Below are 72,089 nucleotides of genomic sequence, written 5' to 3' on the forward strand. Positions count from 1 at the left end.
AAATCAAATATTCCTAGATCATGTTTTCAACAAGTATAAAGTGACTTCAAGTTTTCCCTTAAAGTGAAGATATTTATAAATATCTTCCAAAATGACTAATTTTCAATTCCATGGTTATTACAGTAAAAAGAAAGTGGGCATTATGAAAAAGTAAAGTAACAAGTGTGTATATATATATATATGCATTAATAAGTTAAAAGGGTATGATTATACAGTAGTTTTCAAACAGGGTTCCTGAGAACGCTGCTCTTACCAGAGGTGTCTCAGGGTGGAGAGACTTGATGGAGGCTGGGGGACAGCGTTCTAGCCCCTCGGCCCCATCACTTCAACAGAACTACTCTGCTTTCCTTGTCTTCATATGTGAGATAATTTAAATAGGCTCATCTGCTATATAGCTGTATGCTGCAGATTTATATACTTGTTCATAATGAGAGTATGTGTGGTCATTTCTTCGAAAGGCTCTGCATTAGCTGTAACCTTGAGCAGTAAGACTGGGATTTCTTAGTGTCTGATAAACTGATTGAGGTAGGAAGGGTCTGACTGAGATGCCAGCTCCAAAAGAGATGAATGTAGGCAGTGAGAGAGAAAGGGAGTTCTCAGCTGCCAGAAATGAGGCATATAACTCCCAGTGACGGGATGCAAGATGAAGATCTTTTCTTGCTCCATAGAATGACCAGTTCTAGCTGGCATTTGAGGTATTTAGTTTCCTGATACTTCATCCTACTATTTTCCCCCAAGCTTCTATTTCTAAAAAAATCTTAACTTATTTACAATTAAACATATTTAATACAACATCCATGTTTTTATAGATACAAAAATCCACACACTAGGGAGAGTAAAAGACTTGTCTAGGGTCACAAATCTGGAGAGGAGATGATGATTCCCTAATTTCTTATCTAGAGTTCTTTCTTTTGCTACAGATATTCGAAACATCTTTAGAGGCCAAAGAATTCATATTTCTTGTGTACCTTTGCATAGAAACCATGTACATAAAATAGCAGAGCTGTTTTAGATGAAGCCATGTTGGGGAGGGGGCTTTTAACCCTACCCACTTTTCTCTCTCCTGCCTCCAGCAGTTGTTCTGAGGTTTTTTGTTGATCACAGTTGGAAAATGACAGTTCTGGGCATGGTATTAACAGTTGGAGGCGGGTGCGGTGGCTCACGCCTGTAATCCCAGCACTTTGGAAGGCCAAGGCGGGCAGATCATGAGGTCAGGAGTTCGAGACCAGCCGGACCGACATGGTGAAACCCCGTCTGTACTAAAAATACAAAAATTAGCCGGGTGTGGTCGCGTGCACCTGTAATCCCAGCTACTCAGGAGGCTGAGGCAGGAGAATCACTTGAACCCAGGAGGCGGAGGTTGCAGTGAGCTGAGATTGCATCAGTGCACTCCAGCCTGAGTGACAGAGTGAGATTCCGTATCAAAAAAAAAAAAAAAAAAAAAAAAAACTGAAAAACAATTGGAGTCCAAAGGCCTCTGTATCTTCCTTTTTTTTCTCCCTTCTTATGTAAATAATATTGGAAAGACTAAATACACTACACTTTCCACACTAAGACCCTGCAAGGGAAAATATTAAAAATATATTTAGGCTTTTAATTTGTCTTATTGAGTGCAATTAAAATAGTTTGACATTTACTAGTAGCTTAATGGCCTGTTAGATAAGTGTTTTATTGCTTAAGTAATTTGAAATTAATTATATGCTACGTACTTTAAATCCACATGGTCTCCTCTTTTATGATGTTGGTAAGCTTGTCTAAACATTCCTCTATAGAATAAAAAACAAAAAATCTAATTAAATGTTATGTGAATTAAAAACATGACTAATTGTCTACTGTATAATAACTGAAAGGTCTTATACAATATTACTTTGATTTTTATGGAAATACTTAAACCACAATTACTCCATCATGTTAACTTAAGAGATATACATTCTTCCAATATTTTCCTTTTGCCAAATTAATACCCTTCCATTGCATAGCACACTCAAATTTTTGATGCACTTTTATATAATTATCTAATTTAATATAATGTCAATTGCAGCAAAACTATTATTACGCCTTTTTAATAAAAAAGAAAAACTGAAGTTTACGAAAGTTAAAAGACTTGGAAATAACACAAAAAATAATAAAAAGTCAAAAACTAGAATGATGGTTTAAATTTCCAGTCTTTTAATTCTCCCTAGTCTATCATAGGTGCAAGACATATTAGGTATTGCAAGAACACACCTCCTTAATAGGGTGGAAGGAAACTGTAGGAACTGCCTTCTAAAGGACTGCCCTGCACCTGCTCATTTCCTGTGTCACTGGGGAGAATGCCTTAAGTCTGTGTCTTTAAGACACAAGCTTTCAAAATAATTTGAACCCTTGAAAATATATGTACCCTGGCATAATTCTGAGTCTTCAAAAAGGATGGAAAATCTCTATTTCAGCAGGCACTCAGAACTGTTTGTCCTCTTAAGTGTAGATCAATCAACCCAGTGAAAGCTCACTTTTTAGCAAGTGTTATTGAGAAACTGCAGTGTTCTCAGACCAGTGTTTCAAAAAAGAACCGAAAAAATGTAAAAGCAAATATTTTTGTGACTGTAGAATCCATATAGACTATCAACACTTTATTTTAGAGCACCAATAAAATAATGAATGTTATCATGAGACCTAGAATAATCAGGCTGCACTCCTTTCCCCCCACTCCCATTTATACCTAGATGCAAGCAAAACAGAGGTTTTGAGGTGTTGGAAAGTGGATTCAATGGGAAAGGAATTTAATAATTGGTTAGAACATGAATTTCAACACTTACTTAAAAACACACTTTTGGTATAAGATATAATTCTTTCTCTCAAAGTAAATAAAATTCTGTTAGAGAAATTGATCGCGAACATACACAGAAACCTTGAAATACAGACCACAATCAGCATAGTCGGTGTTTCAGCAGACTGGCAACCACTGCGAATTTAGTGATGTGGAAGGAATTTAGTAATGTGGGAAGCAGTGAGGGTTAGGAACTATCTGGGGGATCTTCAGAGAAGGCTTACTGTGTTTTGAATGCATTCTTGATTTCAAGCCCAGGATCTTTGTCAGTCCTCTGATCCAGGCTCTTACTGAGATACTATTTTTGAAGATTCTCTAGCATTGGGCTTTAAGGTAAACCAGACTCATTGTTTTTTCTCACCTCAGGCTTATTACCATTTAAAGCAAAATCATTTGCCTGTTTGTGATGTGAATTATTCATTGATGTAACTACACCACATGCTGATACTGGGGGAATAGGATCGAAATAATCCAAGATAAATGAGGAATGGTGAGAGACTGTGGGGAACAGGAAGATTTACTTGCACTGCGTTAAGGACATTTTCAGAAAAGTTTAACAATTCATTAGTTCACTTATTCCGCAGGGGAAAAAAAGTCCACGCATTGATTATTCTTTCTCCTTACACTCCAACTTATAAAGGCCATAATGAAAAGAAATAAGAAAAATCAAGTTACCATAGGCTTATCAACCTAAGGCAGTTTGGGTTCTACAGAGTTAAAACATTGCTCTTGTTTATACAGGAAATATTTATTCTAACAGTCGTTGGGAAAATGGGTGATTCCAGAGTCTCATTAGAATTAACAAAGCTTGTTTTGTTGTTTTATTTGGCTTTAGTTCTTCAAAGTAGGCTGTCCTGATTTAATTCACCTGATGATTAAAGTGTCCTCTCTAGGTATTTTTCTCTTCTGTTTACTCCATTGTACAGCACTGTCTTGGGAAAATAAGTGTTGGTTTTGGTGGTTTAAGATAACTCAAGAACAATTATTGTGTACTTGAAAGAAAGAAAATTCTCTCCAGTCTACCTACTTCCTAACTGGAAATTGCTAAGCATTCATGGCATTCTCTCAACTGGTTTAGAAAACATACTGGAAATTCTCAAAATCAGAATGTGAGGTTGTAGCTGTGAAGGGAAGAGGATATTGTGCAATATCTGGGAAGCAGCAGTGGACCCAGTGATTCATGGATCAAATCCTTGCCTGTGCAGGTACATCCAATCTTGCTGTGGGCCCCATCCTGGGCCTTGTGCAAGGGCCTGTTGAGTCTACTAAGGGTATGCTTATATGCCAGACCTGTCGTTGCTGTGATGAAGTCTTCAATAGTCTCATTCCATGGTTTAGGACCATGAGTAGAGAAATGGAAAGTTTGAATTTGGAATCAATAGAGCAAATCACAGAAAGGATAGAATTAAAGTAACCAACTTGGGGTCCGAGCATGGAAAAGTAGCTGGCAACAGGCAAGTGGTTTGAGGAGGGTGGTAAAGATTCCAGAACTTTTGAGCAAATAATTATTGACTGCCTATAGTTGTCAAGAAATAGATGATCAATTTTGATGTGGTCTCAAAGCTGAATAAGCGGAGGTAACAGCAAGAACAGATATTAAGACACTGCAAAGGAAGGAAAGACACCGTTGGAACTCAGGTTGCAGAATGTTGAAGGCCTGATGGAGATTCTGTTAGTAGATGAGATACCAAAGTGATAGGAATTTTCAAATACGTGATTTTTTAATCTGGCAAAGTGCTTCTCCTTATAACTCTTTACTCAGCCTTTGGGCACAACTCAGACAGTTCTCAGCCAGTGAGATTCACCCTCTCTCAAAGGCACAGCAAATTACACTTTCACAATGTCTTATGGGTTTCATTTTACCATTGTTATCTTATCCATTCCTCCCATGTACAGTTTGCTTATGATGAAATTACTAATTTCACATGAAATATTTTTAAAAATGGCTATGAAATATCTGCAGTGGTGTTTTACTACAGAGAATCCTCTATTATGCTGAAACTCAGGACTGTGTGGATGTTGTTAATATGAAGAAGTTGAAATGTTTGTAGTAAACATTTTCCTGGATCGTGTAATCTGAAAACTCTAGTAGCCCACCACATCCAGCAGAGCCAGGCTATATTTTTATGATTCCACTGGAGTCATGCAATACAGCTGTTCATGGAGAATCTAAGCAAGCACCCTTCACTCCCCCAATCTTTCAACTTAGACCGTTTATTCTTAATTCCTCAACTTGAGACATTAGAGTTTGATATGTTTCCTCACTATAATTTTATCATGCAGTAAATACCACCACCCCCATCTACCAGGAGGCAGCATCCACTAAAAGGTGAGGCTTGGAACCACATTGTTTTTTTGGAAAATCATAGGAAATATATTATTGGTACATGCAGCTCAGTTGCAGATTCGATCACATCTGAAGTTCTAAAACATGAAGCTGTCTGTTCTTTACAGAACTGCAGGAGAAGGAATGGAGGCATGCCAAAGGGCAGTGTCTTAATTTTTAAGTGTGTTTGGTTGAAAAGCTTTTCCTTTGCCTGGGGCTTTGCTAGGGAACAGCTAAGACTCTCTGAGGATATGAACGCAAGCTCTGCCAAACACAGCGAGCGAAAATAAGGACAGGGAGGGACCCCAAGGCTGGACTTATTCAAGCGTTAGGATAACTCACAGGATCAAGAGGCCTAAAATAGGAGGCAGAGAACAGAACAAAAACAAAAGTTCTGGGTAAATTATAGAACTTCTTTAGTTGTGTATGTTATGGAATTTTGGCTGATTTAAACCTCTGTATAATCACTGTTACTGGTACATTTGATAATCAGTCTCATCTTTAGCTTACTGATAAGTATAATTAATGTAGTCTATGTCTACCTAAGAATGAAGCTCAGCATTCTCTTTAAATATTGAAATACTGGAGGTTTTGGTAAAAAGGGGAAATTTTGTTTTGTTTCATAACAAAGCTATCAACCCAAAGTCAGTGAGTATAAAATTATCAATTAGATAATTAAAGTGCATTGGTGTAAGTGGGTGATTTAGCAGTTAAATTTAGCTTGGGATTTGGATTCATAACGCCTAGGTTCAAACTCTGGATTTTTAACTTCCTAGCTATGTGACTTTGGGCAAGTTACTTATAGCTCTCATAGTTTGTTTTCCCCATATTTAAAATGAAAATAATAGTACCTGAGTTACAATGTTGCTTTTAAAAGAAAATGATATAAGGTAATAAAAGCCCTTAGCACATTATCTGACACATTGTTAATGCTTTGTAAATGTTACCTATTATTAGTAACTGGTTAATTTATTTCTCAGTCAATTGATTTAATAATGAATTCTAGAAAGCACTCTAAATATCTAAGCGTTAAAGTAGGCAACTGCCAAAGCTATGTGTCTGTGAAAGCAGTCTACACGACAACTATTAATCAACTGCAGAAGTATGTAACACTCGTAAGCAATGAGACTGTTGATTCTTATTTCCAGCTACATAGCTCGGTGTTTTCAAAACAGTGCTCTTTGCAATTAATTAAACTCTAAATATCTAGAAGAAAAGGACAGTATCTTGCATCTCCAATGCTCAGATTCAGTGTGTGACTTAAATAGTGCTTGAAAATCCATCATGTAGAGGGTAGAGAAGGTGATGAAACTACCCATCTGTAGTGTTCTGCTCAGCCTACATCACTGGACCAGCACACAGCAAATCTATTAACCCATCTATGCCTAGTGTTCCATTATTGGAACGCTAAGCTTGTGGGACTTATGTATATCCTACTGTTCAAGGTCATCGCCAAGGTCTGATTTTTCACATACAAAAATTTTCAATCTCTGGAATAAATGGGTTAATACTTCCTTAACTACATCTACAACTAGATGGTGCCTCTGGAATAAATGGGTTAATACTTCCTTAACTACATCTACAACTAGACGGTGGAAGACAAGTAAATGGCTTGCATCTGCCCTTTTTTTAACTTAGAAAAATGGGGGAAATCTTTCTGTACATCACGGTGACTCCAAGTACCTTTCAATAAATATGTGAACAAACAGAGAGGATCACATGAGTTTTCTAATTCCAAGTGTGAGCCTTGAAACTAATGTAACCAAATCAACTCAGGCCATATCAGGAACTTGTCAGCTCTTTCCCACTTTTTCTTCTGGTGGCCTTTCCAGCCTTCCACAGCTTTATCTACTGCTGGATATAACATATACAGAAAGATTTCTTCCATGTTCTGAGTTACCAATAGGTCACGGTATATGCTGTTTACTTGTCTTCCACCATTTATTTAAAGACGATGTAATTAAAGAATATTGATGAACTTGCTATTTGGTTTTCCAGAGATGTAGGCTGGGAAGGACACTATAGATTTGGAGTTGCATTGGTTTCTCTACCTCTGACATCATGGCCCATTTCACACTACTCATCTTTCTTGGATTCCCTGTCTAGCTCATAGTCTTCTTCATAGATTAGAAATTCAAACATAAATCCCATTTGACTAGAACCATGGATAGAACCTGGGCATTGCTTCCAAGGGTTCAGGTTCTCTCTAACTTGTTCCCTCTACATCCTCTGAAACATTGCTGTGAATAGATCATTTTACAAAGTTATATTGCTGATATCTCCTGAACTATAAGGAATCTTGTGGGCCAAATCTTCTTGCCATTGCCTTTACCTGTTTGCCAGTTTTGGAGTTCAAATATCAACCATGATATAAATTAGCATCTCCCAAACATTAGTCCACAAAACATAAATCCTGGGACATGCTAAAAGATGTCCTTTCATCATTACTTTTGGGAAATACTTTTTTTCTTATTCTTGGAGAAATACATTGTGTATTAGCATATTAAAGGCTCTGAGATGCTTTCCTTAGAGGAAAAAAATGTACTTGCTTAATTTCGTTTAACTTGGAATTTTGAGATTTATTTGACTCTCAAACATTTGCAAAATTATAACTCTTATGTCATATGAAATAGTGTTTCATTGAATATCAGTTTGGAAAATACTTTTCTGGTATTGGGTCATTGGGAATTCAGGTACCTGTAAGGGGTGACTCTTTTATCCTCAGGTTAAATATCTGTGGTTTCTGTCTCCTCTATTATTTCCTATTAATAGATTTCTGTAATTCTCACCACCACCTGCTAGACTGATGAGATGGGTCATGATCCAATGGTTTTGACTTACTAGGACTTCATATTTTCTAGTTCCACTTGCTCCTCTCCCAGGAGTTCCTTTGGTTAGAAGAATACTTTTTTCTTCTTCTTCAAGGAACTATTTCAGTTACTCATTTTTTCAGGGGAACTTTATATCTGGAGCAAGACACTTGTTCATCTTCTGGCTTAGAAAAATATATTCAAAGTGGCAATTAAAAACACACCCTGTAGATTAAAGCATAACTATCATCTCTTTATGTTATATCAAAAGTACAAAGCAGGCCCTTGAGTTATAACTCTGATGTTATATGACATTTAGCAAGACAACTTGTTTGTGTACTACGAATAGTGAATTCTTTTATCACACAACTCTGAATAAATTATTGAACTCATTTTTATTTCAGCCAAAGTTTTCATCTTGGGCACCTCCCCAAACCAGTGGCATTTAGCCCTGCACTCATGATAAGTAAATATCTTCATAAAATATTGGTTTCACTAGGTTGTATTATATTCCCTCTGCAACAAGTGGCATTTTAGAGCAGCACAGTCACCCACAGATGCCTAGCTCACATGTGCCTTGAAGACTGTCCTAGTTTATTGTGAGGTCCTTTCTCATTACTGATGTCATTACTTCCACCCTCTCTGTAAGTAATCCTCTTATTTCATCAAGTTTTCTTCTGAATGCCTTAACAAGCCCCTGTGACATGTGCTCCCATACCCCACATATTTGAAATATTGGGCCTCATATTACACTTCTTCCATCCCAGCAGTGTATCTGATGTGTGGCCAATGGTCAATATATGTTAGTTGACTGAGTGAATGGATGATTGCTGTACCTTGTTGACTAAAAAGTCCAGGATCTCAAACTTTGGAACTCTTTACTTCTATCTGTGCAACATCTGTTATATTCCCTTCCATTGTCTTAGTCAAACAGGCATCATGTCTCCATCTAAGAGGGGCAAGAAAGGAATAGTTTATAGCAGATGCTAAATATAGAGAGTTGATCCCCTCAAATGAAGAAAAGGAAGAGTGATTTCCAGTGATGCTCCTGAGTAGCCCAGTGAGTCAAAAGCTGATGAGCATCTGGTGTGGCCTAGAGTAATGCAGAACTTGAAGGAGAGAAGAACCAGTTAAAGTGAAATTCCATAGTTGGAGCCACAGACCACCGAAGAAGCCCACCCCTGCATTTAACTTCCCTCTGCCATAGCTAGAGTAAGGTGCATCATAGATGTATGTTATGAATGGGAGAAAAGCCTTAGGCAAAAGATGAAGAACAGAGACAGGGAGATAGTGAAGAATCAGAAACAATTTAGAAAAGGATGACAAAAGCAAGCTGACCCCTTAGTTGCCTTCTGTAAGAAGTGAAAGAGGTGGAAAAGAAAAGATGCAATAAAAAGATCCAGAGAACAAGCACCATCTAAAAGTATTGATTAAGAACCATGAAATTTGACCTTAAACACACACACACACACACACACAAGAAGTAAAACCTAATCAGTGAAGGACTTTAGCAACACCCAGAGACCCATGCAAGTTGAACATTAACATCTTTATTCAGTACCTTTAATGATAGAGGAGGAAAAAACCATGCTTCCCTACAGAGGTAGGAGAACATTGCCCAAAGTCATCCTCAAAAGAAATGGCATTACTTTAGAGTTTCAAATTAAACTATTTTAAAAAGTAGAGATGGGGTGTTTTACTCGGTAACATATCTGGTTAGAATAGCTAAATGAATACTGGTATTCCCTGGCAGAAAGATGAGCTTGGAGAAGAGCACCAGGTTGTCCAGAGCCATAAACAAGGCATATGGTTCTGCATGGAAAAGTGAATCCTTTGGAGGAGATGAATACATTTATGGCATTGATTGTGATGAAGGTTTCATAGTTGTATGCTTATATCCAAACAAATCAAGTTGTATATGTTAAGCATCTATAGCTTTGTATGTATCAAACATACCTCAATAAAATGATTAAAAAGTAATAAATTTATCAGGGGGAAGAGTGATTTCTATGGCAATGGAACTGCAGAATTGCATCCTAGAACAGTGGCATGACAGAAGTCCCTTTTGGGGGACATACATGAAAACAATGTTAGAATAATTTTGACGTGTGTTTTCAGGAAATTATTATTTTTTTTGGAAACCAGGGCAGCATTGTGGACACTTCGTGGAGTTCTTGATGGGCTAGAATGAAATCCTGATGTATGCCAAGTGATTATTCTGGCTCATTCTTCCAAACATTTTTTCAGTAATCATCCTCTACCTGCCTCAACATTTTCCCCTTAAAAGGTGGGAAGATTTATTTTGAAGGCAATGAGGTCAAGTTTAGAAATTGTGACTTTGAGGTCAGGACAAATGAATTCTTTGGGGATGAAACCAGGAATATTTTCTGTAATTTAGATTTCTGAGATTGAGACCTCAAGATCAATCAAGGAATTGGATTTATTTTGAGAAATGTACCTAACATAGAGGATCAAGAAGCTTAAGAGATCTTTGTAATGATTTGCTAAATAAATAAATAAATACCTCTTCTGTCAGGCTCTAATCAGTTCTGGTTAATTTTTCAAAACCAAAAATAACTCAACAGACTGACATTTAACTTTCTAAGAAGTTAAATCCGTTTCAGTCCTTTAGGCTGGTCACATCTGGGCGAGCCTTAAGCAAATGCACCTACGGGCTTTATAAAAGATGGGTCATTATGTTTGCATAGTTTCTGACTAATTAAAACCAGCCCTGGTTTACCCACATGTTTTCTCATCAGTTTAAATTAATTTAGGTTCATCCAGGCCTACTTAAATGTATCAAAACTACTTGAACCAAATCAACCATATAAATCAATTTTCTTTGGTTCAGAGTGTTTCTGAAACTTCAGGATGAACTTAAAACTTTTTGACTAGTTTTAGATTTCTATGTAGATAACACTGCTTCTAACTGAGTAAAACCTGTCATAACTAGGACTGATTCTATTCAAACTGAATCAGATTCGTTTAAATTCTGCCTGGTTTATGGCAGAATTAAAGGAGAACGTACTTAACTAGAAGGGCAGCTTGATGATCTGTTGAAACAAATGCTATTAGGTACCTTGGGATGATAAAAAAATTAGGAATACACTCAACTGGGCTTTCAGAAATAGATGGGGAAGATAAAAAAGATGAATTCAGATGGCCATAAAAATGAACAGAAAATAAAACAGAAACAAATTGTCTGAAGACAAAATGGTGAGAGAATCTAGCTTCTGCTAAACAAAGATTCCATGGCAGGATTGCTTCACAGGAAAGAGACATGTCAGAGACAAGTTAAGGAAGTGAGAAGGCCAAGACATTCAGTAATACTATTTAAGATGAAGAGAAGAGAAGTCAACAAATCATACTGTCTATTATATTATAGTAGATTAATTATATTGTTATACTAATTATCTCCCAAAAATATTTCCAAAATACAGAAATCAATTAATAGGAGTGACTTTAATTCTTGTTTTAAACAAGAGCAGAGAGAGTGGAGGGAAAGAGAAGCAGAAAAGGCGTAAATTGCAAACATTCAGGATCCACATTAATTTATAAGTATGGTTAAATCACAACTGACTATCAGAATTTCTAATACAAATGTCATTTAAATATCAGAGGTGATTGATATATCCTAAAGGGTTATTAGACATAAAAGAGTAGGTACAAGGTTGTGACATGAAAAAAGAAAAATTAAACATGTTTTAGTTTTTAAAAATACCAAGTTAATAACTTTCACTGTTCTTTAGAAGAATTGCAGACAGAATTTAAGTTCAATGACGATTATGTGGGTATTTGGGATACATATATAGCATGAGTCAACTTAAATGGGGAGCTAAAATTTTAACTATAAGAGGAGATATTTCTAAAAAATTTATAAAGTGTATAATTGTGTACAAATGAAAGAACAAAACTATGGGAAAAGAATAAATGGGTGAGGAGAGTGTATTAAAATTATAATGATGGACAACTAGAAATCTTGGGCATTATTTGTGCAGAGAACTCAAGAAGTCTCTCATTAAAGGTAGAGAGAAGAAGGCCGACTTGCTGCAGATCTAGGACTCAAGAAACAGTACAACAGCAAGGTGCCTGTGGTGTTCTTTGTTGTTATTGTTGTTGATGTTTGGTTTGTTTGTTTGAGACGGAGTCTCGGTCTGTGGTCCAGGCTGGAGTGTAGTGGCGTGATCTCGGCTCACTGCAACCTCCACCTCCCGAGTTCAAGCAATTCTCCTGCCTCAGCCTCCGGAATAGCTGGGACTACAGGCACATGCCACCACGCCCGGCTAATTTTTTGTATTTTTAGTAGAGACAGGGTTTCACCGCCTTGGCCAGGATGGTCTAGATCTCCTGACCTCATGATCTGCCGACCTCCGCCTCCCAAAGTGCTGGGATTACAGGCGTAAGCCACCGCGCCCGGCCTGTTTGTTTTTAAACCTAGACTTGGAGCTAAAGAAGCTGACAATCCAGAGGTGCCAACAGGCTCAAAAAAGCAACAGACCAAAAAAAAAAAAAAAAAAAAAAAAACCCCAACAAAAGCCTTCCCTTCAGCCAATCACCATGAAAGAGGTAGCCTACCAAGACAGAAAACTCTTAGAAAAGAATTGCTCTACTCGGGCCAAACACGACAGAGAAAACTATCATCCCATTCACACCCACACCAGCCTGAGTGGAGAGCCTATTTTTTGTCTCTAATGAGGCTGCAATGAGGCAACCATGTCTTGTTACCAGGGCGGCTGACAGAAAAGGTGGAGGAAGGAACGAGGATTTCATTCACACTGGATGTTATGGAGTATCCCTCATCATCGCATTTCTCCTTTCTTTATCCTATGTGTGAATAATAGGGTGAAGTGCCTGGCATATAGTAGATACTACATACATGCTTATTTTTAACTTTTATGCAAGTAATCGTATGTTAGAAGAGCGTCTGAATGTACTAGGCACTCAAGGTATCCTTGTTTATATCCCTGAGCGTGAGTAATGCTATATTAGATAAAGCCCAGCCTATACTCATTGCTCAACTCAATCTTCTTTTCTTTACCTATGGATCAGTATGTTCTAGAATAGGACCTGACATACATTAGTTGCTCAGCACATGCTCATTTCTTGTCCCTGAAAATAATACCTAGGATAGACTACATAGTCCCTGTGTGCTCAATTGCTGTCAATAATATTATGGTAGAATAATACCAGACATACAGAGGTTCAGTGGATTATTTCCCACCTTTATGAGAGTAAGCTTGTATTAGGATATTGCCTACTATGTATTAGGTGCTCAAAAAAGTCTTGTGTCTTTCACTATGTGTGGGTAAGGTTGTACTAGAATAGTATCTCACACATACTAGGCTGTCAGTGCATGCTTACTTAAGTCCCCCATATGTGATTATTTTAGCTTGTACTTTGGCCTATACTAGGTAGTCTATTCGGGCTCATTTCCTTCCCTCGTGTGTGGATGTGTTGTAATTGAATAGTATCAGTTGTATATTAGGGGCTAATGCATGCATGCTTCCTTCTCCCTATGTATGCATGCTTCCTGCTCCCTAATGTTATGCAGATTAGTGCCTGGTGTGTACTTGAAGTTTAATGCATCCCTGTTTCCTTACCTCATGTGTGAGTAAAGTTGTAGTAGACCAGTGCCTGGGATATACAAGGTGCTTCATAAATACTGTTTTTCTTCTCTTGTATGTCAATAAGTCTGTACTGGAATAGAACCTAGTACACACTGAATGTTAAATACATACTTCCGTCCTTTCACATATGTATCAGTAATGATGCACTAGAATATTGCCTGGCATATCACTGCTCCATGCAGGCTTGTAGTTTATGTTATTCTAGAATTGTATCTTACATACAAGTTTCCAATGGATATTTGCTTCTTTCCCCTAGGTGTGAGTAAGTTATGATAGAGTAAAACCTGAAATACAATAAACACTTAATGCATGCTCAATTCCTTTCCTAATGTGAGAATAAAGTTGTACTAAAATAGACCCTGCAATACATTTGTTATTTAAGTCCAATTTCTTCCTTTACATGATATGTGAGTAGTGTATAATGATATTACGTGCTGCAAGCATGCTCCTTTTCTTCATTTAGATACGAATTAAAATGCTCAAGAAAATCTCCATGCATATATTTTGTACTCCATATGTGCCCTTTCTATTTTCACACAGGTGAGTAAGGTTGTACAAATTATTTTGTATATGCAATGTTCATTAATTAATGAATGCTTTCTTCCTCTTCCTAATGTGTAATGTTGCACCTGTCATGTTCTAAGTGTACAATGCATAATCTTCTCTTCTTATGTGAGCAAAGTCCTACTAGAATAGCACCTGGCTTAACCTAGGCATGAAATGCATGCATTAATTTTTCAGTCTATGTAAGAGTAAAGTTGTACCAGAAAACTGGCTGACATTTAATGAGTGATTGTTTCTCCTTTTCTAATATTGCATTAAAACAGTGCTTGACAACACCAGATGCTCCAGGCATGCCTGTTTTCTTCTCCTATGAGTGAGTACATTGTACTAGAAGACTGCCTGACAAACATGAGGCACTTAACACATACTTTTATTATTCCACTGACTTATGAGTGATGTACTAGAAAAGTACCTGGAATATACCCCGCACTTAATACATATTCATTCCCTTTTCCTAGATAATAGCAAATATTAACTAGACTAATACTTGGCATATAGGAAGTAGTAATTGCGGTCCTGTTCCTTTCCACTATGTGTGGATAAAGTTAAACTAGAAGAGACCCTTGGATACACTGGTGGTTCAATGTATAACTGCTTCCTTCCCATTGTATGTGAGTAATGTTGCAAGGATAATATCTAGTCTATACAAAGGATTTTAAACATGCTTATTTCTCCATTTCTGTAAGAACTGTACTAGAAGAATAGGTGGTTTGTACTAGTTGCTTCAGCATGCTCATTTCCTTTCCACATGTGTGAGTAAAGTTGTAGGGTATGTTTGCTTCCTCCCCACTATGTGTTGTGAGGAAAGGCACACTAAACTAGAATGTACCTCACAGCAGTTCAATCCGTACTTGTTTCCTTTTCCATCTGCGTGTATAAGTTTGTATTAGAATAGTATGTGGCATACCCTAGGTGATCAAAATATTTATGCTTCCTCCCCCTACATGTGAGTAAGTTGGTATTAGTATAGCATCTGGCATAGGTACTGAATGTATGCTGGTTCCCTTTGTCAGTCACATTGTCCTAAAACTGTTTCTGACCAAATGCGTGCTCAATTCAATCTTATTTCCTTCCCCTATGGGTGAGTAACATTGTTCTAGAATAGAACCTGTCATACACTAGGTACTCAATGCAAGTCTGTTTCTTTTCCCTATGTTTGAGTGCTATTGTACTAAAACAGTACTTGGCATATACTATGTACTCTATGCAGAGTACTCAGTACAGGGTTGGGGGGCCCTGTACTAGATGATCAAAGCATGCTCATTTCTTCCACCTGTATATGAGTAATTATTCAAGTCTAGTGCCTGGCATATTCAAGATACTTAATGCAATCTTGTTTTCCTACTCTTCTGTATGAATAATGTTTTACTAAAATAGAATCTGACATATAATAGGCATTCAATGCATGCTAGTTTTTCCCCCTGGAGTTATGTTTTGCTAGAATACTTTCTAGCATACATTAGGTGCTTCATGTTTCCTTCCCCCATCTTCGGTAAATTTGTGCTAAAATAAGGCCTTGTATACCAAAAGCCCTTAGTGCATTGTTTAGAGATTAGATTGTATATTGTATATGTTGAACTATGCTTGCAGTAAGTTCCACTTGGTCACCCTAGTGTTTTACTGAGGACTTTTGCATCTGTGTGTATCAGGGGTATTGGTCTGGGTTTTGTTTTCTTTTGTTTTCTTTAGAAACAGGGTCTCTTTTTGCCACCCAGGCTGGAGTGCAGTGGCCAATCATAGCTCACTGCAGCTTCAACCTCCTGGAATCAAGCGATCTTCCCACCTCGGGTTCCGGAGTAACTGGAATTACAGCCACATGCCACCATAGCCCAGTTGATTTTTTAATTTTTATTTTTTGTAAAGGCAGGATCTCGTTATACTGTCCAGGCTGGTCTTGAACCCCTGGGCTCAAGTGATCTTCCTGCCTCAGCTTCCCAAAGTGCTGGGATTACAGGGGTGAGCCACCACATCTGGCCTGGTTTTTTTCCTTTCTTATGGTGTCCTTTTCTGGTGTTGGTATCAGAGTGATGCTGGCCTCATAAAATGTGTTTGAAAGTATTTCTTCTTTTTCTCTTTCCTGGAAGAGTTTAAAAGGATTGGTATTCTTTGAATGTTTGGTGGCACTCAGCCATATAGAAGACCATTACGGCCATTATAGTTTTCAGTTACCACTTCAATCTCTTTATTTGTTACTGGTCTTTTAAGGCTTTCTATTTATTCTTGATTCAGTTTTGATAGGTTGAATGTTGTAGGAACATATCAATTTCTTCAGATTATCCACTTCGTTCATGTATAACTATTCATAATAGTCCCTTATAACTGTTCATAATAGTCTTTTATAATGGTCCTTTTCACATGTGAGGCATCTGTTGTAATGTAAATCTCTTTCATTTGTGATTTTATTAAGTCCTCTCCTTTTTCTCAGTCTAGGTAAGAGTTTGTCAATTTTCTTTATCTTTTCCAAAAAACGACTACATTTTGTTGTCTTTTCTCTATTTCTTTTTATACTTTATTTATTTCTGCTATAATCTTTATTATTTTCTTTCTTCTGCTAACTTTGGGCTTAGCTTGTTTCTCTTTTTCTAGTTTCTTGAGCTGTAAAGTTTATTTATTTGAGATCTCTCTGCTTTTTGAATGTAGGCATTTATCACTATAACCTTCCCTCTTAGTACTGCTTTTGCTGCATCCCATAAGCTTGGTATGTTGTGTTTTCATTTTTATTTGTCTCAAGATATTTTTTAAATTTCTTTTTGATTTCCTTTTTGACCCAATGGATGTTTAAGAGTGTGTTGTTTTCCATGGTGTATTTATATATATCTGTATGTATATATATATATACATATTACATTTTCTTTTTCTTTTTTTTCTTTTTTGAGCTGGAGTCTCACTCTGTCGCCAAGGCTGGAGTGCAGTGGCACAATCTCAGCTCACTGCAACCTCCATCTCCCAGGTTTATACAATTCTCCTGCCTCAACCTCTCGAGTAGCTGGGATTACAGGCGCCTACCACCACGGCCAGCTAATTTTTGTATTTTTAGTAGAGACAGGGTTTCACCATGTTGGCCAGGCTGGTCTCAAACTCCTGACCTCAGGTGATCCACCTGCCTCGGCCTCCCAAAGTATTGGGATTACAGGTGTGAGCCACTGCGCCCAGCCCACCACATTTTCTTTATCCACTTGTCGGTTGATGGACATTTAGGCTGGTTCCATATTTTTGCAATCGTGAATTGTGCTGTTATAAACGTGTGTGCAAGTGTCTTTTTCATATAATGACTCGTTTTCCTCTGGGTAGATACCTGGTAGTGGGACTGCAGATCAAAAGGTAACTCCACTTTTAATCCTTTAAGGAGCATCCATACTATTTTCCATAGGGGTTGTACTAGTTTACATTCCCAGCAGCAGAGTAAAAGTGTTCCCTTTTTACCACATCCATGCCAACATCTATTTTTTTTTATTTTTAAATTATGGCCATTCTTGCAGGTGTAAGGTGGCATTGCATTGTGGTTTTGATTTGCATTTCCCTGATAATTAGACATGTTGAAAAAAACAGAATAATGGAATTCACAGCAACCTGGATGGAGCTGGAGACCATTATTCTAAGTGAAGTAACTCAGGAATGGAAAACTAAACACTGTGTGTTCTCACTTACAAGTGGGAGCTAAGCTATAAGGACACAAAGGCATAAGAATGATATAATGGGCTCTGGGGTCTCAGGGGGAAGGCTGGGAGGGGGATGAGGGATAAAAGACTACACATTTGATACAGTGTACACTGCTCAGGTAATGGGTGCACCAAAATCTTAGAGATCACCACTAAAGAATTTATCCATGTAACCAAACACCACCTGTTCCCCAAAAACTGTTAAAATAATAATAGTACAAAGAATTTTAAAAGAGTATGTTATTCAAGTTCATGTATTTGTGAATTTTCCCATTTTCTTATTATTATTGATTCTAGTTTCATTTCACTGTGGTTGTAAAAGATACTTGGAATGATTTTAACCTTCTTAAATGTATTAAGACTTGTTTTGTGACATATTATGTAATGTATCCTGGAGAATGTTCTCTGTGCACTTGAGAACAATGTGTATTTTTCTGCTGTTGGGTGGAAAGTTCTGTATAGGTCTGTTAGGTCCTTTTAGTCTATAGTGTTGTTCAATTCAGATGTGTGTGTGTTTTTTTAGTTGGTTTTCAGTCTAATGCTGTGTCCATTACTGAGAGTGGATTATTTTAGTCTCTTATGATTATTGAATTGCTGTTAATGTCTCCTCTGATATCTGCGAATATTTGCTTTAAATCTTTAGATGCTGTAATGTAGGATATGTATATTTTTATAATTGTTACATTTTCCTGTTGAGTTGAATCTTTTATCATTATTGGATGATCTTCTTTGTCTCTAGACTTGGCATATACTAAGCTTTAAATGCATACTCATTGCTTTTATTGTATGTCAGAAATGTTAGTGCCTGGCATTTATTATTTGCTCAATGCATCTTCATTTTCTCCTCCTATAAGTGAGAAAATCTCTACTTGAACAATATCTGGTATTATAGTCACTCAATGCATGCTTGCTTCCTTCCCCCATGCGTGACCAAGATTGTGCTAAAACAGAACCTGACTTAAATGAAGCACACAATGTATGCTTACTTCCTTCATGTATGGATTTGTGAAGTTATACTGGAATAATAGTTGGCATAAATTCAGCTCTAAATGCATGCTCATTTTCTTCCTCTACATGTACATATTTGATAGTGAACAAATGCCTGACATATGTAAGTGCTGGATGCACCCTCATTTCTTCTCCTAAGAGTGAGTCATTCTGTACTAGAGTGTTACCTGGCATGCACTAGGTAATAAATGCATGCTTGCTTGCTTCTTTCCCCTATGTATGGATAACATTATTCTAAAATAACACCTGACATATATTAGGTGATTAGTCGTAATCTTTTCTTTCCCCTTATATGTTAGTATGTTTGTACTAGCATAGTATCTGGCATATCCATGTTGTTTCTTTGCACTTGTAATATGAATAATATGCTGGAATCATGCCTGATGTATGTTAGGTACTCAACTCATCCTTGCTTTTCTCTGCTACATGTTTTTAATGTTGTGTTCAAATAATACCTGAAATATATAAAACTTCCGTGTATGTGTATTTCTTTTCCCCTATGTGTGAGTGATGTTAGAATAGGAATTGTGCCAGACATATTTTAGGAGCTCAAAGAGCGTTCATTTTCTTCTCCCTATGTGTAAGTAATGCATTAGAGTAGTGCTTGCCATATGCCAGTGCTGCATGCATCCTGGTTTCCTTCCCTTATGTTTTAGCAAAGTTGTAACTACAATAGTGCCTGGCACATCACAGAGGGTCAATACCTGCTTGTTTCTTTCTCTGTATTTGTGAGTAATGTTGTAGTAAAACAGGTCTTGGCATATAATATGTGCTGCAAGTAGGCTTGTTTCTTTCCCTTAAATGTGATTGTGGGTGTACTATAAAATTGCCTTGCATATGGTAGATGCGCCATGCATGCTCATTTGCTTCCCCTTATGTGAGAGCAATTTTGTATTAGTCTTAGTAGAGGACCTGACATATACTTAGTGCGTACTTGCTTCCTCTCATTTAGGTGTGTGTGATGTTGTGCTCAAAGATTGCCTGTCATAAAAAGTATTTGCTTTCTTGGAGTAATGTACTAAAATAGTGCCTGGCATACCCTAGTTGTCCCATGCATGCCTGCTCATATCTGTCTCCTATATGTGAGTATGCTTGTATTAAAATATTACCTAGCTTATACAAGGTGCATAATGAATTCTTGTTTTCTTTTCTCTGTACAAATAATGTTGTTTCAGACATATACTGGGCATTCCTATGTAATATGTCTCATTATCTATATGTAATAATGTGCTAGAATAATGCTTGACCTCTCCTAGGTGCTCAATGTGTGCTTGTGTTCTTTAGTCTACATAAGATTAAAGTGGTACTAGAATACTGCCTGGCCTACAAAGAACATTCATGCACGCTTGCTTGTTTTTATACTTTGTGGTAATGTATTGGAATAATGCTTGGCAATACTAGGTGTAAACAAGTATGCACAAAGCAATGAATATGTTTCAGGAACCATTTTGGTACATACACATAAGAGAAGGGAATCAGGCATGCATTAATTTCTTAACGTATGTCCATATTATTCTATTACAACCTTATTAACATAAGAGAGAGAAAGAGTGAAGCGTGAGTGAAATGCCTAGTGCATGGTAAAAGCTATTACAACCTTACTCTTATGTAGTAGGAATCACATAGCCATGCATTGATAGACTTGTATAACTCCAGTCACTGTTCTCATAAAAACTTCCTCACACATAGTGCAAATAAATAATGAATTGAGTGTGAGGCAGTGTTGTAGTACAATATTAGTCACATATTAAGAAAGAAAACAAAGGGCTTTGAATGTCCAGGATATGCCAAACACTATTCTAGTATAATGTTACTTCCATGAAAAGAAAAACAAATGCGCATATCTTAAGTTCCTAGAATATGCAAGGTATTATTTTTTTATAATGTGTGTATAATATTCACACGTGGGGAGAAGAAAACATGCATGCAATGAGCATCTAGTATGTGCTAAGTACCATTCTCCATTAACCTTACTCTCACATCAGGATTGGGACTGAATATACATTAAGTATATGTCAGCTACAGTTTCTGTAAAACAATACTAACATGTCAATTGAAGAATACAGATACGCATTGAGCTCTTGTATATTTCACTGTAATAGTACAAACTTTTTCTTACATAGGAGAAGGAACAGGCATGTGTGTTCAAGCCATCCTTGTAAAATTTCTTCCCTATGTGTGAATAATGTTGTATTTAAAAAGTGGAGGGCCAGGCATGGTGGCTCATGCCTGTAATCCCAACACTTTGAGGGGCCAAGGCAGGAGGATTGCTTGAACCCAGGAGTTCAAGACCAGCCTGGGCAATATAATGAGACCGTGTCTCTGCATAAAATAAAAAATTTTTAAAATTATCCAAGTGTCATGGTGTATGCCTGTAGTCTCAGCACTTAGAAGGCTGAAGCAGGAGGAACTCTTGAGCCCAGGAGGTCAAAGTTGCAGTAAGCTGTGATCATGCCATTGCACTCCAGCTTGAGCAACAGGGTGAGATGCTGTCTCAAAAAATAAATTAATAAAATACAATAATTAAAAAGGGGAAAAATATAATAGGCACTTAAAGAATATTTGTTTGCTACTCTATGCGTGGGTAGGTTTTTTCTGGAATAGTGATTGGCATAATATTAGATGCTTCGTGCATACTCATTTCCTTCTCCCATGCATGAGTAGCTGTGTACTAGTATCGTATCTAGCATATATTGGTGCTCAGTGCATGCTTGCTTACTACTTTTCTTCTCTATGTGAGAAATATTATACTAGAATATTGCCTGGCAATACTAATTACTTCATGAGGGTCCCTTCCTTTCCCTATTAGTGAGTAATCTTGTACTACTATAGTCTCTGGCATATAGTAGACACTCAGGGTATGTTTACTACCTTACCTCTGTATGTTTTAGTAATGTACTAGAAGATTTCCTAGCTCGTAGTAGGTGATAAAGGGAACTTTTCTTCCTTCCCCTGTGTATGAGTGATGTTATCTAGAGTAGCACCTGGTGTATAATATATAGTCAATGTATGCCCATTTCTTTAGGAGTAGTGTCATAAAAATTGTGCCTGCCAAATATGGGAGCTCAATGCCTGCCCCATCTGTGAGTAATGCTGTGTTAGAACAATACCTAATATATGCTAGGTGCTCAATTCATGCTAATTTTTTCCACTTATGTGTGATTTATGTTTTAAGGCTACTCACTAGCATATACTAGGTGCTCAATGAATGCTTGTTTATTTCTTTCAATGTGCAAGTAATGTACTAGAATTTATATGTCAGGCAATCAATTCATGTTTTTCCTTCTTTCTCTATGTAAGTAATGTACTGGAGTTGTTTCTGACATATGCAAGGTGATCAATGCACGCTTATTTAATGTTTCTTGTGTATGAGTGATATTGTTCTGATTTTTTACATGCTTTAGAAGTGTTGACAAAGGCAAAATTTACTACCAAAATATAGGCGTAGATTTGAGACAGCTATAGGCAAATCGTATCATCAGATAGATGTCCAATTTGTTGGAGTGTGAGCTTTGACAGAACTTTGAAGTTGGATAGAATTTACATTGTTGAAGAAAATGAAGAATTATCCAGGTAGGAAACCATGAGCCTATGAAAAAATTGAATTGGAGTATGGTAAGGATCACTGAATGTTGAGTGTGGAAACCTGGTGTCAAGATTTTGTTCTGTTGCTATGTAATACTGAAGATGTGGTATTACCTCTCCAGTTGTCAATACTCTTAGTTTTCTGTAACCCAAATACCTCAGGGTGTCTCGGGCTTGTGGATGTAAATGAAGTCACATTAGTATACACAAGTAGTTTTAGTGTTATTGTTGTTCTTTGTCCTTGCTTGCTCATTCAGAATCCTTACTTTATAAAATGAATCTACTCAATTCTTTCTGAAAGTTCGTAGGAATACCTCTTTAAGGACTAGTGTGTGTGTTCTGTGATCTCTCACTCCACGTCATATCCCTTTCCAGACCCTCCTCTGCCTGCCCATTATGCGGATTCTTCCGGGGGGAACACTGCTCAGTGCGCATATGTACATACACATACAACTATATCAACATATGTAATTGTGGTAAGAATAGATAGCAGGAGATATGCCCTTGTACATTTTTAAATGTACAGTATTTTTAACTTTAGCACGATGTTGTACAGCATATTTCTAGAACTTATTCGTCTTGCATTACTGAAACTTTATACTCATTGCTGGCCTAGTACACTTTTAAGAAGTCTCTTGCATGTGAGAGTCTAATTGAATTCTTCACAGAAATGGTGACCTTGGGTGTGAGTCTTTTCTCTTCCCTCAGGTATTACATCAAACTCTGCTTTCTAGCATGCTTGGTTCTTAAGGAGACAGATAAGGTAAAATCAAAAAATAATTTAACTATAGCCTTTGTGATTGGCAAAGAGAAAAATCAATCCTATGGTTATAAGCTCTCTCATTGGAGTGAGGCTGATAATCATTCATTAAAAATGCAATAAATAAATAATGGAATTTGCACAAAATAAGCCAGAGACCAGGAATTTAGTAACAAATGACATCCTCACTGTCTCTGCCTTTATGGATAATTACAGATCAGTGGAGGTAACAGGTATTTAAATAAACAAATATAATTCAATACATAATCTTTTCTGAAGATAGCAGTGTGGTGAGGCTTTTTCAGAAATGTTTCAGTTAAAATATTAGGAAGAGGCTAAAGAATAGTAAGCCAGTATAAGAGGGAGCTAAATGATGTGAACACATGGGCACAGACTGTGGAATAATGGAATAATAGACATGAACTTTCGGAGGGTGGTGGGGGGGTGAGGAATGAGAAATTACTTAATGGGTACAATGTATATTATTTAGGTGATGGTTACACTAAAAGCCCAGATTTTGCCACAACACAGTATGTCCATGTAACAAAACTATACTTGAACGCCTTACATTTATACAAATAATAAAATGAATAATAAGCTAGAATGTACATTAACACATACATTCCACTTTCACTGCTAATCACTGTTGCATTACCATGACTAGAACAAGGACATATTTTGTATACACACACACACACACACACACACACACACGCACATACACATATGGAATGAATGAATGGAGGGATGGATGGTGCTAAGATGACAAAATGGAATAAAAGATTAAAAAATATGGAGGTAATGGGAGCAAATATTTGTTGAGTTGCACACTGCCTTTGAGTGTCTGGCTGCTCATCACTGAAAGGTGAATGGTACTATTCCCCTTATGGGATTGGTCTTGTGATTAGATTATACACTCAAATCACTTAGCATTCTGTCAGTGCTCATTGCTAAGGATGGAGCTCTAAATCATGAGAACAAAAGTTAAGTTACAGAGGGTAAGAGAGTCAATCTGTCTTGATAAGGATGTCCATGGGTTTGAGTCATAGCATCCCAGTGACTTGATGGAAGCATGTCTCACTAAAGGAAGCCAGGACAACTTGGAAACCTTCATGAAAATCGGTAGTGCAGCTCAGTACTTTTCCAAGCATCATGAGAATGTGTCCTCTGTGGGGGAGTAGCTGATATGATGCTCCATCTGAAATTGGCTTAAGATGTGAGTTTAGGACAGTCGAGTTTGGGGATTATCTTCTGAACTTGAAAGGATTTAGCAAATATCTCTGTGTAAAATTCTAAGACCATCTTTGATTTCAGAAAATGTCATAGATTTTTAGCTAAAGTACTGAGCTTAGGAATTAGAACAGCTTAGCTGTGTCCAGACTTTGCTTCTGAGCAAAAACAGAGATGCCAACAGTAATTTTTTTCTGGGAGTATATTTTATATATTGTGTAAAGACAAAATGAAGAAAAAGAAAGAAAAATGGACACTCAAGGTTGGAGAATTTATCCTTTCCCTAATGTTATGTAACTGTCAGAATGAAATGAGGTAGATGTTTTTCCTCCCAAGAAAATGCTCAAGTTATAGAAAAGAGGATAATACTTTTGTTCTTGTATGGAAGATAGATAAGGTAGTATTTGCTGATTATGCTAATGTGAAAAGATGATTTGATTTGCAAATTTGAATAAATGGTCAGTCAAATCCTGAGATTACTTTTGCTAAGTAACCTTCCATTTAAATTTATCTCTGGAATAAGTTGGGATATAAATAAAATAAGAGTGATCCAGGATTACTAAAGCATGTATGGATATATACCTTATATAACTTGCAGCTTAATTTGCTTATGAGCCCTTGAACAGGATACATTTAGTATTGGCTGTTTTAGAGTTGTTTTTATATGAAAGTCAGATAATATGTTATATTTTGATTTAAATCTTCCATTTGTCTCACTCAGCAGTATGTCCTGAACATTTTCTGTGCCTACACATATAGATCAATATTTTTCTGACAGCTCTCTGATATTGCATGGCACAAACCTACATCATTTAACACTCCTATTGTTGAACACTATGCTATCTCCAATTCTTCCATATAACAAACAATGTTACAAATACCCTGACACGTTCACTTAAGTATCTACATAGATTTCCAGAAATGAGATTGCTCAAAGATATGTGCGTTTAGTTTGCATTGGGTTTTGTTTTGTGTTGTTTTTGAGCAGTCTTACAGTTACAGAATAATTGCAAGTACAATACAAAGAAGTTATCCAATGCAACTTTCTCACACCTCTGAACTCATCAGTGTGTGTTTTCTACAAATAAGTATATTTTCCTACATGGCCAACTTCCAACTATCAAAATCAGGTGATTAACATTGATTCATTGCTACCCTCTAATACTCAGACCTCATTCAGGTTTCTGTAAGTGTTCCAGTAATGTGACTTTTAGCAGAAGGATTCATTTTAGAATTATATGTTGTGTTTAGTTGTCATGTCTTTTATTCTTTATTCTGGAATCTTCTTATTTTCCTTGACTTTCTAGATCTTGACACTTTTGAAGAGTACAGAACAATTAATTTTTAGAATGTCCCTCAAATGGTGTGTGTCCGATGTCTCCTCATGAGTAAGTTCATTTTATACATCTTTTGCAGGAATAGCAAAGAAGTGACATTGCATTACATCTGTTCAGTAAGTACACAGCTTTAATTTGGGTATTGCTGATGATGTTCACTTTAAACATTTGATTAATGTGGCATTTTCCAAGCCTTTCCATTTTAAAGTTACTATTTTTTTTCTCTTTGTAATTAGGAAGTATTTTGTGGGGAGGGTCTTAAAACTATATAACCATCTTATTTCCCATCAAACTTTAGTTCTTCATTCACTTAGTTATATCTGTGACATAAGTAAACATTCATTATATTTTACTCACAATTTTTAATGTAAAAGTGAGATTGCTCCAAAATAAATCCATGGTTTCCTATTTGACTCAATGGGTTATAATACGTTACTGTCTTTGAGCTCTTTATTACTTACTGGGACAGCAAGATGTTCCTGAGATCATCTTATACTTGCCTACCCCAGCCTTCGAATCAGCCATTTCTCCAAAGATATTCAATTTCTTTTCAGTAGAGATTGGTATTTAGAAGCCAAAATCTGGGTGCTAGATATGTTCATCACTACTGGGATGTCACTAACTTCAACTCCAATGCAACATTACAGGACTCATTCAAATTTTCTCCCTTTTCATATGTGCAAGTCCCTTCTCCAACTGTGAAAGACCTGCCTCTCATTTTCTTTAAATACTTATTTGACCAAGCTCCTTATATGTAACTCATCTCCTGTTACTGTTGCCACCTACTTCCTTGGATAGAAAACACTTCTCGTTTTGCTGGGGCTCTGAATTCCACTATCCACAAAGAACTTAAGCTAATTTAGGTTCTAAGTAGATAATCTGGAATTCAGTGGGAGTTAATGTTGGTCATTTTGGGTTGTGATAGCCACATAGAGTAGACATTTGAACTTAAAAAATAGATACTAAGATGATATCTGTGAGGCCAAAAATGAAACAACAAAACAAATTTCTTAAGAGATGCCATGAAGGAATCATGATAAATACAGATAATTTCTAATTTAATGATGTAGAAGACGACAAATTTGAGTAGGAATAGCCCCATTAGAAATTGTGATTTGCCTCCAGCATACCAGTTTTATGAAGCTCAAAATATGCAGCAAGAACACAATGACTTCATTTTGTGGAAATTCCCAGTTATTTTAAAACAGCCAGAACTGATAAAGTGAAATCTAGTTCCGAGGGTATAGTGACTGAGAAACTGTCATTCACTCTGAAAGTATCAATGAGAAAGAACACTTCATTCTGTTGGTTTGTGTTCACAATTGTCTTTGGCCTCAAGCATATTCTTATTTAACTTTCTAGTTTCCTCTACTTGACCTGAGACTAGTATGTACATAAGAATATTAGGACCTCAGATCTTGTCCATAGATTTTAAGTTTACAAATGGAACTATTTCCTGGTACAGGCACTGATTTTTCAAGTCCTTATCAATTCAGTTATATTGGCTTCTGAGATGCTTTTTCATATTTTCTTTACATGTGGAGCTCAAAAAGTGCCTAACAATTTTCTCTTTTGTGTTTTGTCTGGAAGAAAAATAGATATTTTAGAAGTCTAAACTTATTATTTTGGGCATCAAAATTGCCAAGGACACTAAAAATCACATCATAAATTTATATATGCATTGTTTTGTAATTTAGCGTGGTATCATGAAATCATTCATTGAATTTAATATTTATTGGGCACCTATATGTTCCAGGCAATATTTCAAGTGTCATAAGAGGAAGAATTATGCAGGTATATAATGCATCAAGTATATATAAGACAAGGCAAGAATTGAATTAGGGATGCATCCTGCCCTCTAGGAGATTACAAAAAACCAGGAGGGATAACATATACACACATGATTTTAACCAAATGTAAACGACCAAGATAAAAGGATTGTGAGAGATATATAATTAAAAAATAAAGAAACATGGGGGACATGAGATATTTGCGCTTCCAGACCTGGGATGGGATGGGTTGGGGAGATTAGAGAAGCAAGAAACCTTGGAAGAGGAAGATCAGAATGATATCTGTAGTATATTGAGAATTTTGCATGTTTATTTCAAATGTCCCTACCCTTCTGAAACATTAGAGTTAAGCATATGTAGCATAGATGATTTTATGTTTGGGAACAGTAGAAGAAAAAGTCGAAAAGTAGACATGGCACTTGAAGCCCATCCCTTTATTTCTGACAGTGGCACTACTCTAGGTCTTGTCTGTCCTGCTCAACATTACATCACCACCATCTTGAAGAGCATATGGAATGTTATAGAAGATCAATGTATATTTGAGGAATTAAAGAGCAATCCAAGACATGAAAACTTTACGATTTAGGTATCTTTCCTCAGACTGGATATGACTTAAAAGAAACACGCTGCTGGTATTTCCTCATGTCTTGGGCAAACAGGGCAATCACAGGAACAAATGATATGTAGAGGACGCATTTTTCTTTCAACTGTTTGTTTTTGGCTAGTTCTTTGTCTACTTTTCATCGATTTATGCATGATAAAAGTCAGCTCTTTGTCTACTTTTCATTGATTTATAAACTAGAGCGCTAGAATAATCTTTTTATTTTTCTTAAAATAATTGTGGATGAAATCACCTCATGCCAAAAGTTAATGTTTTATGTATCTCTTTTCCCATAAGAGACTGTGAAGAGATGGGATCCAGTCAAATTTCATGACTCTGTAGTTCTCCTATAAGCCAACCTGACTTTCTGAAACATATATTGATCTTATTTTTGAATTTCTACAAAACTGTTGAGCATTTCAGTGTAATTTTGTTTCAATGGCTTAAACTAACAGCAAATAAATGAGGCAAAAAATGACAATGAAGGAGGGTAAAGACTGGCCATTGCTAATAGGAAGTCTTATTGTCTGGAACAAGAGCTGTAGAGCATATTCAATATTAATGCAAAAATTGAGGATTTTTTGTTTAAGAAAGATTTGCCTAGTGGAATTATGCTAAAATCTATCAGCAGTCACAACATCTCGCATTTTTATTGAGTGTTGTATTTCACAGTGCTGTTACATATATATTATCTTTATCTGATAATCTAATAAAAAGTAGGTGAGAGAAACAAGTAGACTCTAGTTTATAAATGAGGAAGGTGAGATTTAGGGAGAATACAGCCCAAGTTCCCAGACCTGGTATGAAGCAGAGCTGGGACAGGAACGAGGTTTTGCCACCTGGATTAGTACATTTCCAAAACCATCACTCTGGCACTGCCTTTAAAAATTAGCATTCTACTTTTCAAGGTTGGAAGAATGTTGGTAGGGTAATGATGAGAAATAAGTGAATCTTGTCCAATAGCTTTGCTCATGCTCGGGACTTTAAGTGACTAGGAAGAAACAGACAGAGAAAGATGGCACTGAGCAGATGAGTTCAAAATCAAAGTCTACTTAATTCCTGTAGAGACTGTGAGAGCTACTGCTGCCTCCCCAGGGCAAAGCCAGACTGTTATTCCATATTTGCCCAAAAGAGCTACTGACATGAAGGGGTGCTGCTCATTTCATTCACAGTCCTCTAACTTCAACCTAATCATAAGAGAGAAGTGGCCACAGATGAAAATGAGATTACTTTTTACATAAAATTAAATTAAGGGGTCCTGCTTCTCTCTTTGAAGTATTTCTTTAAAAATGCACAGTTTCCTTTTGAGGATATTACAAATTATTGCTTTTAATGGATCTTGCAACATAAAGTGCCCTGTGCTTGAACTCCAAACTTGTGTCATGCCTTGGTGAGTGTTTTATGAATTGTAAAATTGAAAAGTAAGTTAAGATACAGAAGTGGCTGCTGGCTCCTCCATCTGATAAATCTTATTTGGGATTAGTATGTAATATCCCTTTTAGGACCTATTTCATTTCTTTTTTATGAAGTTTAACTGAATACCAATAAAAGAGAGGAAATTCTACCCATGTATCTTTGCTTCTTCCTTGTTAACTATACTACTTACCTGTTTAAATTTTCTTTCTCTTTTCAAAATGAACACAGGTTTTCTGAAAATAAATGTGAACATCAAATTTAATTGTGTTCTGTAGTTTACAGACATTGCACAGGACTGATAACATGCTTGGAGATATATACGTTTTAAAGTAGGTGTTAACCAGGGAGGATCAACATACAGAATGGCAGAGTGAAGACATTGATTTAACTCACTTTCCCTCTAAAACAAATATGCAAACAAAATACAAGCAAAACAACTAAAACCAGTCATTTCAGAACTCTAGCAATTAACCAAAGCCACAGAATAAACTGAAAATCATGTATCCAAAAAAAACTACTGAACTCTTTTTAAAGACAGCAAGAGCTGCAATGTTTTAATTTAGGAACAGTCTCATCTTCTCTCCTTCCCTCCCCTATTTTGTTGTGTAGTATGCAAAAGCTAGAAGCATTGCAGACAGACAATGAAAAGATCAGACCACTCTTGGAGACCCATTAAAAACATCATCCCCAGTGCAAAGTCAATATTTTGTCTGAACTTTCAGCTCCCTGGGAAATTTCTATTCTCAAATAGCTGTTTGAATCATTCAGAGGGTGGCTCGGTGGGAGGTGGAGCAATCTGATACCAGTTGCTTTTGATACAACTGTTACAAAAACAACTTTGTAACAAAAAATACAAGAGAAGAGAAAGGAAAGCATGTTCATCATGCACAGGTTTTTTTTTGTTTTAGTAGCCAACATAAAATGCCCCTGAGTGGGGCCAGATTTTGAACTTAGTAGAGGACTTTAGAGAAACGAATTATATGTATAAATATTAAAATGTATTCAAAGAATTGTAGAAAATGATGTATGTAGAATTAAAGGAAAATGTTAAAGTAATACTTTATATGGTAGCAGCATAGGTATTATAACAAACAGTATAAACGTAATTGTGTTTGTAATTCTTTTTTTCTCTAACGTGTTTGAAAAGACAACTGAATAACTATAAATATAAAAGTGTTGGCTGGGCACGGTGGCTCACGCCTGTAATCCCAGCACTTTGGGAGGCCGAGGCGTGTGGGATCACAAGGTCAGCAGATCGAGTCCATCCTGGCTAACACGGTGAAACCCCCGTCTCTACTAAAAATACACACACACACACACACACACACACAATTAGCCAGGTATGGTGAGGGGCGCCTGTAGTCCCAGCTACTGGGGAGGCTGAGGCAGGAGAATGGCGTGAACCCGGGAGGCGGAGCTTGCAGTGAGCCGAGATCGCGTCACCGCACTCTAGCCTGGGCGACAGTGCGAGACTCCATATCAAAAAAACAAAAAATAGCGTTAACGGGCATGCAATGTATACAGATGTCATTTGTACTAAAGAAGGAGAGGGAATAGGGATGGATTAGAATAATTTTTTGTATACTACTGAAATTAGCATTCACCAAGTAGATTGTTTTAACTTAAGGTGCTAATTGTCATCTCCAGAACAACCACTACAAAAATAACTTATAGTAAAACATCAAAAAAATAAAAAAGGTAAGCTAGATAATATATACTTAACAAAAAAAGTCAGGAATCAAGGAATCAAGAAGTTAGAGAAAAACAATCACAAGACATAAAGAAAATAAATAACAAAAGGGCAGACATAAATTCTACCTTATCAGCAATTACATTAAATGTAAGTGGGTTAAACATCTCAGTCAAAAGATAAAAATAGGCAGAATGGATATGATGTCTACAAGATGCAGTCTTAAGATTCAAATATACAAAGAAGTTGAAAGGAAAAAATGTATAGGTTTACATGGAAATGTCAACCAAAAGAGAACTAACATGGCTGTCCTAAAATCAGACAAAATAGACTTTGAAACAAAATTGTTACTAGAGGAAAAAAAGGACATTTTGTCATGATAAGAGGGTTAAGACATCAGGAAGATATAAGAATTATAAATATGTATCACCTATCAACAGAGTCCCAGAACATATGAAGCAAAATCTGACAGAATTAGAAGGAGAGATAGACAATTTAACAATAATAATTAGGATCTTCAATACCTGATTTTCAGTAATAAATAGAATAATAAGGGAGAAAATTAACAAGAAAATAAAAGATTTGAACAACACTATACTATAAGCCAATCAGACATCATAGGCATTTATAGAATACTCTACTCAACAGAAGAATACATATTATTCTCAAGCTCATATTAATCATTCTTCAGGACAGATCTTATGTTAGGCCATATAAGAAGCTTCAATAAATTTTAGAAAATGGAAATACAAAGTATGTTCTTTAACCAAAATGGAATTAAATTAGAAATCAACAATAGCAGAAAATTTGAGAAATTCACTAACATGTAGAAATTTAATAACACTTTTCTAAATAATTAATGTGGCAAAGGAGAATTCAAAGGAAATTAGAAAACACTTTGAAAAAAATGGAAATGAAAGACAATATCTCAAAACACATGGGATCCTGCTAAAGCAATGTTTAGAGGGACGTTAATCACCGTAAGTGACCATATTTTAAAAAAAATCTCAATTCAGTAACCTGAACTTCCACTTTAAGAATCTGAAGAAAGAAGAACAAACTAAACCCAAAGCAAGAAGGAGGAAAAGAATAATAATTACAGCAGAAATTAATAAGAGAATAGAAAAAATAATAGAGAAAGTCAATGAAACAAAAAGATTATTCTTTGGCAAGATCAACACAATTGTCAAGCTTGGCTGGGCTGGCCAAGGAGAAAAAGATAGAAGATTCAAATTACAAAAGTCGGGAGTGAAAGAGGGACTTGACAGATATAAAGTGAGTAATAAGGAAATATCCAACAACTTATGCCAAGAAGTTGGATAACTCAGATGGGATGGGCAAATTCCTAGAAAGACAAAATCTACTGAAATGGACTCAAGAAGATATACATACGTAAATAATCCTATAAAAGCTGTGGTTGAATTAGTAATAATAATAATAATAATAATAATAATAAATATGTCCAACTAAGAAGAACCAAGTCTATATGGCTTTATTTGTAAATGCAATCAAATATTTAAAGAATAATTAATAACACATTTCACAACACTTTGAAAAAATATGAGAAGAGAATTTCCAACTTATCTATGAGATTAGTATTATCTTGGTAACAAAAGCAGTACAAAAACAATACTACTACTACATCCCCAAAATTATATATATTTTATATATATATATTTATTTATATACACACACATGTTCCTCATGAATATAAGGGCAGAAGACCTCAACAAAATACTAGTAAACTGAATTTAGCAATATATAAAAAGGGTTATACATGATCATCAAGGGAGATTTACTACAGAAATACAAGGTTGGTGTAACAACCCAAAACCAATCAAGGTAACACACCATTATTTCCCATTAGTTCTGTAACAAATCATCACAAATTTAGTGGCTTAAAACAATATAAATTTATTATTTTACAGTTCTGGGGTCGGAAGTCCAAAATCGATCTCACTGAGCTAAAGTCAAGGTTTCTGTAAGCTGCTGCTGCTTCTTTTTTTTTTCTGGAGGTGTTAGCATAGGGAAAATATCCCAGTCAGGTGGCATCAAAGTATGTTACCAGTAGCAAATCGATATGATCTACAGGAACCCCAATTTTTGCCACCTCCGAAGAAAGAATTTGACCTAGCGGCATAAGGCAGAGGGAGAGATCAAGGCAAGTATTAGAGCAGGAGTGAAAGCTTATTAAAGAATATTAGAGCAGGAACCAAAGCAGGCAAAGTACACTTGGAAGAGAACCAAGCATGTGATTTGAGGTTCAAATGCACTCTTTGACCTTGAACTTGGGGTTTTATACCTTGGCATGATTTCAGGGTCTTGCATCCCTTCTCCCCTGATTCTTCCCATAAGGTGGGCTGTCCACATGCACAGTGGCCTGTCAGCACTTGGGAGGGGCCACAGATGCAGTGTGTTTACTGGAGTTGTGTGCATGCTCACATGAGGCATTTTTCCCTTACCAGTTCAGTGTTCCTAGAGGAAGGTCATATGCCAGTTAAACTCTGCGATTTTGCCTCTTAGTGCGCAGTGCATGCTTGAGCCCACTTACCTAACCCATCTTATTCAAAAGCTGATCACCAGTTTCAGGTTTTTCTATCTACCGGGAGAGTGCACTTCTGCAGTGCTAGCTGCAACCAATTATTATTTTTAGAGAGACAGCTTAACAACTTCCTGACCATCGCCTGATGGTTGCCTGACATTCCTGGAGGTGGCGGAGGGCCCTCTTCTGCCTTGCTCATGTTTGACTAGTTACCCACTATAACAGAAGCTCTAGGGGAAAATCCTTTTTCTTGCCTCTTCCAGTTTCTGGAGGCTGTCTATTTCTTGGCTCGTGGCCCCGCGTCACACCGCTTTTTCATATCCTGTTTCCATTGTCACATCACCTTCTACTACCTTTGACATTCTTGCCTTCCTATTATAAAGACTCTTGTGATTACATTCGACCTGCCTAGAAAATTCAGGATGATCTCTCATCTAAAAACCCTCAACTTGATTAAATCTGCAAAGACCCTTTATCATGTAGGGTAACATATTCATAGGGTCTAGGAATTAGGACATGGATATATTTGAGTGGCCATTATTCTACCTGTTACATTATACCCTCTGTCCTCCAAAGGTTTCTAGCCATCTGACTTGCAAAATATATTCTCCCCATCGCAACATCCTCAAGGTCTCAACCCATTGAGCATCTATTCAAAGTCCAAAATCTTATCTAAGTATCATCCACTCTAACATCCAGAATTTCATTGTCTAAATTGTCAGAATCAGGTATGGGCTATATTCTGGGCATCATCAACATTGGGGCAAAATTTATTTCAGTGTGAACCTGGGAAAGTAGACAAATTATCTTTTCTCAAAATACCATAGTGGACAGACTTAAGATACCACTTACAGACATTTCAAAAGGGTCAAAGTGGAAGTAAAAATCTTGTCACTGGTTCAAAAATAATTTTGAAATACAGAAGGGCAAATTCCATTAGGTTTTAAGGCCTGGGAATAACCCTAGGGATAATCCTCTGTGGCTCAAAATTTCAGTTTCTGAGTGGTCTTTTTTCCCCCTATGAAGGGCAGCACCTGTTGATAGCTGAGCAGTTTCATGTCTGTTTACTAACTGTAGAATTTTAGAGGTCTGGTAGCCTTCTTTGGTTTCATCCTCACACTGACCCTTTAGTTCCAAGCTCAACAGTGTTTCTGCTGGAAGTAAATCTTTAAATACCAGTAGATCTTCCATGCATGGCACAGGGATTTGCTCAATTAGACAAAAAATTCTTCCATAGATTTCTCCTGGATATTTCCAGCTCGATTCGTGGCTTTTCCAGATAGGGCTAAAGGGATCTATGAGTTAAGTGCCTAATCTCTTCAAGGAGTCCTCTGTGTGACTGAACACTTTGATATTTGTATCCTTCCAATGCACTGATAAATTCATCCAGGCATACCCTTTCTCTCTAGAGTGTGCTTTTTTGACGGTGAATCTGTTAATTTTAGCATCTTTTGCAAAATGAATAGCCTAATAATTTCTTAAATTATCAGGTTCTGATTTCATTTTGCTTACCAGATCTTCCCTCAATTTATTTCTTGCCACTTGCTTTTTACTATAAGGGCAAGAAGAAACCAAACCACATCTTCAACAGTTTGCTAGGAAATCCCCTCGGCTACATAGCGAAGCTAACTATTACAAGTTACACTTTTTAGATAAATCCCCTTTCCTCCAGTTCCCACAAATATGCTTCTTGTATTCTTGTGAGCACACAACAGCAGCAGGTTTAATATCCATATTTTTACCAGTAGTTAATGACAATTTAAATATTCTCTAACATAATATATATTTTCTTTGCTGTACTCTTCACTTTCTTCTGAACTCTAATGAGCAGAATCATTGACATTCATATTTCAATGAATAGTCTGTTCAAGGCAAACTAATTTTTATCTACCATGTTTCTCAAAATTCTTTTAGCCTCTCCCCATTACCCGATCTCAAAGCCACTTCCAGATTTTTAGGCATTTGTGACAACATCACTAGGAAATTGGTATACCTAATGGTGGAATAAAGGATAAAAACCATATGATTATCTCCATATATACAGAAAAAGCATTTAAAAATAAAACCTCAGGTTATTTTATAATAAACACCTATAACATATTAGAAATAGAAGGGAACTTACTCAACCTGATAAAAGATACCTGTAAGAAAAATCTGCTTCTGACATCATACTTAATTGAATGCTTTTCCCTAAAATTACGAATAAGACAAGGATGTCTGTTCTTACAACTTTTATTTAACATTACACTAGAGAATCTAGCCAGGGAAACTGGGCAAGGAAAGGGAAGCAAAAGCATCCAGAGGGATAAGACAAAGTAAAACTACCTTTATTTGAGATGACATATCTTTTATACTGAAAATCATAAGAAAATCACCTTTAAAAAAACCCGTTATTTTAACTAATAAAAGTGTAGCAATAAGGCAGGAAACAAAATCCATATACAAAAGTCTATTGTATTTCTACATATTAGCAGTTAATAATCCAAAATATGTAATTACAGTTAAATAGGAGAAACATTTTTAAAATGTGTCCAGAACAGATGAATGTAGAGACAAATTAGATAAGTGATTATCTGGGCCCAGAGGTGGGAAAAAGGATAGGTGGAGGTGGGGAGAGAATTGGGGATTTACTACTAATGATAATGGATTTTCTTTTTTAGTGTGATGAAAATGTTCTAAAATGTATTCTGGTGATAGTTGCAAACTCTGTGAACATACTAAGAATGACTGGGTTACATACTTTAAGTGGATGTACTATATGATAAGTGAATTATATTTCAATACAGTTGTTTAAAACAAACAAAAATGAAATTGCGAAAAACATTCTACTTCTAACAACAAATAAAACAAAATTTTTAAAATTAAATTTAACAAATTAAGTGCATATATTATAACTAAAAACACGTTTGAAAGAAATTAAAGAAATTGACATAAATAAAAATACCTTTTTTGGATTATGGATTGGAAGACTTAACATTGTTAAAATGGCAATAATGACAAAACTGATCTTCAGATGCAACACAATTCCTACCAAAAATTTTAGCTAGTTTTTTTTCTAGTGATTGACAGGCTGATTCTAAAATTCATACAGTACTGTAAGTGTTCCAGAATAATTAAAACCATCTTGAAGAAGAACAAAGTTAAAAGACTCACACTTTCAATTTCAAAACCTATTAAAAGCTGGCATAGTCAAGGCACGCTGGTATTGGCATAAGGATAGTTATGTAGATTACTAGAATAGAATTGAGAGTCCAGAATAAACTTTTAAAGATTTGGTCAAACGATTTTCAGTAAGTGTGCTGAAGAAAATTCATGGGGGCAACTGGGTATCCTCACGCAAAAGAATGCCTGTGGATCCCCACAAGCATATCATACACATAAAGTAACTCAAAGTTGATCATACCCATAGAATAAAAGAAAACATTAGTGGAACATGTCCAGAATATATAAAGAATTGTTGCAACTTAACAAAAAAAGACAAATAATTTCAAAAGAATAATTTAAATAGCACTTTTTTTCTCAAAAGGTATGCAAATGGATAATAAAGACATCAGAAGATACTCAATATCTTTAGCCACTAGGAAGATACAAATTTAAACCACAATGTGATATCACTTTACAGTTATTTGTATGACAAGAATATGGAGGAATTGGGTCCCTCATGCATTGCTGGTGAGAATGCAAAACAGTGCAGCCACTTTAGGAATCAATCTAACAGCTCCTCAGATGATCAAATACATAGTTACTATATGATCCACCAATTCCACTCCTAGGTACAAATGTAAGAGAAATGAAGAAATCTGTCCACACACAAACTTGTTCATAGTGGAATTATTCATAATAATCAAAAAGGAGAAAAAAGACTAAATATTTATCAACTGATGAATACATAAATAAAAGTGGTGTGACCAACCATAACATGGAATATTATTCAGTGAAAAAAAAGAATAAGATACAATAGCATGTTGTGACATTCAAATATGAAGTGGATCTTATAACTAATTTTAGGAAAAAGAGTTTAGATTGATACATTTGTGATGCTGGACATGATTATATCCATTGCATGGGTATATTTGAAGTTCAGTTGGATTTGGTTGCAGAGGGTTATCTATTAAGATATAAACCACTAATCACTGAATACAGTTACTTTAATTTACATTTGATAAATCTTTAAACATACAATTAGTAAGTGTGTAGATTATTTTGGAAAATATTTATACATTTTAAGCACACACACACATGAACATGCACACACACAGTCACACATTAAAGATAGAGCTAAAGACTGTCTCCTTTATATATATTCCCCCATTCTGCATGATGTATATGATGCAATATTATACAAAAGTATATACTATTAAATTATTGTTCTGATGTCATATTGTGTGTATCCTTTTGCAAGTTTTGCTTAATTCAGAGACACTGCCTCTATTTCTCCTTTTTATAGTTTTTTTAATAATGATTTTAATGAGATTGAAAAAATGTAAGAGTTGGAATTTTCCTGTTCATCTTTAATGTGAAACATGAGACATTCATTTGAATCTGAAAGCTACAGTAAGTTTATTCAGTCATTTGGGTATACTAGATAGGCTCATGATTCATTTGTAAGCACTGGGTTTATATTTGTCTGGTGCTTTATTCATATATTCATCTGACTAATTCAATAGGAATAAACCTAAGGATGATTTTCTGCTCTGTAATAATGAGTCTTTGATCAGGCTTTTTGAAGCTGTTCAGGTTTCAGGAAGTGTGTGACCCCTTGGAAATTGTACGTAACCTTTTAAATGTTTTGTATGCTTCTGTGTGAGAGTGTGTAATTTTTATCAAAATCAGCATTTACATTTTTTACAAGTTCTTAAAGCAATCTCAAATTCACAAAAGAACCATTAACCTAGTGTCTAGGTTAACCATACAACTCAAAGCAATTTGCAAATGTAAATTGAATCTGTAAAACACCAATGACAAAATACCAATGACAAAAGACCCTGTCAATATACCAATGACATTTTTTTCACAGAAATAGAAAAAAAAGAGAAAGAAGAAACAGAAAAAGCATAAAAAAAATTCTAACATTTGTATGCAAACAAAAAAGAACCCAGATATCCAAAGCAATCCTGAACAAAAAGAACAAAGCTGGAGGCATCACACTGTCTGACTTTAAAATATATTACCAGGCTGTAGTAATCAAAACAGCACGGTATTTGCATGAAAATAGACACATAGAACAGAACAAAGAACTGATAAATAAATTCATATATTTATGGCCAACTGGTTTTTGACAAAGGTGCCAAGAACATACATTGAGGAAAGACTCCTTCAATAAGAGGTGCTGAGAAAAATGAACATCCATATGTAGAACTATGAAATTAGACCCCTATTGAGGCAAGAGAATAGGATCTGGAGGCAGGGAATCTAAGGCCAATTTGTGCTAACTTCCTAAAACTGAATCAAGGGAAATCACAAAAGTCTGGGGGACAGGATTGAAGGCCAATTCGTGATAATTCCCTAAAGTTAAAGGAAACCACGTTTGTCTGGGGGCAGGGAACCTAAGGCCAATTAACACAAACTTCCTAAAGCTAAACCAAAAGGAAAAACCCCATCTTCCCACACCGAGTAACAAGGGATCAAAGGCTACTCCCTCTACAACCCTTCCCCTTCCACCACATCTCAGATGGAAAGGGAAAGTGCCCTGGATTAGACACGGCTAAACACACATGGGGCACCAATTCACCTCAGTCATTAATTAGCAACAGACCAAATCATTCACCCAGATAAGTGGTAACCTATAGGGACCTCAAAAAGAGTGCTTAAAACCCAGAAAGCTTTGTAACTGGGCCTTGAGTCACTTGCTCGGGCCCACTACCACCCTGTGGAGTACTTTCTTGCCTTAATAAATCTCTGCTTTTGCTATTCTTGTGTTTCATTCCTTTGTTACTTTGTGCATTTTGTTCAATTCCTTGTTCAAAATGCCAAGAACCTGGACAACTCATGCAAATATTTTATGGTTAAGAACTTAAAAGCACAGACAACTAAACCAAAAATATAGAAATGGAACTATATTAAACTAAAAAGCTCCTTCAGAGTTAAAAAAAAAAAAAAAAGCGACAGAGTGAAGACGACCTGTTGAAAATGAAAAAAAATTTGCAAACTATTCATGTGATAAAGGACAAATATTCAGAATGTACAGGGAACTTTGTAATCCTATTAAAAAGTGGGCAAATGACCTGAATAGACATTTTTCAAAAGAAGACATGCAAATGTCCAAGAGGTATATGAAAAAATGTTCAACATCACCAATCATCATGGAAATGAAGATCAAAATCATAATGAGTATCATATTGTCTCAAGTAGAATGGCTATTATCAAAAAGACAAAAAAAAAGACAGATGCCAGCAAGGATGTAGGGAAAAGCGAACTCTTAAACATTTTTAGTGGTAATGTAAATTAGTATAGCCATTATGGAAAACAGTATGGAGGTTTTCTCAAAAATTTAAAAATAGATCTACCTTATTATGATCAGCAATCCCACTCCTGACTATTGATCCAATGGAAAGAAGACCAGTATGTCAGAAAGATACTTGCACCCTATGTTTATTGCAGTACTATTCACAATAGCAAGGGTATGAAATCAATCCAAGTGTCCATCAGTGAATAAATGGATAAAGAAAATGTCATATTTATACACAATGGAATAATCTTTGTTTATAAAAAAAGAATAAAATTATGTCATTTCCAGCCACATAGTTGGAACTGGAGGTCATTATGTTAATTGAAATATACCAGGCACAGAAAGACAAATATTCCACCTGTTCAGTCATATGTAGGTGCTAAAAAAGTCGATCCCATGGAGGTAGAGGGTACAATGATAGTTATGAGAGGCTGAAAAGGTGTTTGTGTGTTAAGGGGAAAAGGGAAGATGAAGAGAGGTTGGTTAATGGGCACAAACATACAGTTAGATAGAAAAAATAAATTCTTTCTTTTTTTTTTGAGACAGAGTCTCACTCTGTTGCCCAGGCTGGATGGAGTGCAGTGGTGGGATCTCAGCTCACTGCAACCTCCGCCTCCTAGGTTCAAGAAATTCTCCCATCTCAGCCTACCATGTAGCTGGGATTACAGGTGCTCCCCACCACACCCAGCTAGTTTTGTATTTTTAGTAGACATGGGGTTTCACCATGTTGGCCGGGCTGGTCTTGAACTCCTCACCTCCAGTGATCTGCCCACCTTGGCCTTCCAAAGTGCTGGGATTACAGGCGTGAGCCACTGCACCCCGGCCAGAGAAAATAAATTCTAATGTTTGATTGCAGAGTAGAGTAACTATAGTTAACAATGTATTGTATACTTCAAAATAGCTAGAAGAGAGAACATGAAATATTCCCAACAAATAGAAATGATAAATGCTTGAGGTGGTAGATATCCTAAATACCCTGACTTGATCATGATACATTCTATGTATGCAACAAAATATCACATATACCCAACAAATATGTACACAAATTATGTGTCAACAAAAATAACATCATTTTCTGAGAACAGTTTATGTCCAAGATAGAATGTTTCATGTTGTGGGAGTACATAAAAGTTATCAATAGATTTCTCCCGATATCTGTCCTTGGCTGTGTTTTATGATTGCAATTATTACATATAGTACTTCTTGACAATAATTCATACTTCTTTCACCTGGCCTAAATTTGTTCTTGTGCCTCCAAACTCCCTGTTATTATTGACAATTGAACATTAACTACCTGATATATACTCAAATACAATATACTCAAAATTGAAATAATTGTTTCTCCTCCTCTCTCCTTCCCTCCTCCCCTTAAACCCTATCTCCCATTGAAAATAACAAAATTAGAATATAACCCTGTTTCCACTCCTGACTTAAATGTTTCTTTTTTTGGAACCGTCATTTCCAAATGACTCACATCTGAATCTCTAAGTTATTTTTAACAATCCCATTTACATAGTTGCCAGAGTCTTGTTACTCTTTTTAGAATATTGCTAATTAATACCTGTGTGACTGGCCTCAATTCTCCCCAATTCATTTAATTCCTGCTGCCAATGTACACTTAAGATTTTCAACATAATATTTCTAGATCACTTCTACTTTCCGGTACCCACAACATCCTACTCTCTCCACCAACATCCCACTCTGAAATATTATAACATTACCTTTCAAAGTCTTAAGTCTGATAATCTTAGTTTCCTGCTGAATAATTTCTCATTAATTGTATTCACTTGATGAATTAAATTCAAGCACCTGCTTAGACTCACTTGAATCTTACATTGCCTAAATTTATCTCTTCTATTTTAGCAAATGTTATTGCACTCCAAAAAAATCCTAACCATTTCCTTATCAAAGCATTCAATGTCTGGTCTTTTCTTTTCAGAGACTCTTCTTACTAGGTATCACATCTATTCGGAAAAATTCACAATAATTATTTCTTCAGAAATTCCCTCTCATTCTGTTTATATTTTCACTTGCATATTGAAGCTTTTAGTCTACCTTCATATCACTTGACTTCTGCCTCTTATTTTCCATCAATGTGTGCGCTAATATGTGCCACTCCTGAGGTCTACCCTCTTTTTCATTTATTTGTCTTCAACTTTATCTAGTCTACTGTCTGAACCAGAGTTGCTTTTTTGTTTATTTCAAAGCATATGTGTATACATTCATATGTATTACATATATGTATGTGCATGTATATATACATATTTAAATAATTATATTTGGTTTATTTTTAAATTCTTCCTTTTCATGCTTGTTTTTCCCTTTCTTTATATCATGAAGATTTTCAATATATGCATTTAAAAGTCTCTTTCTGATTGTTTTGTTATCTCTCCTTCTTAGGGTGTAACTTGAGGATTTCTGATTTAGTTAATACTCCAATCACTCTGAGTCATTTCCTCCTATAGGTCATTTATTTTAAGGTCATTTTCTATGGATTTATTTTCCATGGGAATAACACTTGCCTTAATCAAAGCAAGAGTTCAGTTATAGGGTAGTTCCTATTTTTATTCTGATGGGACCTTCTACTTTTCACCAGATATGGACCAGTTCTTCTGTTAATTTCTCAGTATCCAGTTGGATGAAATAAATGTGGCTTCTGGTGTCCTGTGAGGCACAAGCATGATGTTCTCATCTCATCTTCCTTCACAGCCTTCTATAAGCTGCTTTGTAAACTTAATAAACTTCTTTGCCTCTTCCCAGGGTAGTGAGTGAACTCATTTTTGTGGTTCTTGCTTCACAGGGAGCCAGTTCCTTGTCCTTTTGTCTTGGTGCAGTTATTTTGAATGCAGCAACCTTTTTGACATGACTTGGAGGCCTTATGTGGTGTTTCTCAACAGCGTGAGAAGTTCATACTCTAGATGTTAAAGTATCTCTCTTGGTTTCAATATAATCATGAGCCTTTCAGATTGAACCTCTGTTTTACTGTCACCACTTGAAGTTTTTGTTTGTTTCCATAGGAGTTTATAGTTTTCTAATTTAGCTGTATGTGTTTAACTTTCACTGTTTTTGTTGTTTGTGTTTTTGTTTTTGAGACAAACTCTCATTCTGTCACCCAGGCTGGAGTGCAGAGTGCAGTGACATGAGCTTGGCTCACTGGAAACTCTACCTCCCAGGTTCAAGTGATTCTCCTGCCTCAGCCTCCTGAGTAGCTGAGACTATAGGTGCCCGCCATGAGGCCTGGCTAATTTTTATATTTTTAGTAGAAATGGGGTTTCACAATGTCGACCAGGCTGGTCTCAAATTCCTGACCTTAAGTGATCCACCTGCCTCGGCCTCCCAGCATGCTGGGATTACAGGCATGAGCCACTGTGCCCAGCCCTCATTGTTGTTTTTTATATTTTATTCAGTATTTTAACATTTTGAATGATTACAAAAGTTCTTACATTAGGCCAGTCTACAGTGTTTACTCTATGTCTCTCATTTTATTTTTACCAGGACCTGAAAAGTGGTATGTTTCTCCATTTTGTAAATTAATAAATGGAAGCTGAGTAATATTAATAGAAATTGAACTGACTCAAAATTGATATATTTGTTAATTAAGGAAAAAGAGTTTGGCCTTGCACTGTGGGAAGACTACACTATAACAATCAAGAAAGGTCTTCAGAGAACATAGATAAGACATGGTGCTCTTGAGTAAAATAAAATAGAAAAAGCAGGAAATGTGGATGACAGATTGAAATGCCTTTTGACTAAATTCATGCAGTACTTGAGCTGGGATCTGAGATATTTTTCTTTTCCCACTTTGCCCAGTGATGTTGGGAAAAAACAGCCAACTTCACTATATTTGTTAGTTTGCCAAAAATATTCAAAAGTATCGTATACATAGTCATCCAGATCCTTGCTTCTTATAAGTGGTTGCATTCAATGTAGATATTTTATGTATCTCTACTGCCAGGTCACACCATGAACTATGAGTGCTCTCTTTGCTACTGGAAATAGAGTCATTAGCATCTTTAAATATAATCAGATTAAAGAGCCAATTCCAGAAAACTCAGAACCAATTCAGAAACCTCATCCTTAAAACACTATTCCTCTTGAACCCCTCTAAGTACCAAAATCTGTATTAGTTAGGGTTCTCCAAAGAAACAGAACCACATAACCAATAGAAAATATGTACATACATACATGTACTTCTCTCTCTCTAGATATAGATGTAGATGTAGATGTAAATATATATAGATATAGACAAATCAATTTATATCTAGACATCTATCTGTCTAGATATCTAGATATCTGTCTAGATATCTAGATATCTGTCTAGATAGATGCATCACTTAATGATAATGTTCTGAGAAATGCATCATTAGGAAATTTTTTTGTTGTGTGAACCTCAAAGAGTTTACATATACATATCTATGTGCTATAACCTACTATACACCTTGGCTATGTGATATAGCCTATTCCTCCTAGGCTACAGATCTATACAGCATGTTACTGTATAGGATACTGTAAACAACTGTAACACAATGGTATTTGTATATCTAAATATATCTAAACATAGAAAAGGTACACTAAAAATACAGTATGGAAGGTACAAAATAATACACCTGGACAAGGCACTTACCATGAATAGAAGTTGCTCTGAATGAGTCAGTGAGTGAGTGGTGAGGGAATGTGAGGGCCAAGGACATTATTGTACATGATTGCAGACTTTATGAATACTGTACACTCAGGTTACACTAAATTTATTTTTAAATGTTTTTCTTTCTTCAATAATAAATTAACCTTAGCTTACTGTTTTTTACTTCATAAGCTTTTTAATTTTTTAAAACTTTTTGACTCTTTTATGATGACAAAACTGAAAACAATAACACATTATACACTGTACAAAATTTTTCTTTATATGCTTATTCTATAAGCTTTTTTCTATTTTTGATTTCAAAATTTTTTTAACTTTTAAAGCTTTTTAATCCTAAAACTTTGAAAAAACGAAGACACAAACACACATATTGGCCTACACCTACACATAGTCAGGATCATGAATATTACTGTCTTCCACCTTCTTTTCTTGTTCCACTAGAAGCTCTTCAGGGTTAATAACATGCATGGAGCTGTCATTTCTTATGATACTAATGCCTTCTTCTTGAATACCTCCTGAAAGACCAACCTGAGTCTATTTCCCAGTCAACATTTTTTTGTAAGTAGAAGGATTATACTCTCAAATAATGATTAAAGTATACTCTAGTAAATACATAAACCAGTAACATAGTTGTTTATTATCGTTATCAATTATTACAGGTACAGGAGTATTACTGATACAGGAGTTAAGAGGAAATTACTCAGGCAGATAGTAAGGGTATGGGAGTCTTTGGTAAGGCTTTTTTTTTTTTTAATGAAAAGCAGCTCCAAGTCATTTTCTAACAAAAAGCAGCCTGTAAAGTCGAGCTAAAGACATAGACAAGCAAGCTGGGAGCTTGCAGGGGTGAATGCCGGCAGGAACCAGGGAGAGACATGTTCCAAATGGCAGCTCCATCTTCCCTTCTCTGCCAGCCACATGTATAGTAAGGAGCAGACAAGATGGCAGGGATCAGCTGGAAAGTTCATTTGCATAATGAGATTTGGGTGGGGTGGCCAGCCTTCACTGTGCACTATGTAAACGTCATACCTGATTGAACCAATCTGTGAGCCCTATGTAAATTAGACATCGCCTCCTCAAACCTGACTATAAAATCTGGTGCATCTGCCACAGGTCCTTTCTCCTCGGAGACCCCTTTCTTTATAAAGAGAGCTGTTTCTCTTTCTCTTCTCTTCTGCCTATTAAACCTCTGTTCCTAAACTCTGTGTATGTCCGTGTCCTAAAGTTTCCTGGTGCATGATGATGAACCCCAGAATATATACCCTAGACAACGTAGCTGCTTCAGTGCAAAATTGAATGTGCTATACTTTCAAATGACCGGCAGGGCAGATTTGTTTGCATCAGCATCATTACAAACACATGAGTAATGCATTGCACTACTGTATTATGATGGGTACATTACTAGGTGATAGGAATTTTTCATGTGCATTATAATCTTATGAGATCACCATGGTATTTGCAGTCTAACACTGACTGAAACTTCATTATGCAGCACATGACTGTGTGTGTGTGTGTGTGTGTGTGTGTGTGTGTGTGTGAAAAAAGAGAGAAAAAGAAAAGGAGAAAGAGCTTTATTATAAGGGATTGGCTCATGTAATTACAGAGGCTGAGAAGTCCCAGAATCTATAGTCAGCAAGCTAGAGACCCAGGACTGCTGCTGTATAGTTCCAGTTTAAGTCCAAACACCTGGAAATGGGGAGAGACAATGGAGTAAACTCCAGTCCAAAAAGCTGGCAGGCTCAAGACCCAATAAGAGTTAAGGTTTCCTTTTGAATTTGAGGGCAGAAGACAAATGTCTCTGCTTAAGTAGTCAGGGAGAAAGAGTTCTCTTTTACTCAGCCTTTTAATTTTGTTCAGTACTTTAATTGATTGGATGAAGCCCACCCACATTAGGGAGGGCAATCTGTTTAACTCAGTCAACTAATTCAAATGTTGATATTGGCCAGGTGCGGTGGCTCACACCTGTAATCCCAGTGCTTTGCGAGGCGGGCAGATCACTTGAGGTCAGGAGCTCCAGACCAGCCTGGCCAACATGATGAAAACCTATCTCTACTAAAAATACAAAAATTAGCCAGGCATGGTGGCACATGCCTGTAGTTCCCGCTACTCAGGAGGCTGAGGCATGCGAATCAGTTGAGTCTGGGAGGCAGAAGTTGCAGTGAGCTGAGATCATGCCACTGCACTCCAGTCTGGGGCACACAGTTGTTTGTTTAACAAACAAAAAACAACAACAACAACAACAAAAAACGAATGTTGATCTCATGCAGAAACAGCCTCACTGACACACTCAGAACAATGACCAACTATTTCAGCACCTTGTGGCCTAGTCAAGTTGACACATAAAATTAGCCATCACTAGGACCATGTGCATTTTATTGCTAGTGAGGTTTGCTTTCATGTGCAACTTATTGGTCCCTGATCTCTTAAGCCTAGTGATAACCAATTATCTAAAACATTTACTGGGGAGGAATGAGGAAGAAAGTCTGCAAATGGCAAAGAATGTTTATTTTGTGGCTAGCATCCACTCTGTGGTTCAAGAATAATGACTTTTGCCAATAGAAAGCCAATAATCTCTTTCTTCAGCTGCATCCAAACCTGTGTAACCTACTTTATATCATCAACATACTTTGGAAAAGAACATTTTGTACACAGTGAGATATAACTTTTCAAAGCCTCTTGACTTCATCTGTATCCTTGAGTCGTAGATAATCTTGGGGATAAAATCTTCCTTCCACAGTATTTGTGAACAATATAGAGATCTCCAGACTACTCTAATTCATGATGTTTTGACAGGCAGAATTTTTTTCACCTACTTTAGCCGTGATTGATATTCTGATAATCATTGCCACCAGCCCTTTGACTCTAAAGTAAATTCCAGCAAAGCTTTTTCATCAAAATAGAATATAAATATTACTTATAAGTTATTAAAGTTTTTATATTCCTATACCAACAACATTAATAATAAATCGCTTAACATATTACCCTTCTCAGAGGATGTTTGCATTTTATGTGCCTTAGTCAGCTCAGACTATGATTACAAAACACTGGGAGCTTAAACAACAAAAATGTATTTCTCACTTCTGGAGGCTGGAAAGTCCAAGATTAAGGTACCAGCAGATTTGGTGTCTTTTGAAAGCCCTCCTTCCTGTTTGCAGATAGGATACAGTCTTCTTGCTATATCTTCACATGGTAGAGAGAGGAATAGAGAGGGCTATGGTCTCTTCCTCTTCTTACAAGGGCATTAATGCCATCAGGGAGGCTCTACTCTCATGATCTCATCTAAACCTAATTGTCTCCCAAGGGCCCTGCCTCTCAGTACCAACACACTGGGAATTAGGGCTACAACATATGAATTTTGGTAGGTCGCAAATATCCAGTCCATAACAATGTGAGTCTTCAAAATTTAGTCCATCATTTCCCAAAGCATGTTCTTAGAGGTACAAAACGATATTTGCAAAATGAGGTTTCCTAGTCAAAACTTTTAGAAAACACTGCAGAGTATATATCCTCTTGGAAATTCAACATGTATATGGCCTGTACTAAGTGCTCTGAGAAAACTTGTAATAAACAGATTAATACAATGTCTATTATCTTGATTGTGGTTATCAGTGTATTCATATGTCCAAACTCACTAAATTGCATAAATTAAATATGTTTAGTTTTTGTATATCAATTATACCTCAATTAAATTTAAAAAATTAATCCAGCTTTTCTCAGACTTTTTGAACACAAGACTTTTTAATCTATTTTTAAAAGTATTGGTTCCATAGAAGGGCAATCACAACTAATATTAATTAAGCTTTTACTTATATTAACCTTATATTAATTAATTAAGCTTTTACTAATATTAATTAGGCTTTTCATATGCTAGACATATGAAGTGTTTTGTATATTTTCTGATTTTATTGTCACAATTATCTGAGATACTGTTAATATCATCATTTTCTTGATGAGGAAATTGAGGCTCAGAGAGTTTCAGTCACTTTCCCAAGGCTAGACGGTAGAAAGCAGGGTTTGAGCCTCTATTAGTTTTCCTTTGCTGTTGTAGTGACTTTTCACCAACTTAGTAGTTTGGTGAAACCACTTTTTGTGTTACATTTTTGTGGGTCAGAAGTCTGACACATCACACAAGGCTAAGATTCAGTTGTTAGCAATGCTGCATTCTGGAGGATCTAGGGGAGGTTCTATGCTGTTCATTGGGGTATTGGTAGAATTTAGATCCATGCATTTGTAGGATTGAAGTCTCCATCTCCTTACTGGCTCTCTGTTGGGTCTCCTTTAATTCTCAGAGGCCTTTCTCAGGTCCTTGGTCCCTACATAACCAGCACCAATTCTTCTCATGCAGCCATCTCTCTTTCCTACCTTTATGCCTCTTTATTCCATTTTTAAGGACTCATGTGATTAAATGGGGCTTACCAAGAGAATACAGGATAACATTTCCACTTCAAGATCCTCAAATTTAATTACATAAGCAAGGTCTTTTTTACTGCGTAATAGAATATAGTCATTACAAATTCCAGGGATTAGGGTGTGAGCTTCTTTAGGAGGCCATTAGTTTGCTAATGATAGGGCACACTTATTTTGACTTTGAGGCCATGTTCTTATCACCATGACTCTCTGTTGTATTAAGAATGCCCTATATAGCAATAGCATAGAACTATGGGAAATATCTCCTTTGCTCAAAATAACAACACGAGAAATAAAAATGCAAACATAGGGCAGGCCTGGGGAAAAGCTATTTGGGTTTTTAGGATCTAAGAACACAAAAGTACCTGCAAATGCTCATCCTTTTGGAGCAATGTGTGTCATACACAGCATGATTTTAGAAATTCCAAATAACTTATTTCTCAGGGCTTTAGAAAAGTGTGAGAAAGAAAGAGAAAGTGGACCCTTAAACATGATTTCTTTGTATTTTCTCTGGCCAGACCCCGCTGGTAAACTGCTCTGTGACTTTATAAAAGGCCATTTGTTTGTAGGTGACTTGTGATAATATAAACAAGGATGAGAAAAGTGTTTTTTTGTTTCCTATATGACTAGAGCTTGGTTTTTATACTTCAGACTTCAGTAAGCAACATGCTTGAGAATTATCACAGGGATTGTTTTCTCTTCCATAGTCAACACTGCTCCTAGGGTATTTTTAGAAATGGCAAATATGTAGCTGAACGCTTACATCCTGACTACAAAATATATTCCTTTTCAGCTGTCCAGTATGTGTTCCATTATGTGTAAAAATTCATTTACTTGGTGCTAAATGTATCATAAATATTTTCACCCATTTTTTTTTTATCTTGGAAAAAATAGTGGTCCAGAGTAATTATCAACCTGGGGTAGAGTGGCTTTGTTTTCTAGGACTTTTATCTTTTTGTTTGTTTGTTTTGTTTTGTTTTTTGAGACAGAGTCTTGCTTTGTTGCCCAGGCTGGAGTGCAGTGGCGCGATCTCAGCTCACTGCAAGCTCCACCTCCCGGGTTCACGCCATTCTCCTGCCTCAGCCTCCCGAGTAGCTGGGACTACAGGCGCCCGCCACCACGCCCTGCTAATTTTTTGTATTTTTAGTAGAGACGGGGTTTCACCGTGTTAGCCAGGATGGTCTCGATCTCCTGACCTTGTGATCTGCCCGCCTCGGCCTCCCAAAGTTATCTTTGTTTTTGAAAATCATCTGTCTGTACCAAATAAGGGATAATAACATCAGTGCACTTTTACTGTGCTTTGTGGAAGAGGTAAAGCCATATTGAGCCCTTGTGCTTTAAGAATTTGTATCTGTCCTCTAACATCTATCCGCACTAATGCCATCTTTGGCTAAAACTTCTTCATCATTTCTGTAATGGGTTTTTCAATTATATTCCACAATAATACTCTATTCAAATATGTGTTTTGAAAGTATTTTATCTCAGTCTGTGGCTTGACTTTCATTTTTCTAATAGTTTCTTTTGCAGAGCAGAAGTCTTAAAATATATAAGAGAATTTAAATAGCTGACTGAGAATTTTGAACTTATTCTTGGGTTAATAATTTTTTTTTAGCACTTCCAGAGAGCCTGGCTTTCTGCTCACACTTCCCTGGCATCATTGAATTTTAGTTGCTTATAACATTTCTGTAAAATATGCGTTGTCTCTCTTCTTACAGATGAGAAATCTGATTCTCCAGAGATATAGTGAATTCCATGCATAAGTTGTATTATGCCAGTGTTACTTTGCAAAATCAATTATTTTATAATATTTGGGCATTTATTTATTTAGCTGGATGTCACTATATTTATGGTAGGCATTTAGGGATTTATGAATGACTTTGTAATTAGAGCCTTCTACTTCTGAAAACAATTTAGTCACAGCCACAAGTGAACATTCCATGTGAAATAGTGAGATTTCTCTTTAGATGATTCCAACTTGGTTATAAATATTCCAAATATTTGGGGAGTAGTATATGAATACTTAATTTGGTACTTGCACCTTGCTTCTAATTACCTCTAAAATGATTTTACATCCAGTGGGACTTTCAGAGTTTATCACAATTTTGCTAATCCCTTTGACTATCTTGCATTCCAAAAACTTGGAGATTGGCATTCAAAAATAGCACAATGGCTCATTCACTTATAGCAGCAGAATTTCCTGCAAAACACTTAAATGTTTAACATATAGTATTTACATTCTGTCATTTGTAGTTTCCTAGGTAGTTATGTGTGTTCTTTTTATTATGCTGCTTTGTCACTTCTCTTACTAACTTGCAGACCTCCGACACTGTACCAATATTGATATTTTAAAACCAACTCAATCCTATCCACATCAGGAGCTGTGTATAATGATGCTCGCTTTTCTAATACACACCTTAGATTGATCCAGCTTGCTGTATCAATAACTGCCGTCTAAAACTAAGTGCCAAGTGCTTCACTGTGACTGATTTTATTAGCCACTCTGTGAGAATTAAAAACAAACAATAACAGAAAAGAAAAACTGACAAAGAGAAAAAGGTGAGATTTATTAAACTTTGATAAGATCACATTTAAATAGTATCACTCTTTACTACTCTCTCTACAAAAAGCCCAACATAATCCTATGAAATACCTTCTTAAAGCCTGATGTTAAAGGCCGAATTGTGATCCGTTGTATGTTTGGAATTGTGGACATATGTTGAATTGTTCGATAAAAAGTATTCTAATATCTAAACTGGTAGGATAAAACTTTTACCTAAATTGGTCATATTTTCATAGAGCCATATGCGTATTATAAATGAGGGTTTATAATGGCCTAGCCCTAAACTGGCAAAGAGCAAGACTAAAAAAACTGTACTCATCCTATTGATAAAAATGTGATCTGGGGTAAACTTTTACTCTTTAGAATGACAAATAGTGAGTAATACCAACCAGGAAGCTATGAAAAACATTGCAAAAGAAGGGAAAGGGATTTTCATCACAGATACTCGGAGGGAGAACATGCTTATAATTTTCTTTTTAAATTTTCATAACCAAAAGAAGAAGTTAGACCATCACTGTACAGTCTCAGGAGGATGGAAAGCATGACTGGCTCCTCCTCACTGGGTTGATTCTTTTTCATTATTTTGATCTCTGGTTAAAAGTAATCTTCTCAAGGTACAGGGAGTGGGAGAGACCTTCCTGACCTCTGTAAATTAGGTCACCCCTTTTATTGTTTTCTTTTGCAATGTATTAATTTTCTGCACAACACTAATTGTAATTTTAATTATGTATTTAGTTATTCTTTTCATTTTATTTGATGGCTTCTGGAATAGGACTTAACTCCATGAGAGAAGACACAATGATGTACCCAATAGATTTCTTGGCAAAAAACTACTGTTGAGTTCAAACCTGTTGAAGGATTTAATGATCAAATAAGAAATAGGGGGCCGTGAGGAGGGTCCAGGTTAATCCAGGCAAAAAGAAAGTCACTAAAAAGGTTATAACAGAAGTTTGTTCTATAAAGACCTCTAAGTCCAGGCTTTAAAGGTACACTCTTTGAAGTTTTCTAAGAAAAAATGCCATATAGGCTATTTCAGAACAACCACAGAAAAAACATGGTAAGAAATGCACCAATTAGGCCAGGCATGATGGTTCATGCCTGTAATCCCAGCACTTTGGGAGGCTGAGGTGGGCAGATCACTTGAGGTCAGGAGTTTGAGACTAGTCTGGCCAACATGGTGAATCCCTGTCTCTACTAAAAATACAAAAATTAGCCGATTGCTCTCATTTGAACACAGGAGGCAGACGTTGTAGTGAGCCAAGATCGCGCCACTGAGCTCCAGGCTGGGTGACAGACCGAGACAAAATGTACCAATTAATAGAACACTGTGGTTAGTAGCATAGATTATTATCTCAAAAGGACCAGAGTTGGTGTGTTGTATCTACCAACATCAACTTTGCCATAACAATAGCCAAAATACTTAGTGTCTATAAAACTAATTTTAGTTATCTATAAAATAAAGATAATAATGAAGCCTGCTACATAGAATTGTGAGGACTGATTATAAAATTTTATACATTGAACATGAGGATAGGAAGAGAATAGCTAGTAAACATTTACAATATTTAAAATTTGTCCCAGTGTGGAGCAGTTAATAAACAATTATACATTTATTATATATAAGCTATTAGTATCATTTTAAGCGAATAAACTATAATACTAAAATCTAATATAGCATGTGTCTCATCAGTATGCAAGTATCTTTAAGAAATGGCCAACCAGATTTATTAGTCCCATGACTACACAAGAATACACAATGGCTTAATAGTCAATCTATTAGCTCATTATTAGACTCCATAAAAAAAGTTGATAATAGAATACTTAAAATGTATTAAAAAAGAAACTTTCATAGCTATTGTTTTTAAAAGTTTTCAAGAATTAAAAATATTGGGAAGCTTCTCTGTTATTTAAAGAGTAAATTAAGTCTGTAGTCTTCATTCATTCATGTATTCACTTATATGACAAATATTTATTTAGTACCAATTATGGTAGGCATATTGAGTATTGTGATATGTTGAATAATGGTCCCTAAAAATATCCAGATTCTGATCCCTGGAATTTGTGAATCTATTACCTTAAATTGCATAGAGAAATTAAGGTTGCAGATGGAATTAAGGTTAGTAATCAACTGACCTTAAAATAGAGGAGATTATCCTGAAATGTTTGAGTGGTTTGATCTAATCCTAAGCGTCCTTAAAAGTAGATGACAAAGGGAAAAATAGAGGTTAGAGTGAGAAGAACTTAACACACATCACTGGCTTCCAAGATTTAGGAGTGGGGCCAAATGTCAAGGAATATTCAAGGCCTCTAGTAGCTGGAAAAGGTAAGAAAACCAATTCTCCCTGAGAGCCTCCAGAAAGGAGCACAGCCCTGCTGACACCTTGATTTTATCCCAGTGACAACTGCATCAGATACCAGACAGAACTTAAGATAATAAATCTATATTGTTTTATGCACTATGTGTCACAATTTGTTACAGCAGCAGTAGCAAACTAATATAGGTATGACAATAGATGAAAAGAAGTGTGAATCCTGCTCTGATAGAATTGACGGTCTGGTAGAAGAGTAACTTATTGAATAATAATGAATATTAATATAAAGGAGTTACTCTGTGAAGTGCCATGAAGGAGTATAAACTTTGAGATGTTTATTTATATATAAAAAGAGTTGTGTTATATTGTAAAGTCAGTATAAAAGGCTCAAATCACCGTTGTCATGATTAACTCTGAGTAGTTCTTATATTGCACATGAGGTTGAGTTTACATGGTTTTGGCTAACTCTTAGATGCACTGAAACATGATAATCACCGGGACAGGTTAACAGAGCAAAAGCAGAGCCTATATGCAGAGTTATCAATGGTGTCCTCGTTTTAGAAAACAATGATGTGTATAACAGTGATGAGCACAGGAGATGTGCAGAACAGTAAAATATTTCTGCTTTCCTTCAAGGTTTACTCTGTCTTACTTTGACGTTAGGTTTTCAAAATTTCATGAATATTGAAATGCTGGACATGTCACATCAAGTTCACAAATAAAATAAATTCCCCACTAATTTTAATTCTTTTAAGCTTGTTCCAGACATTCTGATCCACATAATATACTATAAAAATACATCGTAATCATTAGATAGTTGAGGTTAAAAAAATTCATTATTATCAAATATTACATACATAGAAATGCCATAAAAATCAACTGAAACCACTAAACTTACCAAAATATTGTCAGTAATGTTGTTACAAGTAAGATGAAACAACGGCTTTCTCTTAGAAGTTATAACACAAAAGAGAACTATATATTAGAAAACAAACAAATCATAAAGTACCCAGAAAGACCCTAACCAGAGATTGCATAGAAGCCTTACAAAGATAAAAGATTTTTAAAAAGGCATGGGGAAAGTCCTTTGGATTAATTAATAGCATTTTAAATGAATGTGTTATGTTCGTAGCATCTTTGGGTTAATGGGAGGACTAATGAGTAGCTACAGCTTATATAAGAACCTAGTATGGTTTCAGAAACCTTCCAAGCTAATGAGAAGTGAAAGAATATTCAATACATTGAAATAAAAGCATTGGATCCTCATTGCATATATATAGTTAACTAAAATATATGTCAGATATCAAAGTATAAAACATTTTAAATTAAATATATATAATTATACATGCATATATATAATACATATATATGCATATATATAGTTAACCAAAATATATGTCTGATATGTCAAAGTATAAAACATTTTTAATTAAAATCTTATTGCTATATATGATATAAAAGAAAATGTGGATAATTATTTAATTGAAAATGGGGGAACTGATAAGCAAGAAAAAATGGAAGATCAATAGATTTGACATTACAAAAACATAAAATGTCCAAATGTTAAACATCTTGTAAATACTTAAAGATCTACTATAAACTGAGAGATTTATTATAAACAGACTAATATTTGAAGCAAACATTGCTGATATTAAAGTTAATAGCCTTATGAAGAGCTTTAAAAAGAGCAATGAGAAAATCTGTTAATTAAAAAAAAAGAATGTGTTTAACCCCTCTCTACAAGTCAAATATTGCACATGCAGATTAAAGAAACAAGAATACGTAATTTTTTTTACTTATTACCTTAGAAGTGGTCATGTATTAAATATGAATATTGAAAACTATTAATTTTATAATGAGATGCTGCTGCTTCTGGGAATATTGATGTATATACATTTTATGAAAACCAATTAGCAATATATATTAAGTACCTAAATATTTATATATTTTATTTCAATAATCTCACTTTAGGACTCTACCTTAATGAAATAATTATAGATTGTGACAGGAAAGATTTCTGTCTTAAGCTTTTAACTGCAAAATGTTTCACTTCAGTTTGTTTTGCATCATAAAACAAATTTGTATTCAGTACTTAGCACTTCAAGACACTTAACATACATTTTTAAATTTAAAAATTAATGACTTCTTTTTAAATAGCAAAAATGGAAATAGTCCTAAATATCAGAAGAGAAAAACTTATATACAGTTACACAAAGCTATATAAAACGTTATATACAGTTATACAGCTTTAACAGTAAGGTAAACATGGTAGTCAGACTTCAAGATGGCTTCAATGATCCCAGTGCCCTGGTATCCAAATCTTTGTGTAATGTCCTCTCTTTTGAGTGTAGATCAACCTTAGTGCCTTGTTTCTAATGGATCACATATGGTGGAAATGATGGTATGTAACTTGAAAACCAGGTCACAAAAGGCAGCATAACTCCCTTACCCTATGTCCCCTTGGCCATTTCCAGTCACCCACTCTGAAAGAAGCCATCTTGAAAGCAGCTCTGTGGATAAGCGCATGGGTGAGAAACTGAAGTTTCCAGTCAACAGGCAGGTAAGTGAGCTTGGAATTAAATCCTCCAGCCTCAGCTGAGTGTTCAGAGCCTGCAGCCCAGTGGACAGCTTGACTACCACTTCCTGAGAGACCCTGAGTTAGAACCACCTGGCTGATGCCTCCTAATTACTGACGCTCAGAAACTGTGTGACCTGATAAATGCTTGTTGTTTTTAAGTCCTGGAGTAATTTGTTATGCACAAGTAGGTAACTAACATAGAAAGGTCCAAGATGAAATACTGTGCAGTCATTAAACTCATAGCTGCAAAGACTATTTAATGGCATAACAGCATTCATATGAGATAGTGTCAAGAGTAGAAGAAAAAGTTAAATAGAACATCATGTAAAATGTTAAGAACAGTATGATCCCAAGTTAAAGGAATCTTTATGCTTTAGGAAGCATAAAGCATCCATGAAGCACACACAAGAGACCAAGAAAAGGTTCCCGCATGGCTAGAGTAGAGTGAGTGTGAATATCATTCTAGATCTCACCAGAAGAGTTGGCAGGAAACTGATTATAGAGGTGTTTTAACGTATTTAGGAACTTCATCTTCATTCTAAAAGTAGTAAGAAATTCCGGATAATTAAAAAAGAGAAACTCTGACATTTGAAAGCTGGCCTGGCACTCACAGCATAGCCGAATGATTATCCTATTTAGCATAAACAACTTCACAGAATACCAACCTAAGACAAGGTTACTCAGAGACCGTAATAAAATGATACAAAACAAGAACACTTCATAATTTTGTCTAAGCACAGGTAAAAGCAAGGTCACTCTGCCACCCACAAAATACCAAACATGCCCTCCTTAGCCAACTATGTGACTGCTATTTCTTCACCAATTGGTTTTTTCTTTGTGGTAGGTAAGGTATATTGAGATGTTTAATCATAGCGTTGCCCCTGCTTTCTGACAGCATCCAATCTAGCACAAAACTCTGCTTTCTTAGACCCACCCCAAATCATCCAACCAAATCCCAAATTCTGTAGTAGGTTCTTTCTAATGCCCAATCACTGAGATTTCCCATGGTATGTGTTCTCCCTCACTGCAATGCTTAGTAAATTCAACTTGTTTAAATGCAGCTGTATTTCTGGTGGCCTTTGGCCAAAAGAACTGATACCACTGAGAGTTTTTAAGCATACTTAGCATAAATTTTAACCAGATTTAATTGTGAGAGCTGGTAAAGTGGAAAGTAAATGCAATAGAGTAACTTAAAACTCCTGTATAGGCCAATATTGACTTAGGTAGGTTTTCTCAGGTCGCTTCTCTTCCTTTTCTTCAGTGCTCTCCACAGGCAGCTCTTACCTTTTCTGACCTCACTTTCCTTTCAGTTGTTACCTCCACACATATTCTGGAAGCACTACATGCAATTCTAAATCCCAGAATATGGGCAAAATTAAGTTCATAAGTCCAAAGAAACTGTGGGAGATTTATCCCTCACATCAATTGTTTTAGTCTATGTTCCCTAAAATAAGATCCTGATATGAGAATTCATGTGCCAGAGATGTATTAAAGAATTGCTTCTAAGAGGGATTTGTAAGACAATGAAAAGAAAGGAAGGGATGAAGTTAGGCAAGAATGCAATTATAGGCAAAATCCCAGCATGAGCCTTGTCCACTCTGAAGTGTAAGTTACACCTCATAATCTTTATTAACTTGAGGAAAGGATCTGGGTTATATACTCTATATCAACTAGTCAATAGGTAATGGCCGCTCTAAAGGCATGTAACCTCAAAGGCAATTCCAGTTCTAATAGCCAGGAGTATTCATACAAAGAAGTCACAAATAGAAGTAGTGTAAAGCAAGAACAAGTAGTCAGAGGTGTCGCAAAAATGGTCATAAGTATCTAAGGGGACATCTGGGTAGAGCACCTTCATTGTCTAATCCTGCTCTCCCTGTCTCTGTTTCCTACCCCTGAATTGACCTTCCCAAGAATGATGACAATGGAAACATCTATTGTCTTTGAAGGAAACTACAGAGACATTGTATGGACCTACAACTCCTACAAAACAATCTTAAAGAGAGGGCCTTAGTCTCTTTCCTGATATTCATTTTAATGTACTTTTCCTAAAGTTCTTCATTTTAATTATCTTCCCATGAGGAGCATCAGATGGCAAATTCAGATTTCCCTGCAATAAGCTCAATTTGGTCTCTTTTTAAGGGACAAAGTGTTCAAAAAAGTGTGGTACCAGCCTCACCATGTGCCATATGAATAGATATGTTAAGCATCTAGCACACTGCTCAGCACATGGTAGGTCCTAAATATACAGTAGGTATCACTATGATTCTTTTGTTCTAAACCCCTGTACTAGTGGGAAGTTAAATGCTAGGGAAGGAAATTACCTCTTTTGGGCCTTGACTTCAATATTCTTCCCATCCACCTTAGACCTGAAAGATGTGTTGGCCACAGCCTCATGACAGGACCATCTGTAACTTGGACTTTTTGGGACTGGAATATTTCCTTCCCCTAGATTTATCCAGCATGGCTGCCATGGCTCAGTAACAAACACATGTCTTGTATGAATTCATGGAGAAAAGATGTCCAGAAGCCTCTGTGACTGCTTGGAGGCAGCAAAGGGAGGGATAATAAGCTGCCAAGCTATCTCTTCCATAATAATAAGCAAGCACTAATTAAATGTCTTGTTTGAAAAATATGCAAAACTATAAATACATCATCATTCAGATGGCTTGGGCTGCAGCCTGGCCAGATGCAATTCTGTGTCTGAGACAGGATGTCATAAGCCAGTTAAGATGTGTCACCTATTTTAAAATATTGGATTTGCTTAGGGTGGCTAAGTATTATAGGACCTTTTCTGGACCGGCCCTCAAGAAAATGATGGAGATGATTCTTTGCATCTGCCCTAAACCTTATTAATAATCCTTCTTCAGCTCTGTGCTTCTCTCCCCTTCCAGGCTCTCATGTGAATGTACCCTGCCTTTGCCAAGTGCTGGACTTTCCTTCTTGTCTCCTCTGTCTCCAGTTACAACTTGCTTGCTACTGTATTCTAATTCATTAAGTCTGAGAGTCAAGAAACAGGGAAAGGCAGGGACTTAGCTATGAAATCTATCCTAGGAACATCCCTCTAGTTGGTACCTGTTCATAAATGGATTTCATAATAGGTTGGATAATAATTAGATTGTATTCCTTGATAAGAATAAGTGTAGCATTTTGATGGAATTACAGTCAGAGTCTTTAGAATACCTACATGCTACTCTATTCAGTCACCACATTCCCTCTCATCAAGTTCAGAGGATTACTAAGTACACACACACACATACAAAAGAACAAAGAGAATCAGAATAGAATTTTTAAATATATTGACAAGTTTCTAGTGACCTCTAATGTAATGGTGCTTGGCAAAACATGAAATAAAGAATGTAGCCTGGACTGGCTTTACGAAAAGAATGTCCTGGGACCTATTCATTCAGGTTAGCATTGTTTCTGTTGAGGTAGGTGTCTGGAAGGGCCATTAGCATATTCAGTGCTAAGATGAGACAAGAGAAGCACGTTTTTCTTCACAAGTATTGCTCTGTTTTTGCTTTCTCTTAACTCAGAGGAGCATCTAGCATAAGATCAAGCAAAGGTATGACTTTCCTGACCCACTTCTGTGAGGCTGATGCCCCAATATCCTCCTTTGTTCTCTTTTAATCCTCCTATAGCCACTGGAACGGTTGTCTCTGAAACTGATGGGAGCAAGCATTGATTTAGTTAACTTAAAGGCCAAACTATTCACTAGGCTGACATTATTACACTTTCGATTCTATTTACCACCTTATATTAATGGTAGTAACAACCTTCGACCTAATTCCAGGATGAGGTTTCAAATAAAGCCAAATAAAAACGGTCCAAATAAGTAAATTATTTGCAAGGTCCTCCTTATTCTGACCCATGGTTACCTAAGAGATGTATGTGGCCCAGTGCTCAAGAACACAGGACTCTGAGCTACAATGTCTGGCTCAGCCCTGACTCTGACACACAGAAACTGAATGACCTTGGAAAAGTTAGTTAGCCTCTAACTCATATGTCATATTTCTAGTCTCTAAAATGGGGTGAAAATTATATTTTCTCATAAAGTTTTAGGTTGATTAATGGAGTAATTAAATATGTACCATTTAGAACAGTGCCTGTGACAGGGTAAGCACTATACAAGAGTTATCTATCATTATTAGCACATTTATTTAAAAAGAGAATAAAAAAGATGGGCTTTTAAAGCACAGCTACTTTGAACATACAGTGAGTTTTTGAGTTATGGTATATCAGTTTAGATATTCTCCTGCTTGGGGAAGAGTTAGAAAGGAGGTGGTAGGGGAAGACTTAGACTAAGAAGACTGAAAATGTGACCCAACATTTCCATTTCACATATGACCAAAGACAGAGCAAACTGAATTACAAGGAAAATGAGACACTGCTTCAAGGACAAAGCTAGGAAGCCGAAATCTAGGGACAGCATGACAAAATCACTAAACTAATTGAAAAGTACGCTCCTCCAAAAAATAGATAACATCATCTAGAATTACTTTCAGAAGCATTGGTAGAAATCCATTCAATTGTTTTAATGTAAAGGAGTTGTCTTTAACTGAGAGTAGATTTGTTTTTTTTTTTGTTTTTTTTAAAGCAAGCTGGATAGCATTGGAGACTATTATACTAAGTGAAGTAATTCAGGAATGGAAAACCAAACATCGTTATGTTCTCACTCATAAGTGGGAGCTGAACTATGAGGATGCAAAGGCATAAGAAGGATACAATGGACTTTCAGGACTCGGGGGGAGAAGGTGGAAAGGGGGTGAGGGATAAAAGATTACAAATTGGGTTCAGTGAATACTGCTTGGGTGAAGGGTACACCAAAATGTCACAAATGACCACAAAAGAATTTATTGATATAACCAAATACCACCTGTTTCCCAAAAACCCATGGAAATAAAAAATATGGTAATATGTTCTCTTTATTCAAAATGATGCTATATGTAAAAAGTGATGTATCACTTTAATTTCATTTCATTACTCATAGCTTCCAAATATAGTTTCCTGTGTTATTGACTGTTTTCTCCCCTTAGAAGATGACTTACCTGTTCATAAACCTTGTCTGTTTTTATATTGAGCATTTTTCCCTTATGAAATTGCATCTACTCATGGTGAACATTAAAAACTTCATACATCTCTTATCGGACTTCTAAGGCAAGGTCGTGTTCTAGGTAGCATAGTTATGTTACAGAAGTTCATTAATTCATGGCTCTCCTCCTCTCTTCATTTCCTTTGCCCCAGGTTCCCATGTGCTGCCATCATTGCCACTTGGATATTCCTGTGTTTCACTGTAAATAGCAATTTGGCTTTTCCATCTCAATCTATAATATTTTCTTTCTTTCTCTCTCTTTCCCTTCCTCGCACCTCAGGGTACTTCCTACCATTTTTCTTAAGGATAGTCTGTGAACTGTTTCTCTTGCTCAATGCTGCAGTTACCTTTCTTAATTTCACGGAACATCTCATTGAAATCTGCTGCTCAAGGCATAGGTAACTATCCTGAAAACAAAGGAAGGGGTGGGTGGTGAGCGCTGCTTTCTGAGGGAAGGGCCTCTAGAAGGCCACAGAATTTGCAGAAGGCAAGGAGAGAGATGTGCTTTTTTTCTTTCCTTTTCTTTTTAATTTTTATTTTCTTATTTTTTAATTTTTAAATTTAAGTTTTAATTTTTGTGGGTATATACTAGATGTATTTAAGGGAGATATTTAAGTGCTACATAAGATATACTGATAGAGGCATACAGTAAGTAATAATCACATCAGGGTAAATGGGGTATCCATCACATCAAGCATTTATCTGTTGCATTACAAATAATCCAATTATAAACTTTTAGTTATTTTCAAATGTGCAATTAAATTATTTTTGATTATAGTCACCCTGCTGTGCGAACAAACACTAGGTCTTATTCATTCATTTGAACTATTTTTTGTACACCTTAACTATCCCCACTTCCCCCAACCCACCAACCTTCCCAGCTTCTGGTAGCCACTCTTGTACTTTCTGTCTCCATGAGTTCAATTGTTTTAATTTTTAGCCCCCATGAATAAATGAGAACATGCAAAGTTTATTTATCTGTGTGTGGCTTATTTTACTTCACATAATGATCTCCAGTAGCATCTATGTTGTTGCAAATGACAGGATCTCATTCTTTTTTATGGCTGAATAGTATTTCATTGCACATATGTACCACATTTTCTTTATCCAGTCATCTGCTGATGGACATTTAGGTTGCTTCCAAATCTTAGCTATTGTGAACAATGATGCAACAAACATAGGAGTGCAGATATCTCTTTAACACACTGATTTCTTTTCTTTTTGATATATAATCCAACAGTGGGATTGCTGGATGTGCTTTTTAAAACATGTTCTTGGAAGAAGTGGAGCAAGGTGGGTGGGCGTCACTGAATAACCAATTCTATTTACACCTCTGGGCCAAAAGATGAGGTTCAGGCAAGCAGAGTAACTATAAGTATGTGTGTGGATGTGTGGAATTGGTGAAGGTGAATATTTTCTGGATCAATGACAATATACATTTGAAATTGTAGATTTATTGACATAAGATCATGCATGCACTCTTTTTCAGGAATGCAGCTATAAGAATTGCCCTACCCTGAATCAAGAGCAAGAATTTCATATCTATTGATAATTGAGTCAATAAGCTTTCCATAGGCACTGGTGAGGTCAAAGCACCTGTGCAGGTGGTGTGGAGAAAGCACAACACTTCTATTCTAAAGCTTGAAGAATAGAAAATAAGATTGGAGACATCAAGCAACAGGTCGACAAATTTCAAAAACTTATTTCATAATCATTGCTGGTTAACTCAAAATTTAAAAATTTTACTTTATGTTTTATCTTTATTATTTTTTGAGGCAGTATAACTTGAAAATGGCATTGGGATGGATAATCTCAGGTGTCGACTTAACTGGGTTGAGGGATAGCTAGGAAAACCTTACTTGAGTGTGTCTGTAAGAATGTTTCTGGAAGAGACTGGCACTCGAATCCGTGAACTGAGTAAGGAAGACCTGTCCTCACCAATGTGAGCAGGCATCATCCAATCTACTGAAGGCCTCGATAGAACAAAAAGGCAGAGAAAAAATGAATTTCTTCTCTCTTCTAGAGCTGAGACATCCATCTTCTCTCCTCCTTGGACATCAGGACTCCTGGGTTTCAAGCCTTTGGACTCAGACTGAATTCCACCACCAGCTTCCCTGGGTCTCCAGCTTGTCGATGCATATTGTGGGACTTCTCTGCCTCCATAATTATGTGAGCCAATTTTCATAATAAATCTTATTTTATATATCTCTATGTGTATCCTATTGGTTCTGTTTCTTTGGAGACTCCTGACTAATACGTGCATTCATCATCATCCTGGTAGAAAATATGATTTCTTCTGGTTTTATCCTAGTGATACTTAAGGGAATTCAACTGTTCTATGACAGAATGTGACACATAAAACCAAGGAAAACTGAAACTGATGGTGATGGCTGAGTTAATGACTAAGACAGGCAAATATGGGTGAGAAAACGTACCCAGATATAACGGGCAAAATAAAATTAACTCAGTGATGATTTACTGAGTACCTATTAGGTTCCATGTAAGTGAATTTAGACTTTGGCCTTGGGAAAGTACCATATGAAGCTTGACTTAACACAATCAGACATAGATTTTGCCAGAAATACTGTGGGGTTATAAAGGAAATCAGTTGCTGTGAAAAAATAAGAGGAGGATAGATATTAAGGGGGTAAAATCTTTAGAATTTGGAGCTTTTGTGTTAAGGGACTGATAACTACAGAGAAATACAGGATGATTCTGGGATAAGTCTGACATTACAGGAAAAAAAGTATCTGTTATAATGGGGGAAAGGGTGGATCACACAGAGATAATTGCTTGGTAAGCTGCCTTGTTTAGACTGGCTTTTTACTGGCGCATTTGTGGATAGAACAATTTCTATCACAGGTTCTCTTAGAGGCAGGATGTAACATATGTCAGCTCCCACCATGCAAGTCCTCTATAAAATGATAAGGAGTGGTTCCTGGATGACAGATGTTACTGCTGAACCAGGGGAAATAGTGAGGAGCTTAGAGGTGCTGAGCAGATAACCAGCATTAATTCCAGGATACACTGACACTACAGGGCAAAGCAAGCAGCAATTTGTTTTTGGTGGTTGGACAGGATTTCAGAATGCTGACTTAAAAGATGGAGGAAGATAATAGTACTGTTACTACACAGATCATCAGAAAACCTGGAGAAGTATCATTTTTTTTCCATCTAAATCTATCTGACATAATAAGGGACAGATTCCCTTTTCAAGTTTCCAATTTGGTTGGAAATCACATATTGGACCAAGTTTAGTCCTAAGAATAGAAGCCAGCACCTGATATGCTAATGTACTTATGTCATTTCTGACACAGATCAAGAGGTCAATAAACATTGTTGAGTGAATTTCCTTATTTGTGTCTTTGTTCAAAAAGTTTAAAAGTTTCTATTAATCTTATTCTGCAATTGTTTATATTCTTATTTCATACTTTGTGAACGTCCACATTGCTGCCATGTAGTAAGTTTGAGCATAAGACTAGCTTTATGGCTAAAGTTAATACCAGGCCAAGTGGCTCCAGACATTCATTTGAAACAATCTGGCTGTGTACCTGTATGGCATCAGTGTTGAGTGACCCTACCCATTAATAAATTATTAATCGATCTTTAAAAAGAGACATGTGAATTCTACAGTCCAAAGGGTAAGACGTTCAACTCATAAAATCCATCTGGTACTACAAATGCTGTTTTGGGTTTCAGTTTTTCTTCCAAGAACATCTGCCAAAAATCATTTAAATAAAATGAGACCCATAATTACTGTTGTAGTTCCCAACTGATCTACCAATTCTAGGCATAGGATTTATATCACTTGTCATTTTACAGCATACTTTTCTTTAATGTACATAGAATTTAATTTTATCATTTTCTATTGGAGATAAGCATCCTAAAGAAACACAGGAAAATTTACATCTTATAAAAATCTAATCTTAATATCTGCTCTGTCCACTTCCCTCTATTAGTTTTTAATTTTCCTATTGTTTCTGTTAATAAACTAAGTGGAATTTTGGTCCTGTCTGTAGCTCAACCTTTTCTATCTAGTTTACCTAGAGCTGCTTCAAACATCTTACATGAGAATTAAATAATTTATTTTATAATTTAAACATACTTAAATTCTAGCTTTCTGCTAATTTTCACCAAATATATGTAGTTAATTTCTTGAATTGTTTCCTAGGAGAAGAATTCCAGACTCAAATAATTCTAGTCATTTTTTTCACCAAATAAGTTATATTACTGGATCTATTATTTCCATTAATGCATCCTAAGACACATGTTTTCATTTTAGTAGTTACATCTTATGGAACATGAAATAAACCAAAAGATTATGTTAATGTTATTCAATTGTTGTATGACTTTCTTATTTTCCTGAATTGGTCAAGGGACAAAGCTCCTTCTTGTATACTACATTCTGACTCCCATTACCTTCTCATCAGTGCTTTGATAATTTAATAGAATATCCCCAAGGATCCTTCACAAGTTGTAGGTACTAAGAGAATCTGGCAAATAAATGTCTTAGCTGATAGCAAAAAAAAAAAAAAAAAAAAAATCACGTATAGCTTCCTGTTCCCATGTAAATTTCATTAGTTCTTTCTTTGATTGAGGTTATGTGTTCATAATGGCCAAAATAACTATGTTTACCCAGAGGAGTCAACTCAATAAACTAAACAACATAAAGTAAAACACCTCATGTAGAATGTTTTACTTTCTCGAAGAGGATTGATAATCAATGCAGATAAAAGTATTCACCCAACAGGCTCAGCTGGAGATAAGTTGCAGTGGTGTTAGATGGAGTTATCTAGCTTAGAGCTTACATATAGAAACACTCATGATGACTATTGCATAAATGGCTGAATAGATGAATGAAGAAGAGCTGAAAAAATATCAAGGAAATCTTGCCGTCTCTAAACTAAGAAGCCCTGCTGTATAATTTCATCTCTAGAAATGTCTTTTCTGCTTCCCTGCAGACTTATAAAGAATGTACATCTCTTCTCTGTTTACTGAATTAGTTGGTTATGATGCCTGCATACCCAGGTGCATCTTGGAAATATTTGCATCTATTTTTGATACTTAGATTGGGATGAATTCATTTTGACAAAGTACAAGCAGTTGGGCCAATGTGTTCTCAGAGGGCTGACAATGTGGAGAGTAGGAAGAGGGAGTCATTTCTAGCTTTCACAATCTCTTGCCATCTTGTCTCCAATATTTCCATCTTACCTTCTTCACATGGAGGTGTGGGTTGGAATGATAAAATATGGTTAAGGATAAACAAGGAAATTAAAAATTACATTTTAGAAGAGTATAGCTCTTGACAAAAATCCATACCGTAAACAGGAAAGCTTGAAAATATTTTACCAAAAACAAACAGAGCACTGAGACTGAAATGAAGGCCTGAAATGAACGCCAAGGCCCTGCCTTCAGGTTAGGGACTTGATTTGCAATCTGAACCGACGCATCTTTTTGCCGGAATTCAAATAAAATTTCAATTGAGGACCCAGAGCTCAAACTATTTATTTTTCTGGAACTCCCTGCTCATCATTATTTAAACACTGGTGTTTAATTTTTTAGTGAGAGGAAATGAATTAAACACTTGAACTCCAACTCCTCTATAGAGAAAAGTGTGTAGGTTTTAAAGGGACCTGGTGTTGAGTAATCTAAATAATCATTTTCATAATCTCCAATGTCATCATTAATACTGACTCACTACCATGGACTGAGACTACTGATTCTTACACAAGCCATCTCCTGGAATCCTCCCAAAAAAAAGTTGAATGAGGTGAATGCTATTATTGCCATTTAGATGAGAAATCTGAGGCTCAAGGTAGTTAAATAATTTTCAGAAAGCTTTGTGTTTTATAATGATGTGTGTGCTGGTTGGGTCGGGATTTAAACCTAAACCAGCTAGGCAAACAGGGATACATGTCAGGAGCTCTGCTGAGCTGAGGAGAGCTGAGCTGCCAGGTGTTGGAGTAGTCAATTAAAGCAACAAGTCAAAAAGAGTATTACTCAAGTCATTAATCACTTACTGCAATAATAAAAGCAAGAGGCTAAAACATAGAAGTACCAATTGATTGGACTCCGGTGAAGACTCCAAGATGGCGACCGGCAACCATCTTGGCTACCCTGACGCAGCATTCCCAGATTCGCGGGTTCCCGCCATCCCAGCAGCCATCTTGGCCACCCTGACTTGGCATTTTTGCTTATTCCCGCCATTTATTCCCACCCTCCCGACAGCCACCTCGGGTACCCTGACTCAGCATTTCTGGGTTCACCTTTTCCTGTTCCCACCACCCCGACTAACGCACATGTCCACTAGGGCGCATCACACTCAGAAATGCGAAACTCAACCAACCCGGCCCCTACCCCACCCACTCCTCACCCAGCATCCATATAAGCGCGCTGCACCTTTAGCACAGCGCGACTTCCCTGGCCCTCCCCCTGCGGACAAGTGAACCTCGCCCGAGAGCTCAATAAAGAAGATTTTTGCCCTCTTTGTCTCGCCTCTCAGCCTTATTGATCCACGGTGCCCTTCCATTGCCTTTCACCAATTCCTCACTGTTCCATTTTTCCCCATTGTACAGCACAATGGTTAAGAATCAGGTAGATCAACTTATGTGGAGGTTGTCTCACCTTTTGCCTGAAAAGCTCTGAACAAAAAGGCTTCTACGGATTTACAGTCCCTGGGGCTGGTGCAGGACAAGGCAGGGGAAGTGGGGTTGAGAGAAGCTGGGAATGGAAAAGCACTGAGTCAGAATTGGGGGGAAAAGTGATTTCAAGGTTTCCACTTTCCCCTCCCTGTAAGGAGGTTTCAGCAGAATGCTTAAAGATGACCTTTGCCTAAGGCTTCAGATGAACAAGCTTTGGAATAGAGGCTCCTGGGCTAGGACTGCCAGTATATGTAACAGCATGGCTTGCCAGAGAGGCCTGCATCCTTGACTGCAACTTCCCTTGGAGAATTCACCACATTGGCTATGTGTAGGGGATCAGTCAGAGTGGTGAAAAGCTATAGGAAAAGAAGGAAGGCTTCTGAAAGGTTGGAAGGCTCTGCAGACCATCAGGGGAGAATAAGCTGAAGGCAGCTCTTCTGTTACCCTGAGGCAGAGGGCGAGGAGTAGGTACAAGGGAGTGTATGGGAATTTATCTAAATAGGTTTGTTTACCCGTGTTGTCCAGAAACCGACCTTTGACCATCCTCGCTCATGACTGATCCCTGAAAGGGGGAACAATAATGTTAATTACCCACAGATTGTGTTTGCTCCAGGCTTTTGGCCTTATGTCTGTACCGAATAAAAGCAATCAGCTCTAGCTGTTTGAGACTGCTCACTCTTTGGCAGTCCCCTAGCTGCTCTTTTACTGCATACCTGTGTCTGAGTACTCCTTTCATTGTCGCTTGGCCAGGGTCTATATGACTGACCCAGCAGCTATGCACTAAGTCTGATGCGGGGCAGCTTTCCCCTGTGTGGCCTGTCAGGTAAGCCTTTGTAATTGCCTATATGGTGGGGCCTGAAAAATCACATGTAGGTTTTTAGTGTGGGGCTGGATTCCTCAGTATGCAAACCTAATCTAGATAAAACATCAACTACACCTGTTCTTGCCCCATTTCTCAGTGATTCTGATATGACTTCCTTTTCTTCATATTTTGAAAATCTCTCCATGACACTATGATGGATAGAATTATGTTCTTCAGTGTGTTGTGTTAGAAAAAAAGATTAGGCCAGGCGCAGTGGCTCACGCCTGTAATCCCACACTTTGGGAGGCCGAGGCACGTTGATCACAAGGTCAGGAGATTGAGATCATCCTGGCTAACACGGTGAAACCTTGCCTCTACTAAAAATACAAAAAATTAGCTGGGCATGATGGCAGATGCCTGTAGTCCCAGCTACTTGGGAGGCTGAGGCAGAAGAATGGTGTGAACCCGAGAGGTGGAGCTTGCAGTGAGCTGAGATAGCGCCACTGCACTCCAGCCTGGGTGACAGAGTGAGACTCTGTCCCCCCCCAAAAAAAGGTTAAATCACTAACCTAGATTTCTGAGTAAACAAAGCTATTGTGCTGAATGCCTGTCAACTCCAATAGGGATCGCACCAGGTTCAAGAGGCTGAAGAAGAGACCCAGAGTCAGTGAACAAGACACGGGGTTTTACTGGGGGCTTACATAGAAGGGAGAGAGTCCAGTGGTAGTGGGCTGAACAGGAGAACCAGAACTCCTTGCAAAATCATGCAGTGTATGCAGCATTTTTCACTTAGCATCCTCCCCCTAACAACCTTCACCTGGCAACCTTTGTTCACCATAAAACAAAAGGCCTCCATCCTGTGTATGACCTACCCATGGAACAGACTGGGGCTCAGATGTTCCTCATAGATTAGGAATGTTTTCCTGGGTTGGCCACTCCTGGATCCCTTAGCTCAGAACTCTGAACCATATTCAGATGCATCTGCCATCCAGTGTCATTCTCAGGATATGCTTAAGTTATTGCTATCAGGTATGTTTACTGTACAATAGCAAATAACAAATTAATTTAAAATTCATAAATTCACAAAATTGTAAAGAATGGAAAAGCAGAATAATAATGAACAGGAGATGTCAATGCAGTATTGGAAGAAGAAAAATGAGGGCTTAGAAAAAGAGAGGAAACTAACAGCAGAGGACAGTAATATAAAGCAAGATTATTATACTCTAGGATTCAATAAAGATTCAGAAATGGGAATCTTCAAGTACTACAGAAGATGAGCATGAAAAAATAGCTAAAACAGGGAGTTGTTTGATAGGTCTACCCAAACACAGTCAATAATTCCTCCTCTCAACCCACGGAGGACCAGTGGTATATTCTGCGGAAAAGTCAAATGCTAAAAGCTGCAGTCTCTGGTCCATTAGGCACAGTAGAAGTTGGGGACGAGATGTAGAACTAAATATCACATGCTGAGTGTTGGGGATTGAAGCCACTTTCTCCATTCTATTCTTGGGATTCTGGTGGACACGTGAAAATGCTCCAGGCAGAAGACTATAGGCTTCCTCTTTGGAGAAACTGGCATTTGTGGGTAAAGTCACCAATATTCGGTTCTTTGCCTGATATCTCTTATTGAAAGTCCTTCCAATATGGATTTTCATGCACACAAAACTTCCAGTCAGCCCTTGAAATATAACTGGGGTGTCAAGAATGATTGGCATTTTAAGAAAACGTTCAATATGAAAGATTCCCAAAGGAAAAAAACAAGAGGTCAAAAGGAAAACTTAAAATATTCTATAATTTCAGAGAGCTAATCATATATGTCAGAGAGATGAAGACAAATAACACATCTGTTAGAAAAGGATGCTAGAAAACCAATAATCAGACAATAAGATATTGCTTTCAAAAATGAACATGTTAGCTTAAATTTTAAAAGCATTCCAAGAGCCTGAGGGACAGATAAAATAATGCTTTCAAAATTCCAAGAGAAATGGAATTATTTTTCAATTTAGACTTCCATGCCAAGTCGAAAGGACAATAATTCAAGACCAATAAAAAGAAAGAATGCAGAATCAGCGGACCCAACACAGAAGAATGGTGGGGGGTCCCTGGGCAGCAGTTGTTCAATAGGCAGACAGAACAACTGGACTCATGTAAAGCAAACAAGACCAGTCAGGGAAGAGAACTGGAAGAAGATTCTTGTTGAGGAGTAGTAGATGGAAGAAGAAGGTGAAAACAAAAAGCCTGATACATTGTTAAACATGTTTGAGCCTTTGGAAATGTATTGCTATATGATTGGTTGATATATTGAAACATTTGTGGAAAAGTGGTAAGTACATATAATACTAAGTAAGTAAAATAAATGAAAAATTAATAATTGGGAAAAACAGAAAAGGGCTCATAAGCATAGTACCCCTTTTCTCTGCAGTAAATGATACGTAGTCATGATAATATAAACCCTGATAACTGATTTAACCTTAAATAATAACATAACCACAGAATAGAAGCACATAGAATGAGTTACATCCCCATGAACACAACCAGAAGTCAACAGACCATGTTTAAAATTAAGAAATAAAAAAAAACACACAACAGTATAATTATATTATTTAGACATAAAATTTGGAAATCAATAAGGGAAGAAACAAAATAGATACAAAAATTGCCCCTGTTCCTCTCAGGAACAGGGCTTGGGTATATGCAGAGCTCCAGTAAGGAAAGTTGTGTTTTTCTTTAAACAGTTTTTTCTTTAATGTTTTAGTACATGAAATACAAATTATAAAATGGCATCTGTGGCCATAGCCATTGTACATTAATTTCATCAATTTCTTTTACTTGAAGAAGAGCTAAAAGGAGCAGCATCTTAGTCTT

Source organism: Pan troglodytes, chromosome 12, assembly GCF_028858775.2.
Source record: "Pan troglodytes isolate AG18354 chromosome 12, NHGRI_mPanTro3-v2.0_pri, whole genome shotgun sequence".
NCBI classification, from domain to species: Eukaryota; Metazoa; Chordata; class Mammalia; order Primates; family Hominidae; genus Pan; species Pan troglodytes.